Consider the following 62,936-nt stretch of genomic DNA (forward strand, 5'->3'; position numbering starts at 1 on the left):
TACTCAAATGATTAAACATAGAGTTTCCGTATGACCCAGCAATTCTACTCCTAGGTATTGTTAACACACACACACACACACACACACACACACACAATTTATCTGAGTAAATTTTTTTAACGTTTACTTTATTTTGAGACAGAGAGTAAGCAGGGGAGGGGCAGAGAGAGGGAGACAGAATCCCAAGCAGACTCCACGCTGTCGGCACAAAGCCCGATGTGGAGCTCGAACTCATGAACTGTAAGATCGTGACCCAAGCCAAAATCAAGAATCGGACAACTAACCGACTGAGCCACCCAGGTGCCCGTCTGAGTACACTTTAAAGATCTCATTGGCTTGGGGCGCCTGGGTGGCTCAGTCGGTTAAGCATCGACTTCGGCTCAGGTCATGATCCCGCGGTCCGTGAGTTCGAGCCCCGCGTCCGGCTCTGTGCTGACAGTTCGGAGCCTGGAGCCTGCTTCAGAGTCTGTGCCTCCCTCTCTCTCTGCCCTTTCCCCCTCTGAAAAATAAACGAACATTAAAAAATAAAAAAGGCCACAAATCGCATGATTCTCTTCATACAAAATACCCAAAGAGAGACATGTATAGACAGAAAATACATCAGCGGTTGCTTAGGGCTGGGGTGGGAGATTAGGGAGACAGGGCAGTGGTAAAACGAAGGGTATGGACTTTTATTCCGTTTGGAGGTGATGAAAATATTCTAAAATTGTGGCAACGGTTGTGCAGCTCGGTGGGTACTAAAGGCCATTGCCTTTTACACTTTCTCTTTCAGTAAAGTGATGCCAAAAAAAAAAAATGCACACTAAACTCTTTAAATAAAAATACAAGTTTTGGGAATGGCCACATGTAGCTACCACATGGGACAGCACACGCTGAAAGGAAAACCAGCACAGAAATCACAGCTCGTAGGGAACATGGAATTTCAAGAATTAATTCTGAGAAATGACGGAGGTGGGGTGGGGGGAGACCTGCATAAAAGTGACCGAAGAATCAAATCTTCTTGACAAAAGGGAGGTCTGTGAAACCTGGCCGGAGAGTCTTGCCACGGACGGCAGCTTCTAAAAAGACAGAAGCCGGGGCACCGTGGGGGCTCAGCTGGTTGAGCATCGGACTTCGGCTCAGGTCATCATCTCACAGTTCGTGGGTTCAAGCCCTGCGTCGGGCTCTGTGCTGACAGCCTGGAGCTTGCTGCCGATTCTGTGTCTCCCTGTGTCTCTGCTCCCCTGTTTATGCTCTGTCTCTCTCTCTCTCTCTCTCTCGAAAATAAACATTTAAAAAAAAAACTTTTTAAAATAAACATTAAAAAAAAAAAAAAAAGACAGACTAAAACGCCACCAACAAAACGGTTCAGTAAGTCCTGTATACACCAGGCAGGTCTAAGGAACTAATTTCAGCTTCGCATACAGCTGGTGCTCGACCAAGTGCGATTTTTGCCCTCCAGGGCGACACTGGCGATGCCTGGAGGCAATGTGGGTGTCAAAAGTAGGTCTTTTACTGGCATCTGGTGGGTGGGGGCCGGGGAGGTCCCGAGTTTGAGAAACCTTGATGTATAATCCACACTAAATCTGAAAACTCGCGTTGAAGTTCTAGACGCAAGGCTGACCATGAATGAGTGCAGGATTCCATTATGGCAGCTTTTAAAATCACACACACAATATTACCGTGTATTGTCTAAGGGCACAGACACACACGTGAAAAACAAAACAAAACCCCACATAAACATGGACTACAAGGTTACATGTCAACTTAGAAACGGCTCCCTCTGGGGAGAGAGGATAGCTGTACTGTTTTTCTTTTTTGTGTACTGTTTTTCTGTACAAATATTTGCAGCAAATACGGGTGCCTGTTAAAATTGCATGTTACTTTTGTGCTTTTGTTTAAATTATTTCGTGAAAAGGCAAACATACGATGGATAAACCATCTCTCCGTGAAAATTCATCAGTCACAAAATAACGTTAACGTTAATAACGATACATGCCTGGTAAATGTCTACTCTATGCCAGGCACTCTTCTCCCATAAGCAGAGCATTTCAAGGCGGCACTATTAAACACGTGGGGCGAGCAGCATCACTGCCCTCCACCCACCCAATGCCAGTAACAACCCCCTGTGACCCGGTTGTGACGACCACAGTATCTCCCTACATTGTCAAGTGTCTCCTGGGGATAAACTAGTTCTTAAGGGTGGAAATCACTAGTCTCATTTGACCCTTTATTCGATCCTGGAGTGTTTTTGCCAAAGTCCACGGTCATAACCACTTGCCATTCTGCCACCTGCACGTCAGTGGTCTAAGCCTTTAATATTGAGAATGAGGACCAAGACGATGAGCGCACGTTAACAATCCACACTTTACATAGCAGTCATTACTTCCCCAAAATGCAGGTCCGGTCATGCACTCTCATTTTACAGATGTGGAAACTGAGGCTCTGAAAGGCTCCGCAAATTGTGTAATATCCCCAGAGAATTGATTAAGGCTATGGGGCCAGGATTGCAGCCCAAGGCCAGCGCCCTGCTGGGCAGAAAGTCTCGGTGCACTGGACGTGAGAGATACTAAAAAAAAATTTTTTTTTAACGTTTTATTTACTTTTGAGACAGAGAGAGACAGAGCATGAACGGGAGAGGGGCAGAGAGAGAGGGAGACACAGAATCGAAAGCAGGCTCCAGGGTCTGAGCCATCAGCCCAGAGCCCGACGCGGGGCTCGAACTCACGGACCGCGAGATCGTGACCTGAGCTGAAGTCGGACGCTTAACCGACTGAGCCACCCAGGCGCCCCATGGATGTGAGAGATACTAAAAATCAGCTGAGGAGGTAAGTACTTGCCCTGACATTCATCAGGCCGGGAGGACAGGGGCAGTAAAGCCAGCAGCAAAACTTAACAGGAAGCATTTCCTCCCTGCAGCGTCAAGTGTCAAAACAAACCCCTTTTGAGCCACTCCCATTTTCTAACTCGCTGCAAGCTCTGTCCATTCAGTGAAGAAGAAAACATTCCTGTCTTGCCTGGAACATCTGACACTCGAGAATCAGGCTCCATTTCCAGCACCGGCGCGGAGGCTCGGATAAGGGGCTTCCGGACACAACCACCTCCCGCTTCTCCCATCTTTGCGGTTCCCAAGGAAACAGGACCGGGGTCCACCTCGCGTTCCAGACGCGGCGCTGACCCCTTGCACGCGGCCCTGCTTTGTTCTGACTCCGTGGCAACCAGGCTGCATTTATGTTGCAACCACTCCCACCCACCTTGCGTGGGTTCGGCCCGGACCCCAAGGTCCAAAGGGTCGGAAGACCCCCCAGTCCAGACCTCGGAAGCCCAGCCCCGTCCCCGCGGCCTCCGCCCGTGCTGGGCCCCGCCCCCTGCCCCAGCCCCGGCCCCGCCCCCCGCCCCTGCCCCGGCCGGGAGCACACGCAGTGTCCTGCAGTGGACACACAAACAACCACGCCCAGGAAAGACGAGCATCCCGGGACAGGTACCGCCGCCGCCGCCCACGGCCGAATCATCGCTTCCGCTTCCGGGGCTGCCTGGAGCGGAAAAGGAGGCAAGCCTGGGGCTCGGGATTGGTGGAGTCTCGACGGTGGGAGGGGCTAGCCGCGTCCTCCAATCGGTGAGCAGAGAGGCACTAGTCTCCCCGCCCTTTGGAACGCGATTGGGCCCAGTCTCCGGATCCGCCCTGGGGCGGACCTGAAGTCACATGGTAGTGTGGGCGTAGTAGAGACTGGATCCGCCCTGGGGCGTGGCCAGGGGCAGGAAGAGGCCCGGGGTGCGGCTGGGGGCGTGGCTGCCGAGCTCTCTCCGTGCGCCCCGTTACGTTAGTAACAAATGCTTATTTCCACAACACTTTCCACCTGCCAAACACTCCTGTGAAAAGATAGTCCCATATTGGAATGATTCTCCCTGGAATGTCTCTTATTTCTTCCAGAAATGGGGTCCTATTTTGGGCATTTCTCTACATGTGTTTGGTTTTTTTTTTCCTTCCTGATGGGTGTAGTATCCTGTCTTGGCCACTCGATGGCGACCTAGTTCACATTTTCACGTTTGTGACTCTTCTGTTTGTTGCACTGGGTGGGCTCAGGAAAAGTGCGTGTGGATTCCTTCCGTACATACTCACTGGGCAACTTTTATATCCCGGACTCTGTTCTCTGCACTGGGGTATACGGCAGTAAATGGACACAAAAATTCTTGCCCTCATCCTTCTTAGATTGCAGCTGGGAGGGGCAAAAAAATTAAGCATGTTAATAAATGATATATATATAATAAATATAATATAGCCCAATGTAGATGGGGAGTGATGGCGAGCACCCGTCCTTTCTGCTGGGTCCTCCAGGCCCTGCACAGCTGTTTGAGACCCATCACTCCCAGGGAAGCCCCTACCCTGCCCCCCACGCTCCCCAAATTCCCCACTCCCCCTTCTGGAAACCAGCCCCAGACTTTCCACGTTCTAGGCAGGGCGCTTCTGGGGGGTGGGGAGCTGGCCCAGGGTGCCTGAGAAAGGGCTGGGGCAGGCCTGGGGACTCTGTGAGCAGCTGCTGGCTGTGAGCTGCTATCTCAGGGACCCGGAGAAGCCCAGATGTGCGGGGACAGCTGGCTACAATTTCGTTAAATGAACAGGCTCAATTTAAGGCAAACTGAAAATTCTTACAGGTTTTCCTTTTCTTTTTTAATGTTTTATTTATTTTTGAACGAGCACAAGCGGGGGAGAGGCAGAGAGAGGGGAGACAGGGGATCTAAATTAGGCTCTGTGCTGACAGTAGTGAGCCTGATGTGGAGCTGGAAGTCACCGACTGCGAGGTCATGACTTGAGACCAAGTCGGCTGCTCAACCGATTGAGCCACCCAGGCGCCCCTGAAAGCCACTTTAAAGCAAACTAGGAGGCAAGTGACAAGAGAAAATATTTGCAAAACATACTGACAAAGTGGTTATTTCTAGAATATATGTGGAATTCTTCCAGTGGAGTGGAGTGTGACCACAAGAGTGCCTCTTATACCCTCAAAACCTCCTCATTCCCTGAAGTATTTTGGGAGCAAAGGGGCACAGACCGCAATTGACTCTCAGAGTTAAGAGGAGAAATATACATAATTTGTATATGCATACACACATACATACATGTACACACACGTACACAATACACACATACATGTGCACACGCATGCACACGCGTACACACACATATACACGAAATCTTGGTACTATTCTTGCAACTTTTCCGTAAGTTTGAAATGATATCAAAGTGGAAATTTACCCAAAAGTAGTTTCCTATCCTGGACTATCCTGTATGTAGAAAGCCAGCTAATGATCAGGGAGTAAAGAGTGAGCGATTTTAATTGTTTGCAACCATTTCCTTTCGTTCTTTTGCCTACAGCTCTGGTTTCATTGCTGCATTTGCCGAGAATATAACTGGTCATGTTACTGTTTCCAGAATTGTAGAATGGCTTATGTGCAGTTGAAAACAGTGGGTCCTAAACAAAGCCATTTCCCTGCGTCATCCAGAAGGTGTCCTTTTTGTTTTTCATTCCGAATTTTATCCTCACATCTTTTCCGTAAAACTGATTGGACATTGGACGACAGCACAGGAGTTCCTTCATTGAGCGATACGAGATCCTTCCATTTTCTTTCCATGGCCTCTCATGTTACCGGCATTCCCATTGTGATGCTATTTTCTTATGTTCCTATCAGTAGGTCTCTTTTTTTTTTTTTTTTTTAATTTTTTTTTTTCAACGTTTTTTATTTATTTTTGGGACAGAGAGAGACAGAGCATGAACGGGGGAGGGGCAGAGAGAGAGGGAGACACAGAATCGGAAACAGGCTCCAGGCTCCGAGCCATCAGCCCAGAGCCTGATGCGGGGCTCGAACTCACGGACCGCGAGATCGTGACCTGGCTGAAGTCGGACGCTTAACCGACTGCGCCACCCAGGCGCCCCAGTAGGTCTCTTTTTTAATAGAAATTTTTATTGAAAGAATGGCGGAGGAGCGCCTGGGTGGCTCAGTCGGTTGAGCGTCCGACTTCAGCTCGGCTCACGATCTGTGAGTTCGAGCCCCGCGTCGGGCTCTGGGCTGATGGCTCAGAGCCTGGAGCCTGCTTCCGATTCTGTGTCTCCCTCTCTCTCTGCCCCTCCCCCGTTCATGCTCTGTCTCTCTCTGTCTCAAAAATAAATAAATGTTAAAATTTTTTTTTTAATTAAAAAAAAAAAAAGAATGGTGGATTCACTGGCAGTTGTGAGAAATAGTACAGAGAGACCCCAGTTTACATTTCCTTCGCCTTTGTCTAGTGGCAACATTTTGCAAAACTGGAGTTCAATGGATATTGACGTTGATACAGTCCATTCATCTCAGGCAGACATTCCCTTTCACGTGTGTGTGTGCGCGCGCGTGTGCACGCGTGTGTGTATCACGTGGGTAGGTTCATGTAGCCACAGCCAAGATACAGAACATTTGTGACGGCACAAGGATATCCTGTGTCCTTTTTATACTCATACCCACCTCACTCTCAGGCCACCCTATTCCAGCAGGAAGCTTTTTTTTTTTTATGTTTATTTATTTTTGAGACAGAGAGAGACAGAGCAAGAACGAGGGGTGGGGGTCAGAGAGAGAGGGGGACACAGAATCTGAAGCAGGCTCCAGGCTCTGAGCTGTCAGCACAGAGCCCAAGGCGGGGCTCGAACTCACCGACCGTGAGATCATGACCAGGACTGAAGTCGGACGCTCAACCAACTGAGCCACCCAGGCGCCCCTAGCAGGAAGCTTTTTAAAAAGAGGCCCAGTCTCCTAGGAACCCCTAATTTCCACTCCCTCTCCTACTGTGCTTGGGCTCAGAAATCTGCATGTTTGCAAGGATGATCCCGGTGCTGGGGCAGGAGAGGGGCAGGAGCCTGGGCCATCTAGTTATACCTGAAAGCCAGGAGGCACTCAAAACAAAGATGGGGCATGTCACCAAAGTACGGAAGCCAGCTTGAAGTCTGGCCAAATCTCAGACCATGGGACCATCGAGATAATTACAGAGAATAATGAAAATAGATAAGCCATTTTAAAAATGGGGCTCTGAAATAAACAGATTCACAGGGGAAAAGGAAGGCTCTGGCTTATGGTAGAATACTAAGGGCCCACTGGCAAATGCGGGGAGTGTTCGGGGTACAAGGTGATGGATCCTGGCAGAGCCTGCTCCAGGCAAGAAGCATCCATCGTAAGGGCTTCTGGAATGGTTTCCAATGAGCCTCGCCTCCTAGTTTCCAAACTAATATACGGCTGTCCGACGGTGAAAAGCGGTGTGAAACAAAAGCAAACAAGGTAAGAGGACTGGGAAGCGCCTTGGGCAGAGGTAGGGTGCGGTTTCATGTAGGTGGGGGTCAGGGAAGGCCTCTCTGAAGAGGTGACCCGGAGCTAAGACCCGGAAGTACTAGAGGGAATGAGTCACAACACAGTCACGGAGAAGACTGTTCCAGGTGGGCAGAGAGCCGGTGCAAAAGTCCTGTGGTCGTCTGTGAGGAATGGCAGGAAGGTCTGTGGGGCTGAGTAAAGGGACTGTGGTCCGGGATTAATCAGAAGGGGTTGTAATCCGGTAAAGACCCTGCAGCACTTTCGGAAGCCACCTGAAGACTTTGGCTTTGCATCTGCGGGAGGGCGGGGGGGAAAGAGTTTGAGCAGGGGACGGACAGGAGTCCACTCAATGTTTGAACCATTTTCCGGCTGCTTGTTAAGAATATATTGTAAGCAAAAAAAAAAAAAAAAAAAAAGAATATATTGTAAGCAGAGGAAAAACAGGATGAAAAAGGCAACTAAATACTAATGTGAACAACTTAAGTGTACGTGAAATAGAGGCCCACACGCGGAAACACAATGCGTCCATCGCGCACGCGCACACCCACAGACGACCGTGTCCAGCGCGCACGCGCACGCCCCTCAGGTGCACCCACCGCGCATGCGCACGTCCACAGATGAACGTGTCCACCGCGCACGCGCACGTCCCTCGGCCAGAGCAGAAGCGAGGCGCCCACGCTCGCCGCCCCCGCGGACAAACCCCAAACGCACGACGCGCAGGGAGGGAACCAGACGCGAGAGGCCACGCGGGATATGAGGCCACGCGAGTGGAACGTCCACAACAGCCCCATCCACGGACGGGAAGGGGGCTCGTGGGGGCCGGGGGCCGGGGGGGGGGGGGGGTTCGGGGAGGAGGTGGGGGTGACCGCTGATGGAGACTGGGTTCCTTTTTGGGGGTGACAGAATGTTCTGCAATTAGTTGTGCTAATGATTGCACAACCCTGCTAACGTACTTCAAACAAACAAACAAACACGGAATTCTACACTTGAAATAGGTCAGTTGCGTGGCGTGGGCGTTACAGCTCAAAAAAGTCGTTACCAAATAAACGATGAGCCAGAAAACGAAGAAAGAGCAGGTTGATAACAGGGTCATCTGGAGGGCAGTGACGGCCAAGGAAAATAAGGGGTGAGCTGCCTATGCAGTTGAAATTTTTCTAGCCACGTTTTTTAAAAAGGAAGAAAACAGAAGTAAAATGACCTCTAACAGTATATTTACCCCAATTTGTCTGAAGTCGTAGCCTTTCAAATGTAATCGGTATGGAAAACACTCAAGAGCATCCCACCTTTTTTCGGGTACAAACGCTTCAAATTCCCGAGTGCTTGACACCCTCAGTTCGACCCCGTGGTTGTCACTGCAAATCCTTGACCCCCCCCCCCCCACTGAGATGTCATAAAATTTGCCGTGAGAAAATTAGATTTGCACCCCCAGATCGTCCCCAGCTGTCCCAAACAGAAACACTTTCTCTTATCGTCCTGGTGGGACCAGCACCGTCCACTTTCGGTCCCTAACATCCTGCCAGACACACCGGGAGGCTTAGTCACCCCTAATCAAGCATCGTTTTTAAAATCTAAACTTTAATTAATTTAATTTAAAGAAAATTAGGCATCCATTTCCTCGGTTCCATGAGTACATGTTTTCTTTCTTTTTTTTTTTTTAACGTTTATGTATTTATTTATTTTGAGAGAGAGAGAGAGAGAGAGAGAGAGACAGTGAGCAGGGGAGGGGCAGAGACACAGAAGGGAGAGAATCCCAAGCAGGCTCTGAGCTGTCAGCGCAGAGCCCCACGCAGGGCTTGAACTCACGAACCACCGTGAGGTCATGACCTGAACGGAAATCAGTCAGTCGGGTTCCTTCACCAGCTGAACCCCCAGTTGCCCCCATCCACTAGCCCGTTTCTGTCGCCACGTGTACCAAAGAGGTCAGAAGACAGCACCACTTACCATCACAGTAACGGCGAGGCCACTAGTCGATCTAACTGGACTTGACGGTGGGGAAGGGAAGCGGATGGGGAGACAGGGCTGGGTGCGACGGGCTAAGCCCTGCGTCGTCACATGGAGCCACCACGTCCAGCACTGCAAAAGCCATGGAGAGTTTCGGAAAAGTAACATGTGGCCGATGCCTAGGAATCCCGCTGAGGACCCAGCAGGTGATGATAATTCTTCATTTGAAACCTTTGAGGTTTGTTCTGTGTTTAGAAGCAATGCACCAGTGTGGTTCTTTGGGGGGACACTTTTATTTTATTTTATTTTATTTTATTTTATTTTATTTTATTTTATTTTATTTTATTTTATTTTATTTTATTTTACTTTTAGAGGTTATTTTATTTATTTTGAGAGAGAGAGAGAGAGAGAGTGCGCACTCATGGGAGGGGCAGAGAGAGAGGGAGAGAGAAGATCTCAAGCAGGCTCCACGCTGTCAGGACAGAGCTCGAACCCAAGAACCGTGAGATCATGACCTGAGCCAAAACCAAGAGTCAGACGCTTCAACCAAGCGAGCCACTCGGGCGCCCCCAGTGGGACATTTTTTAAAAGCATCCGTAGGCAGTAAATAATAGAAAGATGGATAAACAGAGACAAACTGAAGGCACAGGTCCTCACCCACAAGGACCCACAGTGCGTGGACATCCCAGACCCGCCTGACTCCGAGTCTGGCGTCCAATCTCAGAGGATGGGGGCAGAAATGGAGCTCACGATCAGGCCCGCAGCCAGATGAGGGCAAGCTGGGCCTGGCCGCCGGGAGACCCTTCTGAGAAGGAAGAAGTCCCTGGTCCGGGAATCCCCTAATTGAAAAGTTTCCCCACTGTGAGAATGGGGAGCCTCTGGGGCCTCACACACAGCTGGTGGGAATGCAGAATGGTGCAGCCACTTTGGGAAGAAAGCCTCTGGAAGCTTCCAGAAAAGTTAAAGAGACACCTTATCATATACCTACCGATTCAACTCAGAGGATCCACCCGAGAGAGATGAAATCAAATCCCAACACAGACATACACGGATGTTCGTAGTAGCCGGATTCGTCATCACCCAAATTAGAAACCACCATCAAGGGCGCGTGCGTAAACACAATGGGGTCCGTCCACGCGGCGGAACGCTCGTGGGCAACGACAAGGCACACGAAGTGCTGATCCACGCAGAAACGTAGATGCACCTCAAGAACTTACCTCCAGTGAAGGGAGCCAGATACAAAAGACACATTTATAAGCCCATTTATATGACATTTCTAGGAAAGGAGATACCCCTGGAGGACAGAAAGCTAGGGAATGGGGGGGGGCCGGTCCAAATGGACCAGAGGGACCCTTCTGAGGTGACGGAAATGTGCTAAGGTTCGGTTGTGGTGATGGTTGTGCGCCGGGACAAATTTACTAAATTTACTAAATTTACGTGCGCGGCTGCAAGCTGGCGGCCTCACGGTGCAGAAACGCTGCGGCAACAGCGCTGTAATAAAACATCTCGCCAGCAGAGGGAGCCAGAGACCACAAGTTCAACTATGAATGGGCGTCGGGATAGGGCCTAGTAGGATTCACCTTCCCCTCTTCCCACCTCCTAAAGGCAATGAACTGGCCCCTCCGGAAGGCGAATGCAGCCTCTCCCTGCCTTTGGGGGGGGGGGGGGGTGTCTCTCCGGGACAAGGCTGCTGCCTTCACTGGGAGGACGTCACTGGTATTCACAGCTGGCCACGTGCGGATCTGCTGGGAAGCCCTCAGCAGCCCAGGGCTCAATTAACCAGCCTGGGTTACATTTCGTCTTAAATCTCCCGAGAGCTGGCTGGATGCGCGAGTCTCTGCACTACGTCACAGGAAGCGGTGATATGGGGGCCTCATTCGGGTCACATCTCCTCCCCAAGTCCTCTGACAGCCTTAGCACCAGCCCCAGTGGGGGAGTATGTCCAGGGCGGGGGAGGCGAAGTCACCTTGGACCCCACAACTGAGACACTGACATCCGAGGGAGAAGAACACAAAAAAGGCATGTGGACGGATGCAGGTGTTATCCACTCAGTCACCCTTAGGGCCGCCCATGAACAGGACAAAGAAGAATTAACTTAACAACAAAGCACTGGGTAGGGAGTAGCATTAGGGACACAGGAAAGTGATGGGGCCTCAGTGAGATTTTTAAATCGACTTCTGGGTGGCAGACCATGTCCGCTGGGGAGGGGGGCAGGGAAGCTGGAACAGCTATTTTTTTTTTTTTAATGTTTTTATTTATTTTTGAGACAGAGACAGAGGGTGAGCGGGGGAGGGGCAGAGAGAGAGGGAGACACAGAATCCGAAGCGGGCTCCAGGCTCCGAGCCGTCAGCACAGAGCCCGACGCGGGGCTCGAACTCACGGACCGCGAGATCGTGACCTGAGCTGAAGCTGGACGCCTAACCGACTGAGCCACCCAGGCGCCCTGGAACAGCTATTTATCAGCCACCCAATGACGACCCAGCAAAGCCACCTCCAGATTCCTGGCTACCAGAGCCTGTGTGAGATGATACATGTTTATTGTTTAAGCCACTAACTTTGGGGACAGTTTGTTATGCAGCAGAAGCTAATACATCTGGATTTCATTGGAGGCGAGAGCCAGGTCCAGGTGATCCGAAATCCACTCCTAGAATGGACACACCTTCCTGCATGTTCGGGTCCAGTTCAATGACAGGAACCTACTTTAGACCTGAGCATAATGGTGTCAGGGTTACAAGGACACTTCTCACAGCAAGGTGACCCGGGTTCAAATCCTGGATTAGCCATTTAATAACTGTGTGACCCTGGGGAGGTCAGTTAACCTCTCTGGATTCATGGAGGATTGAATGGGTTGATTTATCCACTTAATTTCTCTCTGAGCTCATAGAGAATATAACTGTGCCCTTCAAACAGTTTCTTTCACATTTTCATCTCTCGTCTCTGGGAATGTGACCTTTTCTGGAAACAGAATGACTTCAGGTGTAACTATTTAAGACGAGGTCCTACTGGAGTAGAGTGGCCCTAAATCCAATGACCGGTGTCCTTATAAGAGGGGGGTTTGGACACAGACACACACGGGGAGAACATGTGGAACGGGAGGCCGGACAAGTGAGGACAGACACAAAGATTGGAGAGATGTGTCTACACGCCAAGGGACACCAAGGCACAGTGGCCACGCTAGAAACAGGAAGGGCAGGAAGCATCCTCCCCGAGAGCCGCTGCAGGGAGCACAGCGCTGCTGACACGTTGATTTTGGACTTCTGGCCTCCAGAACATGATAGAATAGATTTCTGTTGTGTCAGGCCCCTGGGCATGTGGGGCCTGTTAGAGCAGCCCCGGAAATGAATACAAGGCTCTCTCCACCAGATGGCAGGAGGCAAACTTCAATCAATTCTGGGTAATTCAATCAATTCGCTTTTCCTGGGGCCAGGTCTAAGTTCAAGGGTGTTCCTTGTGGCATTGGAGAGGGGCAGCTGAGGGGCCTCCTACCCTCGAGTATCACTGGGCCCCGCCACTGTCTTGGGAGGGTCCCTGTCCTTCTGCCTGTCAGTCATTCATCTGCTGGCTGGACACCGAGGTCCTTCTACCCGCTGGCTTTCTACACCTGCTCCTTCACCTGTGTCACTTGGCTTTTGTCTCTTGCCCACGAAGGCCATTGAGATGTCCTGGGGATAGGGGAGAAAATGGAGGCCCAAGGCTGAAACCTGTCACCACCTCCCTGCTGTCACCTCCCTGTAGTCACTCCACAGCCCCCTCTGCACCCTGGGCTTTTTCTTGAGCCTCCTGCGTGGCCTGTCCCCAAGGCAAGTAACCCTGGACAGAAGGCAGAACCTGGGGGCTTGAGGTCATCTCCAAAGCTTTGGAAATGGAAACCCCTTTTCTGTCAAACTTTCATCCAGACCCTGGGGCTTCCCGGGCGGACACAACTCAAAAGCCAAGAAGGAAGTCTTTGCTTCCTCCCTGCCCCCGCCTCCTCTGTGCCCTGAGCCCTTCCAAAGGGCTCAAGGAAGCCTGCGTCCCTGCTAGCCAGACCAGGGCAAGCGGGGGACAGCGAAAGGAAGGACAGGGTGAGCACAGGCCAGCCCAAGTCCCAGCTATTAGCCCACCGGCATGCGGGGCGTCCACGGGCGAGAGGAGAATGGATGATGCCGTGGACGGCTCCTGACCTCTGTGTGGACCTAGGCATTTTTCTGCTTTAAGGACCTCAGATCTGCACTGTCCAGTGTGGACGGTCGTCCCCAGCCGCGGGTGACTGTGCAGAAATTGACACGCGGCCAGTGAGCCTGAGGAACGGAGTTTTAAATTCTGTTTAATTTTAATTTGTTTGAATTTAAACAGCCACAGGTACCCAGCGGATCCCGTATGAGACCGACTGCCTTGGATAAACTGGTGTGCCCAGCAACCATGGAGAGGAGAGCCAAGCGCACAGGGGGAGGCAATTAGCAGACTGGCCCATAAATAAAATACGCTTCAATTAAGGGCCAGTTGAGGGATCGTGGGTGAAAACCTTTTCTGCGGCTCCTACGCGGCAGCCCTCGCTTTCTCCTCCACAGACCAGCCACAAAAGCCAAGTTGTGTGTTTACATTAGGACCTCTGGGGACGGTGCATCCCAGGATCTGAACTCCCAGAGTGCCCACCTCCCCCAGCCCCAGACAAAGCGCAGATGATGGGCAAGCGGACTGTTCACTCACTCACTCGCTCATTCCTTTGGATCCCAAGCCAGCACACCTACCCAGGTGCCCTGTGGCCTGTGCAAGAATGTCTGAGAATCCTATCAGCCTTGTGTGTTATGTGAATTTTGAACACAGCATGACCTACAGGCACTGAGATTGCAAGATTAGTGCCAATTCAAACCGCATTTGGGGAAAAATTAAATAAGAAAGGGAGAATGGGGGTGGTGGTGGTGGTGGTGGAAGTTCATTTTTTAAAGGGAATGTGAGGGGAGGCCTCCCGGAGGTCTGGTGACCTCTGAGTGGCTGTCAGGGGGAGACTATTCCTGGCAGAGGAGAGAATGGTTAGTGCAAAGGTCCTGGGGTAGGCAAGACCACGGCACACCTCCAGTAGGCATTTGCAAACCAGGCCAAAACAGAAACCTAGAATCCCTGGCCTCCTACAACCCAAACTCCTGAATTTTCCCAACCCCCCCCCCCCCCCCCCCGCGCTTATCTTTTTACCATCCCAAGCCTGGAATACCCACGACCCATTCCTACCCTGGCCTTGAAAACTTGTACCAGAGTCAAGGCCTCTGCAGTTCCCGCTTTTGGTGCTCAGACGCCGGACTGGGGGGGGGGGGGGGGGGGGGGGCGCGGGGGAGGGCAGTTGGGAAAATTCAGACAAAAATACAGAGCCCAGGGCTTGGTGCTGGGTGAAAGAGACCCGTTATGTTTTCCCCATTAAGGGGGCTTGAAGCGTCCTTCGTCTGCACTGCACGTTATTAATATTGAGGGAAAACGTTATCAGCCCCCGTGCGAGGACCGGAATGAGTGCGAAAGATTCGGCCCCCAGCCCCAGCCCCACCCCTAGCCACCAGCCACTCCCGGGCAAGGCTAAAGACGGTCCTCTCTAAACAATGCAACTGCACGCCGCCCAGCTCCTTCCCAGGTGGCACCCTCTGACCCCAAGCCCCAGACCCTTCTAAATATCCTCGCCCCTGCCCGGACCCCGAACTGCCCGCGGCTCTGCCCGCTGCCCTCCCCCCCACAGCGGTACCGCGAGGGTTAAGCGGCGGCGCCGGGCGCGCTGATTGACAGCCCGGCCGGCGGCTGGGGCGAGCCGGCCAATCAGCGATAGCGGCCGTGGGCCACGTGGGCAAGCGGCCTCGCGATTGGCCAGAGCCCGCAGCGGCCGCCCGCGGAGTCCGAGCCCACGTGCAGCTGCTGCCCGTTCATTGATCGTCCTCGTGGTGCAGGTGGCGCCCGGCGGGGCGGGGCCGGGGCGGGCCGGGGCGGGGCCAGAGGGGTCAAAGGGCTCCGGGATGAGGGGAGAACTGGAGGGGCGCTCATTCTCAGCCTGAACTTGGTCGCCCCCCTCCCCCCCCCCCCCCCCCACGTCGCTTCCTTCTTGCTGTTCTGGGCCTCCGTCCTAAGGGAGGTGAGTGGGCAGGCGAGTCTCCTGGAGGACCCCAGAGGCCGCGGGGTTGGGGAGGAGGCTGGAAGGCTGGTGAGGGGCAGAAGCCGAGTAAAAAGGGGGCTTGGTGCCACAGGAGTGACTGGGGTGGAGAGCGGTCCCTTTCCTCGCGTCTGAGACGTCCTAATTCCCCTGGCCAACTCTTACTCATCCTTCAAAACCCCTTCCCAGTGATGTTCACCCGTGCTCAAATTTGTCTCACACTGTCTCAAAACTGAGGTTGAAGTTTAGCGTCCTTCTCGGGGGGGGGGGGGGGGGTCCCCCGGGGGGGGGTCCCCCAGCCCTGGCAGCAGCTGGTAGGGGGGGTGTAAGTGTTTGACACCATCTCCCTCCCAGCCCATGGGATGAGGCCCCTGGATGCGGCCCAGCATCCGTGGGGGCAGCTCCTGGAGGCCCCAGCATTTGATAACCGAACACAGGATATAGGTCATGCAGTGCGCAGGTCAGGGAGGTGATGGGGATCCAGGCCTGGGTCCTGGAGGGGAGACTGGATGGGGGGTGGGCGGGTGCTGGTTCTGTCCCTGGCTGCTTGGCCTTCTGCCCTCAGGACCCGCCATCACTTTGTCGCTTTTAGAGCCTCCTGGCTAACGTCCTTGTGGCTACTGCCTGAAGATGACCTCTTGGGACCATCTCCGCCCCCAGGAGCACCCTCAAGGGCTGAGGAGGCCCCCAGGAACTTTGGTGAGGAGGGCCTGGTGAGGCATTTACCCCTGTGGGTGCTTATTCCTGGAAGCTGGGCTCAAACCTGGCTGTCCTGCTCCTGCTGGAGGGTCACGGGCAAGTGGCCAGGCCTTCAGGCTGGGGGCGCTAACCGGTCACACCTCCCGACAGGTGCCAAGGCCCTTTGTAAATTACACTTGCTTCTTATCCCCCGGGTGACGAACACACGACTGCAGCATCTCTGGTTAATGTTTTACAAGTAGAAGCCCCTTGCTCCAGAAACGACCCCTTTCCAACAGTGTGGGCAAACTTTCTCTCCAGGACTGTGCAGAGAGTCCGTGTTTGAGACTTTAGGCCAAGCTGCAGAATGGGAGATACTCCCGGGGTGAGGGGGCTGGGTGGGGACTCAGGTGACCGGAGAAAGCGAGCTCCCCTGGAGGTTTCAGGAGGCCCCAGCCCACCCCCTGGGGGGCGGGGAGGGAGGCGCCGATGGGAGCTGTGGCCTGAGGGCGGCGGGAGGCCGCGGTGCATCTACCTCCTCTCCCCTTCCCCAGGCTTCTCCAGAACTGGACTCCCCGGACGTCCTGGATCAGCTCCGGCGGCAGTTTCCCAGGTGACGGCCGCGCTCAGGGGCTGGAGGTCCCGCTGTGGCCCCCCGGAGGGAGAGAGCGTCCCGTCCGCGCTCTCGGTGGCCCCGGAGCCCCTCGCCCCAAAGACAGAACTAGTAATGGCAGGCGGGGAGCCTCCCTGGAGCCCGAAGCAAACGGAAAACCAGCAACAGCAATCCTGGCCCCCGCGTACCTTTTCCGAGTTGTGTTGTTTAGCACGAATGTACTTGCCTCGATTGTGTGTTTCAAGACCTATAAGCGCGTGTCCCGACGCTGCCTCCAGGGCCTCCCCGGGCGGGGGCGGGGCTGGTTGGGGGGCGGGGCTTGAAGGCGCTTCTCACCGGAGGTTTTCTTCCGCTCAGGCTCCCCCCTCACCTGACGGCGCAGGTGGAGAGCACGTACCACGCGGTGAGCCCCACCGGGCGGCCCCCGGGCGGCCTGGCGAGCCGGGTTTGGGGACCCCCTCTCCTGCGCCTATTCCTGCTTCCTTTGGGCCAGTTTCTTCAAGGGGGTGTTCTTCGTGAATACTGGCCTCGCTGCAAAAGTTAGAAATTCGGCGCGTTTTTTTGGCTGACAGTTCATCCTTGAAGGATAGGTAACAGGAGCCCCTGCTCCTGGGGAGGGTATGCGCTAAGTATGGTGCCGTCTTCTAGAACTTTCTGCAATGAGAATGTTCTATATCAACGGCGCCCAATATGGCACCCCGCCGGCCACACGCGGCCCATGGAGAACTTGTGAGGAACTGAATCTTCAACTTGACTAAGTGTACACTCTTGACTCGTGGCGAGCTCCTTGGACACAGGGCACCTCTAGGCGGGGGGAGAGAGAGAAGCGAGCGGAGAAACCAGATTCATAAGCCGTAACCACTATAAAGAAGCCGGAAGATGATGGGGGTGGACGGGAGTAAAGATTTTGAGCTGAGATAGTCAGGAAGGGCTTCCTGGAGGAAGTGATGTTTCCTGTGACGTATGGAGGATAAGCAGCTTTTCAATCCTGAGAGAGCAGGGAAGCCCATTCCAGGCTGAGGGTGTAGCCTGTGCAAAGGCCCTGGGGCCAGGGATGGGCCTGGAGGAGGAAAAGCCAGGAGGCCCCTGTGGCTGGAGCAGGGAGAGTGAGGGAGGAGGGCAGGGAGGGGACAGGGACAGGGGCAGGTGTGTAGGGCCTTGTGGTTCTGGGGAGTCTTTGAACTTCACCATAAGAATGAAATCCAAGGGTGTCCCTAATTAGCTCCCACTCTGTGTGGTGGGTCGTGTCCCATCTGATAGATGTAGTGACCAGAGAGGTAGAGCACCTTATCCAGGATCACATAGTTGGGGAGAAGCACGCACAGCCTTCAATTCCTGCTCTTGTCCGCTTCCATTGGCCACCCCACCCCTCCCCCACCTCGGTGCAATCCCTGCTGTTCCCTTGCAGCTCCAGAAGATCCGGCAGGGTCTCCAGGAACATCACAAGCAGGTGAGTGATTGATGACCAGGAGCTGGGCTGCGGCTGCCCCTCCTTGAAAGACGGGAAAAATGGGGGGAGAGACAGAGGCTATGACAGGGGCAGGTTGTGGGGGCCCTTGTGGGGCCCGTGGGGAGGACGTGGGCTTTCACCCCGAAGGAGGTGGGAGCCCTGGAGTGCTGTGGGCAGAGGAGGGCAGCCTGACCCGGAGCCCCCACGCACCCGCACATCGGAGCCCGTCCCCCATCCTCTTGAGGCTCCTCCCCGGCCTGCTCCCAGGTCCCTGCGTGGCTCAGAGGAGGCCAGGGACCTTTTCAGTCAGCACTTTGCAGGTCTGGGTCTGTCACTTCTGCCCCAAAGGGCCTGTCATGTGCCAGGCACGCCCGGATTGCGGCCTTCCGTGCGCCTGAGGGTTCTCAGGGCCCGGATCGCACATGAGCTTGGGGGGGAGGGGGGGGCAGGTCTGCACGGGGGCCCGGGCTCCCAGCACAGGGCTCCGTGCCCGAGCCGAAGCCTGTCTTCCACTCCTGCCTGTCCTTCCGCCACCTGGCCCCTCTCTCCTGGGTGCTGGCAGGACTTTCTGCCTGTGCCAGATGTGACTGGCGGAAGGCCAGGTCCATGTCTGCAACTTAGCAGGGCCTGGGGTGGGCAGTGCACAGAACAGGGAGAGACTGATGGGGGGGGGGGGGGTGGCGGGGGGGCAGGAAGCAACCAGAACACGGTTATTCATTCAACAGCTCCTTATCCATCACCTTCTTGCCAAGTGTGGTTGCAGGCGCCAGGGAAATAGCAGAGAAGGACACAGACGAACCTGTGCCCTTGGGGTGATGAGAGCTTGGTAAACAAGAGTGTCGGGTGGTGAAAGCCGGGCAAGGCGCGGGGATGGGACCGAGCCGCCCAGGGGGACATGAGGGCAGGGGTGGGAGTGAGAAGGCCTGCTGGGAAGGTGACCAGGGAGGGAGTGCAGATGTCCAGGATGGGAGGAGCAGAATGGGCAGAGGACACAGCCGGTACAAAGGTCCTGGGGCGAGACCATGCCCGGGTAAGTGGCTGGAGCCTAGTGATGAAGGGACGAGAGGAAGGGAGGGGAGGTGGTGCAGGGCTGTGGGGGCCTCGGGGAGGACTTGGCTTTTCCCACAGGGTGCTGCCAGCCTTGGAGGGCTGCAGGCAGGGAAGGGCAGACCTGACTTGGGCGCTCATGGGCGCCCTTTGGAGGATGGACTGTGGGGGGCAGGGCAGGAGAGCAGGACCATCAGGGTGGGGTGGTCACTTAATGCTTTGCTGGTGAGAACTAATCAGATTGTGGATTCGGGGGGATCCCCACGGCACTTGCTGACTATAAGGATGTAGGGGACAAGGCCCCCGAGAGTTGCTGTTCAAGCCAGGAGCCCCCCTCACACCCACTCAGGGGAAGATCCCTAGAACCCCTGCTGGCCGCGAAGTCCCTCAGAGACTCCTCTGTCCTCTCCCCTCGGTCTCCCGCTCCCTGTTTTCCCAGCCTCCTCGCTGCACATTTAAAATCCCGAGGAGCGCAGGCTGGCCCAGCCAGCTCCTCTCCCCAGGGAGGGCCGGCTAGCAGGCAGGAGGGAGCAGCTCTTTCCATGCTGAGTGCACTCAAGTGCCAGTAAATTGCGGATTAACGAGCCAGGGCGAGTTGGGGAAGGCTCCCCTGGGCGCGTGCTGCTGGGAGGCCCAGCTGGGGAACCCATCACCCGCTGCCCCAGGAGGCAGCCCCAGCCCACGGCCACGGGAGGGGGTCCCGCTGCCCGCCCCCTCCCTCACCATTCTGCCTGCCTGACCAGGCTCCAGATGGAAGCAGGTAAGCCCCGTCCTGACTTCGAGAAGTTGCCTCTGCCTCTCTGGGCCTCTGTTTTCTCATCTGCAAAACGGGAATGCCCGTAGCTCCTGTTAAATAGGACAGACCACGGTTGGCACCCACACCGTATTGCTTTATCGGCTCTCTCTCTCTCCATGGATCAGGGCGTTTTCCCAGGATTTTGGAGGTTGCCCTGGGCCAGACAACTCTGGGCGGCTTCTCCGTGCCCACCACGGAGGGGTGCGCGTTGTTGACAAGGCAGGGACGCTGCTGGCACAGCCACAGACCCAAGACCAGCTCCACGCCGTCTTCTCCGGGAGGCCACGGGAGCTGGGTTGACGTTAAACACGTGGCCCCAGCCACATTTCAAGTGCCCGGTAGCCACTCGAAGCAGCCACTGCCTTAGACGGGCAGGTCTAGAACATTCCCGCTGTATTTAGTCTGGCACTGGACTAAATGTGGCTGCACTTTGTTCCCATCGAGGTCCTTATCTCACCACAGGGGGGGGGGTGCTCCCCGTCACGGATTCTTGGGAATAGTGGCCAAGAGGTTTGGTCTGCCCACAGCCCTGACGCAGGCACGTTCTCGGGACCCCTGCTTCTGGGGTCTGTGCTGTCCTGCTTGGCTGTTGAGACCTGCCTGAGACTGGAGGAATTGCGTTTTTAAGTTTGTTTATTTTGAGACAGGGAGAGGGAGGGGCACAGGAAGAGGGAGAGAGAGAGTCCCAAGCAGGCTCTTCCCTGTTAGCAGAGCCCTGACGTGGGGCTCAGACCCATGAACCGTGAGATCATGACCTGCCTGGAAATCAAGAGTCAGACGCTCAACCAACTGAGCCACCCAGGCGTCCCCCTCATCGATTTCTTAATACGCTTCCAACACTTAAGCAAATGCACATGTCCCCATGCAGAGGGGCATATGTCCTGGGGTGAGAACAGATCGGATCCTACCTTCTACCATTTTATGAAAATGACTGTCCTTTAGGGTTAGGCTTTACCACCTGCTGCTGAGTTCTGGGTACAAAGAACTTTCTTCACACTCAGCCCGGCTCTGTGTTACCACCAATCAGTCCGCCCAGAACCATTCAAGGCAGGCAGTGTGTCCCCGCCTCGCACACTGAGGGACCCTTGCAGGAGGAGGTCTGCGCCCCGGGGCTGTCCAGCTGCAGAGGCTTAGCTGGGACACGTCTGCCCCTCCAGGCAGAAAACTTCCTGCGGACCATGGAGACCTGGAGTCGACCCCGGGGCTTCCAGCCAGAGGAGGTGGGTGCCCGGCCCTCAAGGTGGGGAAGGGGACGGGCTCGGGGCCAAGGGCGCCCCCTCCCACCCCTCACAACCGTGTGCTTGCAGGAGCCCTCGAGCCAGGTCTCGGGTGGGCTGGCTGACCGGCACTCCTGGGGGCCCCCCAGCCCCGAGGCTTCCCCGCACCCGGCGCTCCCGACCCCGCCGCGCTCCAGTCTCCGGGGGCCACACTTCGAGGATGTCGTGGCCGCGAGGTCCTCAGACTGGCTCACGCAGCGCTCGGGGGTGGACGACGCCCCAGCCCACCAGCTGGACACGCCGGCATCCTGGGACTCGGAGCCCCAGCTCTGGCAGGACGTCCTGACCGAGCAGCTCTGGCAGATCTTCGCCGGGACCCACAATAAGGGGGAGCGGCTGCAGCACACATGTGAGCCTCCCGCGGGCGAGGGGCTGGGGGGTGGGGTGGGAGGGGGCTGTCCAGGGGCGGCACAGTTGAACCTTGTCCTCTTGTTCACCCCCCACCCCCACCCCCACCCCCACCCCCACCCCATCGTCCTAGTGACAGAACAGGCGCCAGGCCTGGTGAGTGACTCTGCTACCTGGAGGGCTGGGCTTCTGGCTGGCGGTGATCTGGGCTGGGCCCTCGGGCTGGGTGCTGGGGTCCTGGGATCCGTTGGGTCCTTAGCCGCGCATGCCCTCGGGGGACTCGGGACTTGGGGCTGTTGGCGAGTGCTGTCTATACCGCCTGGGCCTCCCTGAGGTTTCCAGGGTCTAAGACTGACCCTGGGCTGGTCTTTTGGTCTGAACTGATCGCCCCAATTCCCACGGGCAGGAGAGTCAGGACCTGGGACCGCGCTACTCAGGACCGGAACCACGTATGGAAGACACTTTGGGTAATCCCAGTGCGGGGAGGGGGGGCAGCCTGCCCCGAGGACCCACACCCGCCACTCATCTGCTCTTGTCTTTGCCCAGTTCTCAGCCCACCTGTGCCCTCCCTCAGCTCCCCTGAGGGCTCCCACGAAGGGAGCACAGAGCCAGGCACCGAGGCGGACGGGATGCTCTCCCGAGTGGCCCAGGTGAGGCCCCAGCCGGAGCGGTGGCCTCCGTGAAGGCTGGGAGGGCTGGGGCAGAAGGAGCTGAGCATGACCCTGGTCCCGCCCACAGGAGCCTGCTGGGAGAGCCCGCCCTTTCCTGAAGCCCATGTAAGTATCTGTCACTCTCCTACCTGCACCTCTGTCCCTGGCAGGTAGAGGGGACCAGGGATGTGGGTGTGTCCTCCCCTTCCCCACCACCGTATTACTGTCCTCAGTAACCAGAGCTGAGGGATCTGGGTGGAAAGGGGCAGCTCGGAGACCGTCAGGCCAGCATCACTGTCCCTCCCCACGTGACTAGCTCTGGCTTTGCAGAAAGGACTCCCATGGAAAGAGGGTGTTAGAGCTGGGTGCAGACAGTCCTGACCTTGTGGTCTGAGGCTGGGGGAGCCCAGCTGGGGACGAGAAGGCTACCTGGAGGGAAGGGGCATAACGGTTAGGGTCTTGATGGATGAGTAGGAGTTTGCTAGGATGGGGCAAAGCATTCCAGGTGGAAGGGGGTGATGTTCGGCTCTAGGAGAGGGAGAATACTTGAGGAGGGGGCACGGGTAGCGCCGTGGGGGAAGCGAGGCCTGAGAACCCCAACGTCTGCAAAAGGATGAAGCTCCTCGGGTTTGAGGGGTGGTCCCCTCCAGGCGGAGAGCCTCACCAGTAGGCTGGTGCCCCGGGGCTTCCCCTCCCAAGATGCTGGGACCCTGAGGACCTTGACGACACGTGGAAGAGACCAGACGCCTTGCCCTGGCAATCCAAGAAGCGGGCCATCCCACACAGAATGCAGAAGGTGCGCACGCTGGAACACGGGGAGCCCGTGCTGGCCACGGCCGTCAGCAGCTTCGTGCGGCACGCCTTCACCTGTGGCAGGGGTGGCGTCAAAGTGTGGAGCCTGGCCAGCCAGGTGGTAGAGGACAGGTATCCCGAGAGCCACCTGTGCGTACAGGTGAGGTTGGGGCTGGCTCTGGGGGCGGGGCCTGCGGGAGCCGGAAGAGCCCCCGGAAGAGGACGAGGACGGTCCCCTGCGTCTCTGCCCACCACAGACCCGCCGGGCCTACCTGCGCACCTGCCTGCTGTCCTCGGACAGCACCACCCTGCTCGCGGGTGGCCACAACCTGGCCGGCGTGGGCGTGTGGGACCTGACCGCGCCCTCCCTGCACGTGAGCGGTGAGCTGCCCTGTGCGGGCCTCACCTGCCAGGCCCTGGCCTCCAAGCCTGAGGACAGCCTGGCCTTGGCTGGTTTCACGGAGGGCACAGTCAGGATCTGGGACCTACGGGACCAGAGTGTCATCAGGTGAGGCCTGGGCGGGGGAGGGGCGCGGAGTCATCCTGAAAGCCTGAGTAGGGATCCAGCAGCCCCAAAGCAGAGAAACCCCTGGACCACTTACGTTTGCATCCGAGAGCATTGAAGGCCTGAGTTCAGACCGTGGCTGGGTTTCTTCAAAACCCAGTCCTGGCACTTTTGCCTGCCTCGCTTTCCCCATCTGTCACCCGGGTGTGGTTCGGTGGGGCAGGGGAATTCCTGGGGCTTAAGGCTCAGAGTCTCAGCCCTGACCCTCTCCCTCTCCCAATACCCCTTCTGGCCAGGGACCTGCCGGGCCACCCGAATGGGGCCAAGAGCATTGCTGTCAAAGACCAGAACGTCTGGACAGGGGGTCTGGACACCTGTCTGCGGTGCTGGGACCTGAGGGCTGCCAGAGAGCCTCAGGAGTACCAGTTTGAGTCTCAGGTGTGCAGGCTGGGAAGGGTCTGGTCGGCCAGGTAGTAGTAGCTGGGTCTCAGAACAGAGAAGGAGGTGGAAGGGGGCTGGATGGGACCCCACATCTCAGTGGTGCTGGCGGGAATAGGGTCGTTAGAGATGTTCTTCCCCCTCCAGCCCCAAGAGCATCAGACACTTTCATATTGTTTCAGGTGCTCATAGCCCCCTTTAGTCTCCGCAGTCAGCCCTTAAGGTAGAGGGAACCAACCTGCTTTACAGATGAGCAGACTGAGGCCCACAGTGTGAAGTTGCTCATTAGGCCCTCGAAGCCGGGAGGCTGGCAGGAGGTCAGCCCCCAAGGTGGCTCCCTGTGCCCCTGTCCGCCTCTTGGGCCAGGCTGGGACCTGACTAGCTTCTTCCCTGCCGCCTGCCCCCCAGATAATGAGCCTGTCCCCTAGTCCCCAGGAGGACTGGGTGCTGGTGGGCACAGCCAATGGCCAGCAGTGGCTGCAGCCCACCCGAGGGGGCCAGAAGCACATGGTGGGGTGTAAGGACGGCACCATCCTGGGTCTGAAGTTCTCCCCCCTCGGTGAGTGGCCAGGAAGGGGCAGGCAAGTCCCCTGTGGTCCCCAGACTCCCACAGGATCCTAGCCCGCCTTCCTGACCCCTCCTGACCCCCCAACACCCTTCATCAGCAGGAACCACTCAGTGATGCTTTCCACAGAGGCAAGAGGGAGGTGGGGGGCCACCCCTGCGTCCCAGACCCCCAGCGGCCCTCCCCTCAGATGCCGATTTCCCCCCCAAACTGGTCCCTTCCGCCTCCTCCCAGGCCAGTGGTGGGTGAGCGTCGGGACGGACGACCTGGTTGGCGTCTACAGCATGCCAGCGGGGGCCGTGGAGCTCCAGGTACCCGGGGGGGGGCAGCGTTCAGGTCTGGGAGCTGAACGCAGGGGTCCTGATGCAGAGGCCCCCAGAGGGACCAGGCTTGAACTGCCAGCAGAGGTGAGGGGCGGGGTGGGTGAGCCCCCTCAGCTCATGCTGGCCTTCTGCCTTCCAAGGTACCCGAGACCACCTCCATCCTGTGCTGTGATGTGTCCCCCAACAACCGCCTGATTGTCACGGGGTCCAGGGACCACGCCTCTGTGTACCAGGTCACCTACTGAGGGGCTTGGTACCAGTTGTCCTGACTTGGGATCCTTTTTTTCTTTTTCTTTTTTGTCCTTTTCCCCCAGCAAGGTGGAGGCGTAATGGTGGAGGGGTGTGGTGGGCGAGCCGGGTCTCTTCCGCATTGCGCCATGGGGCCGGCGATCTTTGTCACATGTAATAAAGCAATTGGAAATAGCAGAGGGTTCTGTGCGTACCCCCCCCCCCGCCCCCGCCCCCGCCCCCGCCCGTCTTGCAGAGGTTTGGAAGGACTCTGTCCAGCTGGGTCTCCCAGCCTTAAGTCCACGTTCACTGAGAATCTCCTCAAAGCCACTGACCGCCCTGTTGGGAGTGGGGGTGGTCGTGGACCGCTTCTTCCTGTCCCCTCATCTCCCGGAGACGGGTCTCCCAGCCATTTGTGCCATCGAGGGGTGGGGCTCTCCGCCCTTCCCAAGATGCCCTATCGCTTTAGATGGGTGCATCTCACCTGGGCAAATCTGGACATTTCTGGTCATCGTGACTGGGGGTGGGGGGCTATGCCTGGCACCAAGTGGGTGGGGGCCGGGGATGCTGCTCAGCCCCACGGTGCCCAGGATGCCCTCCCGAGAGTGATCGGGTCCCTCGCCCACCTACCCCCCACCCCCAGAACACAGTAGTTCGCAGCAAAACAGCAATTAGTCTCTGGCAGGCTTGTCCTCCCCCCATGGGGCTCTGACCCCACCTGCTCGCCCTGTCCCCTCCGGCATAAGCACCCCCAATCGTGCCAAGAGGTCTGCTTTCCTTAGAGAATTGTCCTCTCCCCCAAAAAGCACCTCCAAAACTCCACCCGGGGACCCTGCCATCTCCCTCCAGAAGGTTCCCAGGGGCGTCGGGGCCTCCCACCCAGCCACCCACTCACCATCCTCCACAGCAGCCCCTAGGAGCTTCAGGAACACAGACGTGTTATGTCCCCGTCCCCGCTGGCCCACATTTCTAGGGGCTCTCTCTGCTTAAGCCTGGGCTGGAGACCTCGCTCCCCCTGCGGCCGAGGAGGAGCAGATTTCCCTCGATTTCCACCTGGCCGAGCGCCTTACCTCTGAGCCTTTGCACATGCTGTTCCCTGTGTACCCACAGTGTTGCACGACCCTCCCAGCTGGTGGTTTCACCTGTTAGCTCCCGGCTTACCATCACCTCCCCTGGGGTTCTGGTGTTTGCTTGGCAGCTTATGCCAGGCCAGGTGTCCTCGTGCACCAGGCTCTCAGGAATTATCGGTGGGTGGGTCTCAAAGGAAAACTGCACCCCAGAGAGCTCCGTTCTCCTCTATACTCCCCACCCTTTGTACATGGGCAGTGGCTTGGGATGATTCCGTCCGAAGGGCTGGCATGAAAGAGATACAGGAAACTTTGGGGCCAGGGCACTGAAAAGCCACGTGTGGGGCACCTGGGCGGCTCAGTCGGTTAAGCGTCTGCTCAGGTCATGATCTCGCGGTTCAGGAGTTTGAGCCCCGCATCGGGCTCTGTGCTGACAGCTCGGAGCCTGGAGCTGCTTCCGATTCTGTGTCTCCCTCTCTCTCTGCCCCTCCTTCGCTCACACTCTGTCTCTCAAAAGGGCACGTTAAAACAAAAATGCAAAGGCATAACTAAATAAAAGCCACGTGTGACTTCCTCTCCCCTGCCACGTTGGATCCTGCAGCTACACGTGACGGCAGAAACGGGCCCCGAGTGACTCCTCGCCGTCGAGCCCTGCAAACCACGTGGACACGAGCGGCAGAGAAACGTCCGCCGCCTTCAACCACTGAGGTCTGGTGGCTCCTTGCCACCGGGCACCACGTAAGCCCTGCTGCTCGACAGCACTCCGACTCTCCCGGCCGCCCCTGCAGAATGCAGTCCTCCGGGGTCCAGAGGAGGAAAGGGAGGCTGAGGGACGGGATGCCACTCACCCTCGGCCGCACAGCCTTCCGCGGTAACAGCGCCCAAGAAAAGCAACAGCCCTGGTTCCCCAGCCCAGGACAGAAAGGTAGTTGCGATAAGCACATTTATTTCCCCGAAGTCCACCTGCCCGTCCAGCGCCGTGTCCAGCAGGGGAAGATGGCAGGGAGCCAGCCGGAGGGCCGACGAGGCTTGGCGCTCACGGGTATGAACGGAGACGGGGTGCCGGGCTCTCTGTCCTGGATGCCCCTCCCCCAGGAGCCAGGCCAGGGGCGCAGGAAGATGGGGGGGTGCTCAGTAAACCACCTCGTAGACCGTGGCCTTCTTGTCCCCCGAGCCTGTCACAATGTACTTGTTATTTCCGGAGATGTCACAGCTCAGCACGGAGGAGGACTCCTTGGACTATGGGCAGGGGTGGGGGAGGGAGAGAAGGGGAGGTGAGGCGTGGCCGATACTAGCACCGTCTGGTGTCCGGTCCGTGCCCCTGACCGCCCTGCACGACGTTCAGAGGGAAGGGGCAGGGCCAGCGGGATTGGGCGGACAGGTGACAGATCCTGGGAAGGGCGGGTCCCCTGTTCTCGTGACACCAAGAGAGCCCCAACCGAAGCCCCGCCCTTTCCTGGGAGGCTCAGAGAGGGTGTGGACCGGGCACGAGGCCACACGGCACAGCAGAGGGCCAGCCGAGGCTTACAGCGCAATGACCCTACACCAGCAAACGTTTCCTGTGGAGGACCCGGCAGTAAGTTTTCAGGCTTTGCCAAAGGTCCAAATGAGTCTCTAGCCAACAAGTCCGGGGGCCAAATAAATCTACGTCACATTATCGTCCTTTCGTTTTACACCCCTTTAACGACGTAAAACTCACTGCACGCCCACTAGAATGGCTGTAACAAAAAAGGACACAGTAACAAGTTGTTGAGGACGCGGAGAGTTTTGAACCCACGTACACTGCTGATGGGATGGAAAAGTTGGAGGGCAGTCCAGAGGTTAAACAGCTCCCGGCAATCCCACCCCAAGACCTCTCTGCCCAAGAGCAATGAAAACACGTCCACGGCAGCGCGACTCACAGCGGCCCGAACGCGGAAACAAAGCAGGTGTCCGTCAAGCGGTGGATGGATAAGCAAGACGCGATCCATCCAGACTACAGGCTGTGGCCCAACCTCAGGAAGGAAGGGCAGCCTGCCTCCTGCCACCACGTGGGCAGACCCGGAGGACACTGAGCAGTGACAGAAGCCAGACACAGGAGGACACGTCCTGCGTGACCCCATCACAGGGGGTCCCCAGAGGAGTCCCGTCCAGAGAGACAGAGGGTGGACGGTGGGAGCCAGGGGATGGGGCAGGGGGCGGGGAGTCCGTGCTTCATGGGGACAGGGTCTCGGTCTGGGGAGACGGAAAGCTCTGGAGACGGATGGCAGGGGTGGTTACACAACAGTGTGAGTGTGTGTGCGCTTAGAAACGGTCACGATGGCAAGTCTTAATGTATTAAAAAGAGGAAGCACGCACAAAAAGGACCCAGGCTGCACGCGGATGCGGCCCGCAGGCTGCAGTTTGCAGACCCTGCTTTAGTAGCTTGCTGGCTGGTGGGGAAGGGGGGGACCTCGCAGGACCCGGGGGAAGTTCCGCGGCTTAACCACCAGCTCAGCCACCCCGGGGCCCCTGCGTGCAGCACGTCCTGGCCTGCAGGGCGGTGGCTGCACGCGGCTGGGTACCTGGAAAATGCTGGCTCCGTACGGCGTCCTCCAGGCATTCAGTAAATTGTCTTTCCCGGTGCTCACAAACCAGCGCCCTGGGGGAGGGAGAGCAGGGGGTTCCAGCAGGAGAGACCAGAGAGCCCCCCACCCCCACCCCCCGGCTGTGGGCCGCAGGCAGACAGGGTCCAGCAGGCCTGGTCTCTCCCTTTCTTTCTGGCACCTCCGCTCTCACAAAGGGACCAGTGGGCCCCTCCTTCCCCCCCATTTTCCAGATGGTGAAGTCAAGGCCCCCCCGGGGGCGGGGGCCCATCTGGCCTTCAAGAAGGGGGAGCCCCCAGGAGAGCGTGGCCAGATAAAACATAAGATGCCCAGGTACCTGTGAATCTCAGATAAATCACAAACCATTTTAATACAGATGTGCCCCCAGGATTTCATTATTTATTTTCTTTTAATGCATGTGTGTCCCATGCGGTACTCGGGGCATACTTATGCTGAAAATCATTTGGCTGCTTTTTTTTTTTTTTTTTTTTTTTAGTGTCAGTGTATCTCAGGCAATATTGGGGATGTATTTGTATTACCAAATCAGTTGCTTTTAAGCGTAAGCATGTCCTGGGTCGCACTTGGGAAAAACCTCCGCTAACCAACGGCTCGTTAAGATTCAAAATTCCACCGAGGGGATGCCTGGGTGGCTCCAGCCGATTAAGCGCCCGACTGGGGCTCAGCTCACGATCTCCAGGCTCGGGGGTTCGAGCCCCGCGTCAGGCTCTGTGCCCACAGCTCGGAGCGTGGAGCCCGCTTCGGGTTCTGTGTCTCCCTCTCTCCCTGCCCCTCCCCTACTTGCGCTCTGTCTCTCGCTCTCAAAAATAAACATTAAGCAGAAAGATTCCAATTCCGCTGGGCGTCCTGTGTTTTGTTGTGGGGGCTGTCCGGTGGGTGTGGGGTTTGGGTCGCCCCGCCCCGCGCCCTCCAGGCACACACACCGCAGGAGGCGAACTTGAGGGCCAGCACGCAGCTCTCGTGAAGGTGCAGCTGGTACTTCTCGGGCTTGCGCACGTGCAGGACCTCCACGTTACTGCTCTCCATGCCCACGGCCAGCCAGTCCTGGTTGGGGCAATGGCCCAGGGAGAAGATCTGGGGGTGCAGAGGAAAGAGGGGACATCGAACCCCCCCCTGCAGAGGTTGGAGGAGGCCCAGAGCGGCAGGGGAGGGGCCCACCGCTCTCCCGCGGCAGCCCTGCGTGGAGAGGCAGCTGGCCCAGGGCCTGGAACGCAGCAGGAACCGCATGTCGGATCATTAATATTAATCAGAATTACACGGAACCCTGGGGCCTCACATCCATTATCTGCTCAGAACGCACAACAGCTCTGGGAGGGAGGGAAGGAGGGAGAGGGAGAAGCCGGGCGAGGACAGTCGCCCCCCTTGAGCAGATGGCAGAAGGGAAGCTCGAGGCCAGGGCTCGCTCAAGGTCAGAGATCCGTGAAAGACGAGGCCTTCGGACTCCCAGCTCGGAACTTTTCCCCGCTTGCCAACACCTCCTTTTGCTTGGATGTGAAAGGACTCAGTGGCCTCATCGTTCCGTGTGCCCCACCCCAAGCGAGGCAGAGAGAGGCTTAACGCCTTGTTCTATCCTAACCCTGTCGAAGTCCTACGGACAGGACGCGTGTGGAAAGAACCACAAATGGACAGCGGAGAGAAGACTGGAAGTTTTCACGTGTGCTCTCCTGCCCGTACAGAGTTCCTGCACAAAGACGGGGGCCCAGTGGGATGAGAGATACTCACCATGGGGTCCCCAGAGAACAACCCATCTAAGTCTCAGGGCCAGGGGATGGACAGCCATATCCACCTGCACCCTTGAGTTCCTTATCAAAGAAACTTTTAAGCTAAAGAGAAGAGAAGGTAGAACAGAAAGAGTTTGGGCGTTAGCTACTATCTCCAGGCTTCACGGGAGGGGGCAAAAATGGAGATGGGTTTTGAAGGATGAGTAGGAGTTCACCGATTGGAGAAAAGGGAAGGAAAAGCATGTCAGCTAGAGGGAACAGTAAGTGGAGAGGTCCAGATGCATCTGAGGGCATGGTGTGTGTGAGAGAGACTAGAGCACAGAGGCCTTAAATGTCAGGCCAAGAAGCTCCCGTCCTGCCCCCAAGGCAGTGGGAGAGAGGATCTGGGTGACTCTGTTCAGCCGTGAGGAGTCTCCAGATCCTGTCCAGCTCCTTCACTTCATCCTTTAGCCTGGATTCTCACAGAGCCCTCAACGGAGACCTCTCTGCCCAACTCCTATGTCAACCTCTCCCTGTCGACCTAGATCAGTGGCTCCCCAGTGGGTCCTGGGGGGTGGTCAGGAGCTCTCAGTCGGGTCAAGAGATTGAAGGCTGGGAAGAGAATCGGGCTACCGGAGAAGAGGAAGGAATGAATGGGGGCGTGACTTAGCAAAAGCATCTGGGAAAGTGATCCGAGGGTCTTAGTAGACCCACAGCTTACTCTGAATCAGTGCCTTTGTGTTTCCATGGGGTTGGGGGCGGGGTAAGGCCTATGGATTTGTGAGAAGGACAAAAAAGATGGACACGGGTCACAGGTATCTGGTCCCCACTCAGTTTCTGGAAGTGAGTGCCTTGTGGGGAGGGGAGGGGGCTCCGGATTCCTGAAGCTTCTATCGCCCTCCCGGCAGACCCACTGCGGCACCTGAGAGCAGAAATCGTGCTGCTGCAGCTGGCGGCCCTCCCGCAGGTCCCAGCAGCGCACCGTGTTGTCCAGACCCCCGGTCCAGAGCCGAGTGCCGTAGTCGGAGATGTCGATGCAGCTGGCACCATCGGTGTGGCCCTGGAACTGCCTGGAGGGAGAAGGGCCCAGGCGTCAGGCGTCCGTCGTGGGGCTGGTTCTGCTCCAGCGCCGAAGCGAGGGGCGCGGGGGCCACCCACCTGACCATGGTCTGGTTCTGCAGGTCCCAGACCACGATGTTGCCGTCGCTGCAGCAGGAAAAGCAGACCTTGGCGTCGGGGCTGACGGCCAGGGCGTAGCAGGCCGGGGCCGAGGAGGTCAGCTCGGCCTTGATGCGCGGGGTGGGCGCCGCCAGGTCCCAGATGGACAAGGTGCTGGCCTCCCCTCCCACGATCAGACTGCGGCCGTCCGGCAGCAGCTTGCAGGAACGGATGTAGTTGTCCCGGTTCTGGGGCGGGAGAGAAGCGACGGTGTGGGGCTGGCCCTCCCCGACGGGGCCTCCCCACCCCCCGAGAGCGCCCCCAAGCGCGCGGCGCCCCCCAGCCCGCCCCCGCTCTCCCCGAGCCTCGAGCCCCGCCCCCGGCGGCCCGGAAATCCCGCCCCTGCGGACAAGCCCCGCCCCCGCCGGCGGGCCCCGCCCTCACCAGGCAGTCGAGCTGCGCCACCGGCGTCTTGGCGCCCGGCTGCCCCACGTCCCACACTTTGACGCAGCCCTTGCCGCCGGTGTACACGTGCTGCGTGGAGCCGCTGATGGTGACGGCGCAGACCACCTCGCCGTGCGCCAGCGTGTGCAGCTGCCGCGCGTGCCGCGGGATGCCCGCGCCCACCAGCGCGTCCGAGGGGAAGGGCACCGGCTGCATCTGCCCGTCGGCAGACACGTGGAAGGAGTAGGCCCTGCACGGGAGGAGGGCGGTGACGCGCGGGGAGGGGACCGCCCTGGGGGTGGCGGCCCGGCCGGGTGCCCGTCCCGCTCCGGGGGCTCGGGGCCGGGGGGTGGGGAACCCTGGATCCCAGGTGACGGATGGGACAGTCAGCGTGGCCTAGCCAGTGGCCCGCAGCCTGGCAAGCAGGCACTTAGTAAATGCGTGTTGAGTAGCGAGGATCCAGGGAGACGCCTTGAGAGCTCCAGAGACTGGGACCCACTGGGAGCCCCCAGCCCCGGGTGGCCAGTTAGACTGAAATCAATTTACAACTTCAGTGTCTCAGTGGCGAAAGCCACAGGTGGCCAATGGCAGTCAGGTTGGACAGCTGTAGGTATAGAACATTCCCATCATGGCGGAGAGTTCCTGGGTACTTGGGGCTGCGGCGCCCTGGGGTTGGCGGGGGGCATTCTGCGCACTGTAGGATGTACAGCTGTATCCCAGGCCCCATAGAGGCCGGAAGTGGGCCTGACCACCAAAAATGTCAAAGACATGCCGAATGTCTCCGGGGTGGGGGTGGGGAAGGCAAAAGTACCCCCCACCCCCGTTTCTGCATTTTTCTTGTTACATACCTCTCCAGAGAGCTCCTCCAGAGACTTTCTGGAAAGACAGCAGGGAACCCCAGCCCCCACCCTACAATGTAAGCAGCGGACAGGAGGCAGGGATCCCTGAGCCAATACTCACGGCTTCCCCCCAGGGATAGTGGGCAGGGAAGAGGAGATAGATGACCCTCGGAGATGTGGATGAGACTCAAATGCCATCTGCCAAAATGCCAAAGAGGAAGGGTCCTAGGGCAGGTGACTCAAACCCACCTCTGCCTTCCCCCATGCTCACCTGCCGTATTTCTCTGTTTATGAGAGGATCCCCAATCTGATCCCCAGTCAGCCCCTCCCTAAGAAGGCAGAGATGCCCTCTCCTCCCGCTGCACTACAGACAGGAGAGCAGAGGCTTGCACTTGAAGGAACCCCAGAGCCTCTGCCCAGGGAATCCTAGAATCCCAGGCTTGGAAGGACCCCGAAGAGTCTGACCGGCTCTAGAGCAAGAGTTGGCAAACTCTGGCCCCCTGTTCGTTTTTGTAAATAAAGTTTTATCGGTACAAAGCCACACCCGTTCATTTCTATGTTGTCTATGGTGGCTCTGAGCTATGAAGGCAGAGGTGAGTAGTTTTGACCCAGACCAACTGGTCGGCAAAGCCAAAACCATTTAATGTCTGGCCTCTTGCAGAAAACACTTGCTGACCTCTTTTGCACAACATCCCTTGGGTCTGGGATGTCCCCCGTGACAGCATTTTCTTCCCTCTGGAGGCACCCTTGTCTACTCCAGGGTGGCTCACTCTGTCAGCCGTCTGTCCTTGTGCTGCCCTCTGGGGCCCACCCAGTCCCTGTCTGCTCCCTCCCTGGCCCCAGCTCAGGGTCTCAGGCCCTATTCCTTCAACTCCTTCTCATGAGACCTCGCTTCCAGTCCTCTCCCCAGGTGAGTCCCTCATCAGTAATCTACCAGAGTCATCGCAGCCCCTTAAAAATCAGGGCCAACAACTGTATGCCCTCTGCCGGGAGGTCGAATGGGCCCCTTGTGCCCCGTGGCTGGGGCTCCCTGCTCCTCATAATGCGGCATAAGCACAGCTGCTCTTTCCAGTTATATGTTACTTGTATTAAGCTTGTGGAGCTCCTGAGACCTTCAGATCCTCTCCCCGCATGCGCTTGCCAAGCCAGGGTTCCCGTCCCTTTCCCTGTCCCCTTGTCTCTTGTGTAACTGGTTTCTCCTCCCGGCCCCCAGCCCCTGTGCCCTCCGATACCTCCCGGTGCCCCCACACTGAGGACTCACCATGGGGGACCGTCCATACACCACAGAGCCGCTGACCTGGGGGGACAGGTGGAGGCTAACGTAGGAGCTGGGCACAGAGAGGTCCCCGTTAAGGGCGCTGTGGGAGCTCAGGCTGAAGGACGTGGTGAAGGGACTGGACAGGGTCAGGGGGCTCCTCAGGGCTGAGTGAGAAGAGACAAAGATAGGTCTTCAGACACCTTGGACCCAGATCCGGCCTTCCACTGCCTTGGCTGGTCTTTCGGGGCTGCTGCGTTCCCGTCCAGCATCCACCACACCCTGTCACGTGTCCAGATGTTTGAGGATACCGTTCCCTCTGGCTCATATGCTGTTCCCCTGCCTTCCTCGGTTGCTGAACTCCTACTCACCCTTCGACACCGAGACCCAAAGTCCAGCAACATCTCAGGAACATCACTGAGCCTGCTCGCCCCACCCCTAGCCCGTTCTGGCTCTCTGCCTCTATCCCCGCCACGATCACAGGGGCTGGAAGCTTAGGGGTCTGCGTCTCCGTCCCCACCATCTGGGAACTCCTCAAGGGCGCGTTCCAGGGCTGATTTCTTTCTGGGAACCCAGAACCAGTGCAGGGCCTGGCCATATGACAGCAGAGCCCACGTTAACGAGGGGGGACCTGAGGCTCAGAAAGTTTGAGTCGCTCGCCCAAGGTCATGCGGCTGACGAGTAGTATCCAAGGCCGGCCTCAAACCCCAGGCTGTCTGACTCCAAACCTTGTGTTGTCCGTGCAGAAGGCTAAACCTCCTGAGTAGATCGCTTCCCCTCTGGGCCTCTGTTTCCCCAACCGACAAGCCAAGACAGGAAACCGAGGCCCGGGGTGAGGCGGCATTGGGCTCAGAGTCCTGGAAGGGGTCAAGGCCATCCCAGAGCTGAATCCAACCCCCGAGAAGAGACCTGTTCAGGCCCCAGTGGACACTCACCGACACTGTCCGTGCCAGGCGTTGGCTTGGTAGCAAGCTGGCGGAGGTGACTGGCTGAGCTGGGCCCTGGGGTGGGCGCGTCCTGGGGCGGGGAGGAGTCGCAGGACTTGGGGGCGGGAGTGCTGGCAGGAAGATCATTCTGGGGAGAAAGGTCGGGACTGAACGCCCCACCCCCACCCTGGCACCAGCACCTGGCCCCCTGCTGCCCACTATCTGGTGAGAAATTGGCACCGGAGGAGGGAGCTAGGCGGGGGCTCACAGGAGGTGTCTGCACGCCAAGCACGTGCGGTTCAAGGGCATGGGCCCCACCGCTGATGCCCTGAGCACAGGGACACGCGGGGTCCACAGGCTGGGAGTGCCAGGCGGGCAGCAGAGTGGGAATGGGCACGCAATGCCCGCAGGGCTGCACACGGCGTGGGGGGGAGGGGGGGGGACCGGCACCCGCTGCCAGAGCCCAGCGCGCACATGATCAGGTATGAGGAGTGCGGGTGTAGACAGGCCTCAAGCAAGGGCACACGGGGCAGGGAGCAGGCATTGCAGAGGAAGGCGACAGTCAGAGGACTCAGGAGGAGGGGAGCACAGGCCTGCACCCAGGCGAGGGACCCGCAGCCAGCACTGGGGTGCCCCTGGCTGCTCTCAGGGGGCGGGGTGCCCCTGCAGCTGTCTCTCCCTGCGGGGACACCTGAGGAGAGGGGGAGGGGATCTCCAAGGAGGAGCACACGGGCTGTCATCTCTCTGCTGTCACCTCCTTTGCCTTTCAAGAAACTTCACGTCCCCGTCCCGTCTTTCCACTACACAATCACGTGTTTCCTGCCAACCCCACTCCACCAGGGGGAGTGGGTGGGGACACGTGGGACAAGGGAGGCCTTCTGGGGGCTTCTCCCGGAGAGCAGAGCTGCCCCTCCCCCTCTGGCCTCCCGGAGTGGAGGAGGTCACAGGAGATGCAACCGGCAGCCCCAGCCTCGGCGGTTGCCATAGCAACCTGCTGGGAGGGGAGGCCTAGAAACCGACGCACTCTCTGGGTAAGCGCAGGGCAGGGGTCTGGGGAAGATTTGGTGAGGGCAGGGGTGGGACCAAACGGAGCCCGGCTGTGAATGCCTAAGGGGCGTGCTCTGAGGGGTTCCTACACCTGGCACTGGGAAAGTTGTTCCCATAGTAATGCTCTTGCCTTTCGGGAAGGGGGAGGGGGGGGAACGGGACAACCTCTCAGGTGGGGCTGCTGCATCTCCCGCTTCTCCAAGGCTTTAACACTTGCCAGGCTGGAGTCAGTCCCAGAGCAGCCATTCTGCAGCTGAGTGTTTATTTCCAAGGGATTTCCTATTTGTTGCAAGAGATGCTTCCCTTTCTCCCTAAGAGGGTGAGTAGTCTTTTGATATGTATTTAGGTTCAACAGAGCACGCCGACTTGGGGAAAATACCTGGATAAAGTCGAGGCAGATTTTAGGAAGGTGGCAAATAATCATGAAGGAAATGCTGGTCAACCCGCTGGAAAGACCCCAGCAGGGCTGCTTTCTCCTTGCTCGACATCTAATCGAGTGGCATCTGTTTCCAGGTCCCCAGGGTGCGTAAAGTGAGTTTCAAGGCCTCCCCTACTCCTTACCAGGACAAGCTCCTTGGCTCTGGGGAGCGGGGAGCCGAGGCTGGAGGCCAAAGAGGCCGGACTGTCCACGAGGTCCCGACGGGCGGGGACGCATATGGGCGCCTTTCCACATGGGGTGATAGCTGGGCTGGGGGGCTCCGAGGGTTGGTCCTGGGTTTGAGGAGGTGACATTGAGTGGAGGTGAACTGGGCAAAGAAGGAGAGCCCCTCTCTATATACCCCTCCCCAACCCCACCCCGCACTCCAGCCTGGGTCCCTACGATCCACCTTGGGAGGATTATGAACCACCCCCCCCCACCCCCGTGCCTTACTTTACACATCTGTAAAATGGGATTGATAGTACCTACTCCATAAACCCACACAGAAACGACTGTGTAAGGGCTTGGCTCTGTTGTCCCCCATTAAACAGATGGGGAAAAGTGAGGCCAGGGACGGGGGCGTACTGTCCCAGTCACACAGTGAGCCAGGGCCGGATGCTACTTCTGCTGCCCATTGCCAGGGTTCTCTGGGCCTCAGTTTCCCCACCTGTGCTATGGAGAGGGGGTCAGCCTGGGGTGTCCCTCTATCCCCTACTCCCCCTACCCCCACATCACCCTCAACACAGCCATCCACAGGGGGGGCCAGGACCTCCCCTCTTCCCTCTGGGTCCCCCAACACTCGGGAAAGCCTGCCATCCTCTGTGCCCAGGCCCCGACTCACCTCGTCCACCACCAGGTTGTAATCGCTCTTGTCTTCGTCACTCTCCTGGGGGGACACGGGGGAAAGAGCTTGCCCTGGCCATGCCGCTACCTCCGTGCCCCCTTACTGATCCCAGGAGACCGCCAGCCGCGGTCTGACCGGGATTCTGGGGCTTCAGAGGCCTATGTGCTTAGTTCAGACAGAAGGCTGCCATTTGCTCAGGTGCAAGGGGTTGGGGGCGGGTCTCTCATGGAGAAAAAGGAGGGGATGGAACTTAGGGCCCAAGACTTGCTGTGGGGCCCCGAGCGCCTCCCGGCCCTCCCTGGGTCCCAGTCTCCTCCTCGGTGACGGGATGGGACGTCCCGTTCGGGGACCAGGACTCATCCATAAACTCCCAACTGGCTCTCTCTCCACGGAGCCAGTCAACCTCCCGGGATCGTCTGCCCACCACCATCCCCATGGCCTAGCACAGACCTCATCCCCTCCTTAGGCTCCTGGCCTTCAGCCTCGCCCCCTCCAGGTAGCCTTCCAAGCTTGCCCCAGAGGACTTTCTTTACACCTGTCCCCACATCTGTACTACGTCCTTCTATGGCTCCCCACTGCCCTTGGGAGAAACCCTGGCGTGTGGGGCTGCCCTCCGGTCTGGCTGGAAAAACAAGGGAAGACCAAGGCTGCAGCCTGAAGGCCACATCTCCCAGCAGGGGCGGGGGGGGGGGGTTGACTGCCCCCTGCCCTCCACCCCCCGCCCCGTCCCCAGTTTTCTTCTTTAAAATACCCGTTGCTGCTGACGGGTATAGAACAAGCTGCTATGTTTTTTAAAGATCAAAGGCATCTCTGAGAAACAGCAGGACTGGCCAACGCTGGGCCTGCCAGCAGGCAGCTGGGAGGAGAAGGCTGTCCCTGTAGATGGGACAGGTGCTTTCCAGCCAGCCAGTCCCAGCCCCAGCTTGCAGCCTGGCCCCTGGGGCGCCAGAGTAGGAACTGCAGGTGCAGTGAGGGGTGGGGGTGGTCCTGACCCAGGAGGAGGGCCCCGGAGAGAGTATTCTGCGCCTCGTGGAGGGGCAGAGGGAGGGGAATGCCAGAGCGCTGAAGAGCCGGACCCAAAGCCAGGAGGTGGGCAAACAGATATGTGCCCCAGAGGCTACGGAGACAGAGCAACTGGAGTTGGGCCTGGCCCCACAGCTCCTCTCATTGTTCAGTGCTCCGTGCCCAGTGGGGAGCTATGGAAGGCCCCAGAGTGAGAGAGTCGCGGCCAGAGCTGGGCTCTGGGAGGCCCTGAGGGGCGGGGCTGGGGGGCCCACCCATCTTCCGCTTGCCCCCCACTTACATAAGGTCCCGACAGATCCTTGTCCTCAGCTCGCGGCTTCCCACTGCCCCCTGGGCCACCGGGTCGCACCTCTTCCACCACGCTCTCAGGGGGGGAGGGGGACGCGCTCTGCAGAGACACAAGGGCCGGAGAGAGGGTCAGGGCCCTGGGGCCCCAGACTCCGCCCCGGCCCAGCCCAGACCGAGGGTCCCCAAACACAGTTATTAGGATCTGTGCCTCAAGCTTCCCATCTGGGAAATGGGACCTTCCAAGGGCAGGCTCGATGCTAAGGTCTTGACCCCACAGCAAGTTCTTTGGGGAAGTGACGATTAATCCCATTGCACAGACAGGGAAACTGAGCCTGAGGAAGACAGGGCTGCACAGCGAATTAGGGGCCGAGGCAGGATGCCCAGCCAGCCCACCAGATGTCGACAACCAACCTTCGGAGGTCAAGGGCTGGGTGTGCCAGCACAGAGACACAACATCAACCTGCCTGTGTGCCCTCGGACAGTTTTCTCCTTCCCTGGGACTCAGTCTCCCCAGCTGTACACAGGGGATGCCCCACACAGTGATTTCTCAAGCACTGCAGTTCTGGAACCATTTCTTCAACTGAGATCTTATCTTGAAGCCTGATTTCATGGGCAGATAAGACGTTGGGCCCTGAGAGCTGGGTGGCTCTGTGCAAACCGCACACAGGATTCAAAGCCATGTTCAGCAAGATGGGCCACTAGGAAATAAAGCAGGCCACAGATGCAAAAGCGTGCAGCCGCTTAAAAAAGAAAGCAGAGCGGCGCCTGGGTGGCTCAGTCGGTTGAGCGTCCGACTTCGGCTCAGGTCAGGATCTCACGGCTCGTGGGTTCAAGCCCCACGTCAGGCTCTGGGCTGATGGCTCAGAGCCTGGAGCCTGCTTCCGATTCTGTGTCTCCCTCTCTCTCTGCCCCTCCCCCACTTGCTTTCTGTCTCTCTCTCAAAAATAAACAAAGATTGGGGCGCCTGGGTGGCTCAGTCAGTTAAGTGTCCAACTTCGGCTCAGGTCATGATCTCACAGTTCGTGAGTTCGAGCCCCGCGTGAGGCTCTGTGCTGTCAGCTCAGAGCCTGGAGCCTGCTTTGGATTCTGTGTCTCCCTCTCTCTCTCTGCCCCTCCCCTACTTGTGCTCTGTCTCTCTCTGTGTCTTAAAAATAAATAAATGTAAAAAAAAAAAATTAAAAAAAAAAATAAATAAACAAAGATTTAAAAAATTTTAATAAAAAAATAGTAAAATAAAATCTCTTGTTAAAGATAGTTTTGAAAAGTGTTTTTATTTTTATTTTTTTGAGAGAGAGAGAGTGAGGGGGAGGGGCAGACAGAGAGGGAGACGGCGGATCCCCAGCAGGCTCTGCCCCGACGGCAGAGAGCCCGATGTGGGGCTCGAACACGCGAACCGCGAGATCATGACCTGCGCTGAAGCTGGACGCTTAACCAACTGGGCCACCCAGGCGCCCCAAAAATAACATCTTAAAAAAGAAAAAAACAAGTAGAGACGTTAGAGATGTGACAGCACGGAAAGATGGCCTCAATGCATCACCGAGGCAGAGAGGCGACTGGCTGGGCGCAAATCCCAGCTCGGCTTCTCATTGGCTCTGAGACCTCGGGCAGGTTACGCAACCTGTCGCACGCTCAACCCGTGTCCCGTGGATGATCCCGGGGATCATCGCAACAGTGCCCGCCTCCTAGGGTTGCGGGGAAGATACAGCGGGCTGCGGACGCTTAGCCGGACGCGGGGCCCGGCGCGCGGTGAGCCCACGTTCGTGCAGGGAAATTCAGAAACGCACAGGATGTCCCTTGAGTTTCCCCCCACTCGGCACTGTGGGGGCTGAGCAGCGACCCTGGCCCCGCCCACTCGATGCCAGGCGTACCCCTAGTCGTGAGAGCCACAGAGGTCCCCAGACACGGGCTGGTGTCCCCTGGGGGCGGGATCTCTTGTGCGAAAACTGCTACTCGTACCCCTTCCCTCTCTGGCAGTTATGTTCCCACCACGGAGCCTCTGCTGCCTCGAACTCGTGTCTCTGTGTGTGTGACACGTGTTACACAGGGGAGAAGTCTGGAAGGAGGCGCTGCAAAACGACTGGGGTCGCTCAGGAGACTTGGATGGGAGGGGGCTCGGGGCAAGGGTCAGGGGGTCACGGTCCCTTTACGGGGTTGAACAGGGTCCACCAAAGTTACGTGCCCACCCAGAACCTCACTAGGAGACCTTATCCCAAAGTAGGGTTTTCGCAGAAGTGATTAATTGCGATGAGGGCATAGTGGGTCCGGGTAGGCCCTAATGCAACGGGGCTACGGTCCTGTTTTTTCAGGTTTTTAAATGTTTGTTTATTTTTGAGAGAGATAGAGGGCAAGCGGGGGAGGGGCAGAGAGAGAGGGAGACACAGAATCCGAAGCAGGCTCCAGGCTCCGAGCCGTCAGCCCAGAGCCCGACGCGGGGCTCGAACCCACGAACCGTGAGATCGTGACCTGAGCCGAAGTCAGACCCTTAACTGACTGAGCCACCCAGGCGCCCCGGACTGGTGTCCTTAAAGGGCAAGAGACACACAGGGGAGAAGCCACGTTGAGGACAGAAGGAGAGACGGAATGATTCAGCCACAGGCCAAGGAGCCCCAAGCCCAGAGGCCACCAGATGCTAGAAGGGCTCACAGCTCGGTTTCAGATTTGTAGCCTCCAGAACAAGGAAGGGAACAAATCCGTGTTGTTTTAAGCCATGCAGTGTGTGCTAATGTGTTCTAACAACCATGGGAAACAAGTGCAGCCCCCTTTCCACACGGTCCCCTTCTCTGTAGGAATTGTCTTCGGGGCACCTGGGGGCTCAGTCGGTTGAGCTTCCGACTGGTGATTTCGGCTCAGGTCATGATCTCACAGTTGATGGGTTCAAGCCCCGCGTCAGGCTCTGCACTGACAGCTCGGAGCCTGCTTGGGATTCTCTCTCTCTGCCCCTCCCCGGCTTGCGCTCTGTCTCTGTCTCTCAAAAATAAATTAAAACATTAAAAAAAATTTGTTTAAGCAGTTGTCTTATATTTTTAAAATATTTTATATATGAGATATATATATTTATATAATTATATAATGTATTATATATTTTTATTTTTGAGAGAGAGAGACAGAGTGTGAGCAGGGGAGGGGAACATATGTGTCACACATAACAGAGACACGGGGATCGAGATGCCCATCTCTAGGCCCAGCGAAGACTGAGGGTCCCCACCGCTGTTCTCAAGATCTGTGCCTCAAGCTTCGCATCTGGGAAATGGGACCTTCTAAGGGCAGAGGCCGTGTGGTCGTGACAACCACAGATGTCCCCAGACACTGCCCAGTGTCCCCGGCGGCAGGGGGGGGGAGTGGGGGCCCGGTGCAAGCCGAGATGAGCTCTAAGAGCGAAACGCATTTGGATCGTGGAGATTTAGCACAATAAAAAGGACATAAAACATACCATTAGTAGTTTTTATGTCGATTATACGTTGAAATATTCTGCATACATGATGTTAAGTAAAATATACTATCGGAATTCATCTCATCTGTTTAACTTTTTAAACGTGGCTACGAGAGGGGCGCCTGGGTGGCTCAGTCGGTTGGGCATCCGACTTCAGCCTAGGTCATGATCTCGCCATTCCCAAGTTCGAGCCCCACGTCGGGCTCTATGCTGACAGCTCAGAGCCCGGAGCCTGCCTCGGATTCTGTGTCTCCCTCTCTCTCTGCCCCTCCCCTGCTGACGTGCGCGTGTGCTCTCTCTCTCAAAAATAAACGCTAAAAAATTTTTTTTAATTTAAAAATATAAATAAACGTGGCTACTAGAAAATGTGCAGTCACATAGTAGATTGTGATGCTGCGAACAAAGGCAAAAAAAACCACACGGACCCCCCCCCCCCCCCCCCCGCAACACACACACACCAAGCTCACAGCACAATGACGGATGCTGGGGAGACTGTGGGCTGCACCTGTGTGCGGTCTCCTGCATCCTGTACTGTGTTTTATCCGAGACATTACGGTTGGGGGAGGCTGGGTAAAGGGCACACGGGGCTTCCCTGCACTTTTCTTTGCAATGCCCGATGCGTTGGTAACTGTTTCCAAATTAAGCAGTTTTTTAAAAAATTACACACAGGGCTCACCTCTATTTCCATTGGGCACCGCTCTGACAGACGGTGATATCGAGTGGATGATGGACAAGTTCATGAGCGGAAGGTGCCACGTGCGTGCATTTATTCAATTGCAAAAAACAAAACAAACCCCCAAAAACCAGCTCACGATTGAAAACCTTCCATAAAGAAAACTCTAGCGGTAGGGGCACCTCCTATACCGAAACGCTCCAGACGACCCAGCTGGAACACGGGGCGGGCGTCCTGCTGGGAGGACCTTAGCAGCTCAGAGCCACTGGCTTCAGCCACATTCGAATGCAAGGCCAATATCATACAAGTTCCCGGATGCCTCTCGACTTACCCTGCTCTGAGCTCTCTCCGCTGGCAGGTTGGAGGCGAGGCAGAGAGAGAGAGAGAAGGAGAAGAGGTGAGGGTTTCACGGCCCATGGTGCCAGAGGGCACACCCCTCCAGCGTTGACAGAGCCCTCTTCCGGGCTCAGGATCTCCCTTCTCCAACACCCTTGCAAAGGAGTGGATCGTTCCTTTCCTGAGCCATTCAGGTAGATGCCCAGAGAGGGCCAGTAACTCGCCCCAGGACACACAGCCAGTGGGGAGTGAAGTTGACCCCGATGGCCCTGCAGGCCCTCTCCTTCACTCCCTCGCACTTAAGTCCCCGTGCCACCCTCGCCCCTCCCCCAGCCCCTTCCCCCCCCCCCCAGCCCCTTCCCCCCCCCCCCCCGCCAGGGCCGCCCCGTGCTGCCCCGCTCACCTCTGGGTCCCTCGGCCTCCACGCCTGCCCGGTCTTCCTTGGCAACGGCGGCCAGCTGAGCCTGGGCGGCCAGGGCTCCGGACAGGGCCAGCAGCCCCGTGGCACTGCCACCCACCAGGCCAGTGGGGCGAGGGGTGAGGGGCACGGGGGGAGCATGGTGAGACAGTGGCTGGAGTTGCTGCTGCTGGAGAGAGGAGAGGTGGGCCGGGGCCGGGCCACACAGGCGCCCAGCAGGGCCCCTGGGCCGGGGGGGGGGGGGCTGTGGGGGTCCCCCAGAGTCTCCAGGGAGGCCGGAGCCCAGGCCAGCTGCCTGCCCAGCACCCTCCAGCCTTAGCACCTCCTGGGTGCCGGGGACCCAGGGGTGGGGTCTCCCCAGGGCAGGGCAGGGGCTGGGCGGACTCACCCCGATGAGGCTGTTCAGCTCCCCCACGGTCACCTGCTTGGCCCGCTCCACGGCTTGAAGCACCTGTTGCTGATGCTGGGAGGCGGGGGGCCGGGAAGGGGGTGCTCAGGCTCCCCGTCTGCTGGGAGCCCCCACTCAGCCAGGCAGGGCCCTCTGAGGCCCCCCGCCTCCCTCCACCCCATCCTTGTTCCCAGAGCTTTGTTATTTCTCTTCTCTCTCCCTTTCCATTTTCTTTTCTTTTAATTTGTTTAATGTTTATGTTTATTTTTGAGAGAGAGAGAGAGAGAGAATGAGCGGGGGAGGGGCAGAGAGAGAGGGAGACACAGAACATTTGAAAAAGACACACACACACACACACACACACACACACACACACACACACGGTGCGCGACTGGGGGAGGGGCAGAGAGAGAGGGAGACACAGAATCCGAGGCAGGCTCCAGGCTCTGAGCTGTCAGCATAGAGCCTGACGGGGGGCTCGAACCCACCAACCGTGAGATCAGCCTGAGCTGAAGCCGGACGCTTAACCAAGCCACCCAGGCGCCCCTCTCCCTTTCCATTTTAAACCGTGAAACAAACACAAAGCCAAAGAAACAGGCACACAAGCGCAGTGAAAACCAGTAATTATAAATCGGGGTTTCCTGGGGCACCTGGGTAGCTCAGTGGGTTGTGTCCGACTTCAGCTCGGGTCACGATCTCACGATTTGTAGGTTCGAGCCCCGCGTCGGGCTCTGTGCTGACAGCTCGGAGCCTGGAGCCCGCTTCGGATTCTGTGTCTCCCTCTCTCTCTGCCCCTCCCCCACTCACGCTCTGTTTCTCTCTCAAAATTAAACACTAAAAAATGTTTTAAAAATAAATAAATAAATAATCGGGGTTTCCAGATCAGCGTCTCCCTCAGCACCATGGACATTGGGGCCAGGTCGTTCTCTGTGGGGGCATCCTGGGTGCTGTAGGGGGAGGCGGGGCTGAGCAGCATCCCCGGGCCCCCCCTACCTCCGTGCCAGGAGCACCCCTCCCTCAAGGTGACAACCACAAATGTCCCAGACGGTGCCCAGAATGCCCTGGGGCAGCACGGCCCCCCAGCAAAGAACCACCATCCAAATCAGCACCCAGGTAAACCACCCAGGTCAAAAAGTAGAAACTGGCAGGGGCACCTGGGGGGCTCAGTCCGCTAAGTGGAGACTCGATTTCAGCTTAGGTCACAGGTCCATGGGTTCGAGCTCTGCATCAGGCTGCACGTTGCTGGTGTAGAGCCTGCTTGGGATTCTCTCTGTCTCCCTCTCTGCCCCTCCCCTGCTCATCCTCTCTCTCTCTCTCAGAAACAAATGGATTTAGAAAAAAAAAAAAGAAATACAATTTAATGTGTAAATGGCCACATGTGGCTGGTGGCTCCTGTATAAGGCTGTTTATCCACACTCCTGAGGTCGGGGGTTTGAGCTGCTCCCCCTGAGGACGTGTGTGGCACACCTGTGTGTCAGGGTGTCTAAGCCAAGCGTTGGTAAACTTTTTCGGCAAAGGGTCACAGAGAATATTTTCCGCTTTGCAGGTCAGAAGGTTCTTGTCTTAACTTCTCTGCCATTTTATCAGGAAAGCTGTCACAGAGATCATGCACGTGAGTGGGCATGACCCTGTGCCAATAAAACTTTATTAATGAAACAGGCAGAGGGCGTGCCTGAGTTGAGCATAGGACTTCGGCTCAGGTCAGGATATCATGGTTCGTGGGTTCGAGCCCCGCATCAGTCCCTGTGCTGACAACTCAGAGCCTGGAACCTGCTTGGGGTTCTGTGTCTCCCTCTCTCTCCGCCCCTCCCCTTCTCACCGTCTTGTCTCTCTCTCTCTCTCAAAAATAAACATTAAAAACATTTTTTAAAAAACCAAAACAGGCAGAGGGGGGGGATTTGGCCCTTGGACTGCAGTTTGCTGAGTCTCGATCTAGAAGAATGGAGTCGCTGGGGCACATATGTGTGTCTTTATTCACTTCTTAGTTTTTTTTATCTTCATTTCTGCCATTTTCTCCCTACTCACTAAGCCACCTTGTCCCCACCCCCGGCTTCAGACACTCTCAGTCCAGCCAGGATATCCCTCCATCCCAAGCTTCCAGAAAATCTCAGATTCAGTGGGGTCCAAAATTTTTGTTCCCCATCACAGTGAGGGTGCCCTACTTATCCACCCTGCAGTGGAACCTGCCCTCATGTCTCTTGTGGACGGAATGCTCCGGATGGAAGCAGGGGCAGCTGATGCAAAGGTCCTGAGGCTGGCACGCACTCAGAGCATTCTTAGAAAGGCCGATTTTTTTTTTTTTTTAAGTTTCAGTGAGCTGTTCACACTGCTTATTATTTCACCTGCCCTGATTCCAGCTTTTTAAAATTATTATTGTGGTTACAAATACATAAGCATTATCCTCGTAACCATTTCTAAGTGCACAGCTCAGCAGCAGCAAGCACATGCACGTTGTTGTGCAAACATCCGTCTCCAGAACTTTCCATCTCCCCAAACGGAGACTCTGTCCCCATGAAACACTGGTTCCCCGCCCCCTGCCCCACCCCTGGCTCCCACCATCTACTCTCTGTCTCTGTGGACAGGACGGGACTCCTCTAGGGACCTCCTGTGAGTGGGATTGGACAGCATTTGTCCTTCGGTGACTGGCTTATTCCACTGGACATATGTAAGGGCTGACTTTTATTGGGTGCTTCCTTAGCACCCAGTATCACCCTTGCACGGATCAGCTTGTCTGATCACCACAACCACACAGACAAGGCAAGCCGCCAAGGGCACAAGGCCAGGATTCGGACCCAGGCAGCCTGGTTGCACCCACTCGTCACCGTCAGCGATCACCTCCCTCCGCCCCTGAAGCCCCTGCCCCAGCCCCGTACCCTCCAGGCCACCCAGCAGAACCAGTGCCTGTGGCCTCGGCATCGGCATCGAGCCAGCCCCCCGCCCCCCATCTTCCAGCTCCCCTCTGTCCCAGCAGCCCACTCACCTCCTGGGTCAGGAAGGGGATAATCTGAGCACAGATACCACTGAGGCGCTTCACAATCTCGGCCTGGCAGGAAACAATGAGGAGGAAGCTTGGAGGGGGTGGGGGCACTGAAGCCAGAGTGGCACACAGGCTCGGGGGCAGACGGAGGGGCTGCTGAGGAAGTGATCTGCTGAGCTGATGCCCAGGGCGGCCTTGAGCCGGAAGGCAAGGACAGATACACCAGCCGCGAGGCGCCATCGACAGATTCCCGGGAAGCAGCCACGTAGACGCCCAACTCAGATGGGGTACTTAGAAGCCGTGGGGTCCTCATAAACAAAGGAGTGGCCCTCACCGGGCCCGCGTCTCTGGGTCTGGGTCTCGTCTGCAAGCTGAGGCCACTGCCAGGCAGAGACCCCCATGCACCACACTCAGGAGGAGGGCTTTGTAGTGTTGGGATAAAAAATCTGTTTACTTTGCTTTGTCCCCAGTTCCTGGCACAGAGGCTCTAAAACTCTTGGAATTTCTCAGTGATGGGTAACGGCAAGGGGGGGGGCATTTTTCTGTCCTCAACAAGCCCCTTTCGATCATACCTGAGTTTACTAGAGGGATGAAGGGTGAGCTAATCACCGATGGCCAGTGATTTAATCAGTGAGGCCTGTCCAGTGAAAGAAACCTCCACAAATGTCTGTAACCGGGTTGGTGGAGAGCTTTGGGGGGGTGACCGCATGGAGGTTCTGGGAGTGTGGTGCGCCCCCGCCCCCTGCCTCCCCTGCACCTCTCTTGCCCCTGGCTGTGCCTGAGTTAGATCCTACATAACAAACGGGTGATCCAGGAAAGGGAACCGCTTCCCTGAGTTCTGTGGACTGTTCTGGCAAATTATTGAACCTGAGAAGGGGATTATGGGAACCCTTGACGTGTATATATAGCCGGTTGGTCGAGTTTGGGCCAGAGACCCAGACTTTTGATCGGCATGTCCAATGGAGGCAGTCCGGTGGGGCTGAGCCCTGAACTTGGTGGTGGTGGGGGGAGGGGGTCCGCACCAACTCCAGGCAGAGAGTGTCAGAACTGAGCCAAATCGTAGGACATCTGCTGGTGCCAGGGTGCGAACTGGTTGGGGTGCAGAAAACCCACATATCTGGTGTCAAAGTATAGGGGGTGCAGTAGAGGGAAATCCAGGGAGTGGAGTAGAGACAGTCTGGTCTTACTTGCAGGTTTCATCGGGGGCAGGGCCTGGGCCAGGGGTGCCCCACGGGGGCTGAGCACAGCGGGGGCTGTGTGGGTGGGGATGGGGGGGGGGCAGCTAGGGCATATCCAGGTGTGTGCCCGGCCAGTCCATGCTTTTCTTTTTGGCTTCTGCCTGGGTTAGAGGGGTGCTGGGTGCTGGGTGCTGGGTGCTGGGTCTGGGCAGAGTTTGAATTCCCAGCAGGAGGACAGAGACTGGGTCCTAGCACATGCCCCTCACCCTGCAAGAGAGTCTATTTCACGCACCCAAGGGACCACACCATGCTCCGGGCGGACGAGCCCCCTCCGGCGCGCACCAGATCCCGCAGAGCCCGCACATCCCAGAACAGCACACCAGGGCAGGCACCCCCAGGCACCCCACCCTCTCAGCCCACCCCCCTCCTCTTCCCACCCAGCAGGCTCCGCCCACTGCCCTGATAGTCGCAGGGACCAAATCTAAGATTCCATCAACCTCAGAATCTTTCAGGGCCCCTCTTGTCTATCAGAGAGCCTTGAGTTCAGCCTCAGGTTGGAGGGGTCAATCTTGAACAACCGGAGTCAATTTCGGAACCTTTTGGTCTAACTTAGAACCTTGAATCAGACTTAGAAGCTCAGGAGAGTCTCAGAACATCACGGTCAACCTCCGAACCTTCAAAGCAGCAACAGAAGCTTGAGGTCCATCGCAGACCATCAGGTTCCACCTCCAAACCTCAGACCCTGTGGGCTGAAGGGGACCTCCTCCAAGACCGTGTGGCCGGCCCCCACCCTGGGACAGATGTCTCCCCTACCTCCTCCCCGACCTGGCTGCCAGCCTCTGCCATAAGCCCTCCTTGACCAGGACACCTGGCCCCTGCCGTCCCTGCCCGCTTCTTGCCTCTGCTGAACCATATCTCTAGAAGTTCAGAAGTGTTCTCCTTTCCTTCGTGAGGCTGAAATCGGGCAAGACCCCTGTTCCCTGGGTCTGCTTTGCCCCAGACTGCCAGATCGCTGGGTCTCTCCTCAAGCTCCAGACCCTCACCCTTCCCACTGAGCACCCCCCTCCCCGACCCCCCACCACAGTTACCTGCTTATGCATTTCAATGTTGAGCCCGTAGGACATCTCATAGTACTAGAAAGGAAAAACTCAGTTGGGATGTACGCCGGGCCAGTGGGTGCCCAGCCCTGCTCAGGGCGATGCTGGGTTTTCCAAGGGCTCCCAGGCTGGGGGATCACAGCCGCGAGCAGAGCCTCCCAGCCCCCTGGGAGCCCAGAGGGCAAGACCAGAGGAAGAAGCAGGGAGGGGGGGCAGGGAGGAAGTGCCCAGAGACCGTGGCCCCTCAGAGATGCCAGTGGGGAGAGGGGACATCCTTGTCCCATTGTTTGTAAGCGTTGGGGGGCTCCCGACTTACAGACAGGGAAATGAGGCCCAGAGTGGCAGGGTGAGTGGGGATTCACACCCCAGGCGCTTTTACTCCCAGGGAGCCCTCCCGCCGCCCCATCCTGGCACGAAAACCCCCTCACCATGACATAGTGTCGTTGCATTTCCGTCTTTTCACTGGCCAGCTTCTCACATTCCAGCTTGAGGCTGGAAAGGAGACGGGGCATGGGGTCCTGCTCCGCCCCGCCTCTACCCCCACCGCGCCCCCACCCCGCGAAAGACCCAGGGACACCCCATCTGGGCCAGTTTCCAAAGCGATGGGTTTGGCTCTTGGCCCCCTCCCCGCTTCCTCATTATCGGCCCACCTCCGGGTCCCGGTCCCCTCCCGCCCCTTCTCAGGCTCCAAGTGTCCCAGCACTGACGGTCCCCAGCCACCTCGGCTGCGCTTCCACCTGGAAGCCCTCCCTCGCCCCTGGGGGAGGGGGGTCTCCCTCGGCCCCGCACCCTGGAGGCCCCGCCCCCGCCTGGCTGCGCACCCCCCTCCCCCCCCCACCCCGGGCCCCCAGCGGCCCGGCCGCTCTCCCCGGGGGCGCCCAGGTGGGCTCCCGGGTGGGCTCCCGGGTGGGCTCCCGGGTCCCCCGGGGCGGGGCGCCCCCGCCCCCCCTCACCTGTGGTACTGAGCCTGAAGGAACTGGAATTCTTCTTTGATGCGGTCGCAGATCTCCAAGATCGAGAACTTGAAGGGCTGGCCGGACTGAAGCGGGGTCTGGGGGGGACGGCGGCGTCTGAGCTCCCGGACGCCCGCGCCCCCCACCCCGCGCAGCCCGGGCCCCCACTCACCGGGTGCCTTCCCTGGGGGTACATCCTGCCGGTCCGCAAGCCCCCCACCCACGCCGCCGCCGGAGCCCGACGATCCGGGGGCGCGAGGCGGCGGCGGGGTGGGGGGGGCGAGGCCGGGGGGGGGGGCTGCCCGAAGAAAGGAGGAGGGGGCGCGGCGGCGCGGGGCAGGCCCCCCCCACCCCGGGCGCGCGCGGGGGACGGGGACGCGGAGGGGCGCGGGCCGGGCGGGGGGCGCGCGGGGCGGCGCGGAAGGTCGCGCGAGCCGCGGCCGGTGTCGGCGGAGGCGCGGGCGGCGGGCCCCGCGCGGAGCCGCCTCCCTCCGGCGGGGCTCGGCCGGGAGCCGCGGGCAGAGCCGCCTTAAGGTGGCGCCGCCGCCCCCGGCCCGCCCACCCGGCCCGCCCGCCGCGCCCCTGCCACCTCCGGGCTGCGGGCACCCCCCCCCCCTCCCCCGGGAACCCGCCCCTTCCCCCACCCCGGGCCGGCGACCCGTGGGGAAACTGAGGCTGGCGCCCAGTCCCCCTCCCCCTCCCGGAACGTCGTCCCCCCCACCCCCCACCTCCCCGAGGACCCAAGCGAGAGACACGCAAGGAAACCAAGAAATACCTGGGGGCCCACAGTGGGGAGCAGCGTGGCGGGGAGGGGACAGTTGGGGTCAGAAATGGCCTTTCTGAGGGAGTGGGCTAAGACGTAGGACACCTGCGTCTCTCTGGGCCCCTCTCTGGGCCTCAGTATTCCCACCTGTAAAGTGGCAGACACAGGGGCTGCTTTTGCGGAGGCGGTTCATGAACAGCCCTCAGCCTGGCCTGGCACAGAGTAAAAACCCCCACAGCTGGGATTTGGTGTTTCCACTGCTACCTCCAGCAGACTGGGCTGTCGCCTCCCTCAGACTCAGCTCCCAGGAGAACGGCAGTTGAATCCCTGCCCTCAGACTCAGGTGTCTGAGGGCAGGGGCTGCACCTCCCAGCACAGACCACAGACACCTGACACTCACCTGGGAGGGGGGACATTCTTATTCCCATCTTGCTTATGGGAAACCTCATGGTCTTTTGTTAAGTCGATCAACAAACGCGTGTCGACCACCTGTTGTGGACGGCACACTGCGCTGGGCACTGGGCACAGCAGAGAGCCAAACAGAGAGAAACCCTTGCGTTGTATCAATCCCTGCATCTGTGTCTGCACGGGAGTGAGCAAATAGTGCCCCAAACCCTGTTAAACTTCAGAGCATTGCCTTCCAGCCAACAGGTGTTTCTGGAACATCTATTACCTGGCAGGCACCCTTCCAGGTACCGGGAATATAAGGGAGAGCGGAGAATACAGATTCCTGCCTTCTCGGAGCTCCGGGAACAAGACAAGACCACGGCTTGGTAATTATGGAATTATTTGTGTGCACAAAGGAAGAGTTTGGGGAGCAGGTATGGAAATGAAGGAGAGGGAACCTGCTTATCCGGGGTGTCTGGGAGAGGCGTCTTTGAAGAAGTTTACATTGGAGATGAGATCTGGAGGATGCGAGGGTGGGGAGAGGAACAGAGATCCTGAGGATAAGGATTTGAGTGTGTGTGTGTTGGAGTATTCAATGGCTCCCTATTGTCCTCACAAGAACACCCAAACTCCTCCCTCTTCCCAGGGACAGAGGGACGTTCAGGCCCTTCGCTGTTTTCCCAGCTGACCAGACTGGGGCCCTCTGCCTGGAATGCTTCCCACCATTTAAGTCTCAGCTCGCATGTCACCTCCTAAGAAGACCCCCTTCCGGCTGCCCATTTAAGTGGTGTTCACACATGGCGTTCACGCCTCCCGTCTTGTGATCCTCCAACACCGTGCCCTGTTCTGGATCCTTCTGGGCCCCAGCACGGTGTGTTTTATTGTTTTGACAGGATCACGATGAGGCTGTGTGGGGACAGAGCCTATCCCTTGCAGAGCCAGGCACACAGTAAGTGCTCAATAAATGAATAGGACAGGCCGGGCAGTGCATCCAGAAACAGAAACAGAGCATCCAGCTAAAGCCAGAGATCCGCTGGCCACACTCCTGCTGGGAACTTGTAACAAACAGGAGGTCCGCCATCAAGCAGTGCCAGGAGCTCCAGGTTCTGGGGGGTCTGTGAAGTCCTGTGTGCAAAACCTTTCCAGGAAGTGTCGTGCCTCCCCTGGATGTCCCCCCGGGGCGCTAGATGTAGCATTCCCCCCCCCCCCCCCCCGCCCGCCGTGCCTCACCCTGCCAGGCCCCACAGTCCATCCTGCTCCCCCAACACAGAGCTTCAACCCAGCCCCTTCTCTCCCCTCCGCCTACCACTCAATCCTATTCCCTCTCCCCACCGCACCCCCCTCCGGCCTCCTCACCCCTCCCATCTGAGCTCAAGCCACCTACCTCCCCCATGCGAGTGGATTTCACTCTTGTCACCTTTTGTGAGGCTGGCCCTCCCTCACTTCAGACCTTCTCATGGCTCCCCATTGCCCTCGGGACAAATCCCCAGGTCCTCAGGCTAGCATCAGATGCCCTGCACACATCCGCCCCCCATGCAGGTTTCACCTCCTGTCCACGGTTCACACACTCTCTCTGCTCCAGCCACACCAGTCCCAGTACCTACTCTGTGTTCTCTCCCACCTCTGGGCTTTTGCGTGTGTTGTTACCTCTTCCTGGAATTCACTCCTGCTCCTTTTCTGCGTCTTCCAGGCCCAGCCCCAAAGTGTCTCCTGCAGGCAACCCCTCCATTACACACACTGAACTCAGGCTGTTCAGGGAGGGATTTGTTCTAGAACCCATCCTCCTAACGGAAGCCGCTGGGGTCCTAGGGAGGGCCCGGGAGGCAGGGGGTGGGGGGCAGAGTCAAGCACTCGCTCCTGGGCCCACCTAGTTAGTGTCATGACAGAGGGAGCATCTGGAGGGACCAGGGCCTCTGCTTGGTGAGTCCAGAGGAGGCTTCCTGGAGGAGGGGACCTTTACCCACCAGGCTTTAGATGTTTCTACCAGGCACACACCACAAGGGAGGGTAAATACAGATTTGTGGATTGCCTGAGAAGCCACAAGACCACACACACACACACACACACACACACACACACACACACACACACTATGGTGTATATGATCTGCCAGGAAGGAAGAGACATTCTGCTCTGAGCAGCAGCTGTGAGAATTTGGGAAGACTTAGCTGAGAGCAACCTGTGAGATGGGAGACCCTCAGGCAGCCCATGACTCCATAACTCGCTGAAATGTCACATCCAGCCAGAGCAGGAGGCAGGGAAAGGACCCGCCAGGGGTGAGTTACAGTCTGGGCAGTCTAGCACAACCTTCCCACTACACCGAGAAGGCGGCGCCCAGCTAACTCTTGGGCCTTCCGGGGCTTCTCGCCCCACCTCCCGAGGTCTCAGTTTCCCCATCTGCAGAATCCAGGGAGAAGCTGCAAAATGGGGGAAGGGACTTAGCTTCCGATCTCTCTCCTTCCACTTAGGAAAGCTCAGCCCCGGTTCCTGGCTGGGTTTTTATGATGTGGATTTTTTTTTTTTTTTTTTTAAAGGAAAAAGCTGAGAAGCAGCGCTGGGACCCGGGATTGCTCAGACCACCTTAAATCAGCCTCGCCGCCTCAGCTACTGTGGAAATTCCTTTCTCCGCGGTGGTTGGCTGGGTGTGCCAGCCAATCCTCCCGCGGCGCTCCCACATGGGTCCATGACATCACAATGGGCACTGGCCAATGGAAATCAAGAAACCCGCGACCAATGGCAGGAGGCTCTAGGATCGGCTGGGCCAATCGGAAGGCTGCCAGCGGGGTATGGAGAGTGCGGTCGCCCCCACCCTTAGAGACGCTGAGAGCCTCGTGGACACCAGAGCTCACCAGGAGTGGGGGTTGGGGGGGGGATCCGGTCCGTTTAGTATCCGAAAATCCGGAGACGCCAGCCACCCCCTGAGCCTGGCGAGTCTCTCCTTAAAAGCAGGAGCCCCTCGTCCAACAAAGTACCTTGGAAAAGCCCGGCCAGCTGGCGGGGCCGACTAGGCGCCTTTCGCCCTATTTCACAGATGGGTAAACCGAGGCAGACTTCAAATCGAGCTGGACACCTCCCACCTCCAATCCCCGGGAAGAGCGGAGACTCTCAGCCGGGACCGGAGGCCCCTGGCACGACTCAGCTTTTGTTTCCAGGCCCCGCGGGGGGAGGATAAGCCTACGTGTAGGCGGAGGGGAGGGACGTGCGCGTTTCCGTGCCTCAGTTTCCCTGAGCGCAAACGGGAGAGGAGGCGGCAGCGGGGTTCTCGGAAAGACTACGATCCCCAGAAGCTCCCGCGCGGCGCCCGCCCGGGCTGTCAATCAAAGTAACGTGGGTCCCTCTCCCGGCCCGCGCTCCCCCGCCCGCCGCCTCTCTCCTGCCAGCTCCCGCTCCCTCCCCGCCGGCTCCGGGCCCGGCGCGGTATAATTACAGCCCATTGATCCGACCCGGGCCGGGAAAGCGGCTCCCTCGGGGAGGCCAAGCCTTTGGCTTCCGACTTCGCCAACCTCTGCCTACCGCCCCCGCCCCCAGCCGAGCTCCTGGGCCACCGGCCAGGCCTGTCCCCTCCTGAGGGCCAGGGCTCTCAGGTGACCTCGGAGCCTCTGTTCCTGCCAAGGTTGGCGGTGAGCCCCCCTCAGAAGAATCACACACGTTAACTTCCACCTGGGAACGTGGGGAGGCCTCCCCCTTGTTCTAGCGCCCCCCACCGTGACCTTAAGACTTGCGCGCCTCTCTCTGAGCCTGGGTTTGCTCACCTGTCTTGTGAGATAGTTGGGCAGGACTTGTTCGTGAAACCAGTGTGCTGGCTCTCTGCTGTCCCGTGTGTGAGCAGCCAGGCCGGGCCATGATGGGGACTCAAGGAGGGGTTCCCGAGATTGGGAAACGGGGCGTGTGGGAGGCCCACAGAGCAGAGCACTCTCAGCCCCCTGGAGTCAGGGCTGAGATGGAGGTAGAAACGGGACTGTGGGTGGGGGCAGAGCCAGAGCCAGGAGTGAGGTCCCTGCTTGGGAAGTCGGGAAGGCTTCCTGGATGTCAGATGGGGGTGTGTAAGCTGGGGTTCTGCAGAATGCATAGGAGTTGCCTCATTCGAGCAGTGCATTTATGGCACCCTCACCCAAAGTGGACTCAGAGGAAAACGGGGGCAACGAGCAGTCTTCCCCTGGGATTGAGGAGTCACCAGCTCTGACTCCACACCTCCGTGGGTGGACCTCTGACCTTGCCCAGGCTGTGGGGTGGGGGCAGGTGGACACACTCATGGGCTAAAATGGGCCTCTGCCTGCTTTCACCAGGGTCTGAAAAGTCAATAGGTTCTGAGCAATGGGAGCCGGGGACTGGGTGGCCGGTGTCGGGAGGCACTGGGATTGGCTGAAGGCTCCCAACCCCAGCTGCTGCCTCTGAAAGACCTGGGCAGCTCCAGAAAGAAAAGAAGGGGCCCCAGGGAGTCCAGGATGGCCCCTGCTCCGTGGGTTTCCTCACCTGGAAACCGAGGCGGATGACAATCTTCTAATACACTAACACACACGCTCCCTTCCCCCTACATTTTTGAGGATGCATTAAAATGGCTCAGCCGGTAGAGCCTTCAACTCTTGATCCCTGGGTCCTGAGTTCGAGCCCCGTCTCGGGCGTAGAGATTTGCTTTTAAAAAATGTGATCAGATCCCATCCTTCCCTCTGCTTAAAAATCTTCCAGAGCTCCCCATCACCCTCAGAATAAAATCCAAACTCCCACCTGTGTCTACATGGGCTGACCCCTGTCCTCTCCTGCCCTCACCTCCTCCCTCTCTCCCCATCACTCTCACTTCCCTCCAGCTTCTCAGCCCTCTTGGTTGTTACCTCTAACATACCAGGTAAGGTCCCGCCCCAGGACCTTTGCATGCACTGTTTCCTTTGCCTGGATCACGGCTGACTCTTCTCTCCCTTCCAGTCTTGGATGGAACACCACATCCTAGTGAGGCCTGGTCCGGCCAGCCTGGCTACAACAGCCCTCAACCTCCCTACTTGGTCAGCCCCTCTCATTTTATTTCCTTCGGTAAAGTCTCATCTCTCTCTGGACACTGATTATTTTACGGTCGGCCCAGGCCCAACACAGTGCCTGCCCCTTATATTTGCTGGGAGGATGAAGAGGCAAGCCTAGGGAGGGGCAGAACCCCTTCCAGGTCACCCAGTATTCATATTCGGGGCAGGGATCCAGAGTCCCTGACCTCCTGCCCATTTCTAACCTAGCCTGCAGGGGTCAGTGGCCACCCGAGGTCACGCCTCCTTTGGAGGCCTGGGTTCAAATCTGACTTTGCTGCTGTGCCACCGTGATTCTGTAAACTGAGAGGAACAATAGGACCTTCCTCGTGTTGTCATAGGTTCAAACAGCTGGATGGGGAGGCTGGCTTTGCCTGTCCTGTGAGTGTGTGCAGGGGGGAGGCAGGGCGGGACCTGGCCCAAAAAGGCAACCTCTATTTGGGGCTCTCCTGGTCCCAGACCCCACATCACACGCAGGGGCCCTCCATCCCAAGTCTGGGCCTCACCCTCTACACCCCCCACCCCCGCTCCCGGCATCTCCACGCACCCCGCCTCCATCCCTACTCTTGGGGGGCTCCTGCTGGACCCCAGATTCGCCCAGTCCCCAGCAGGCGTCGCACAGACATGTGTGTGGAACACACTATGTGGCCCAACCGGAAGCTTACTCTCCCAGCTTCAGGTTTGCGGGGAGCCCTTTCTCCCCGGGCCTCAGTTTGCTCATCTTGAAAAGGGGGTGAGCTAGCCCTTGATAATGGTATCTCCTGCCCTTCTTGCAGGGCCAGCTGGATTATTCCCTTTACTTTGTGCGGGAACCTGCAACACAATAGCAGTCCTCCTGCCTCTGGGCTTTTGCCCTCTTGGTTCCCTAGGCCTGCAGCCCCTCCCCCTCCATCTCCCTCCCCTCCTCCCCCCCACAGGCTCCTGCCATCCAAGTCTCAGCTGAGATGTCACCTCCACAGAGAGAGGCCTCTGTCATTCTCCGTCTCCAGCCCCTGTTGGAGCTTTCTTTGTAGCATTTGGTCTGTGAAATCATCTTATTTTCTTATTTGCTGGCTTATTATCTGTCTTCCTAGACGCTGTGGGCTCCACCACGGTCAAGAGCAGCTCTGTCCTGGGTCCCTGGGCACCCACCCCAGAGTCTACTACACAGCAGGCGTCCAATAAATGCCGGTGACCAGTGGGTCTGGCTGCAGGGCAGGGTGGAGTGGAAGCGGCCAGGCCCAGAGACGCCTAGGGACCTGTGCGTGGTCACACAGCGCCAAGCTCACTCAGGGTGGGCGCTCAGCGGCTGCCGTTCAAGGTCCCGGGGGCCATCTCCGCCCCGCGTCCCAGGTCGGCCAGACCGTGTGCCATGTAGCCCGCCGCCCAGGCCGGGAAACCCACCATTAACCGCGGGCCGGGCCTGCACGTTACCCAACAGGCCCAGTCAGGCCCAGCAGGGCACCGGGAGCGCGGGCCCCGCCCCTCTTCGGGGCCGGGATCGGGAAGCGGGGAGGGGAGGAACAGGGAGGAGGGGAGTGGGGCGCGGGGAGGAGGAAACGCTGGGGACCCGGGGAGGAGGCGGAGGGTGGGCAGGAGGGGAAGGGTGAAGGGGACGGAGGAGGGAGGGGCGGGGGGGGGGGCAGGGGAGAGGGGGTGGGAGGGGGCGGGAGGGTCAGGGGCGGGGGAGGGGCGGGCTTCCAGGCCTGGCTGGCGCCCAGCGTCCGGGCCCTGGGGCCGGAGTGGGTGGGAGAGGCTTGTGCCGAGAGGCGGTGGGTGGGGGGTGGGCATCCAGGGCGGGGGGGGGGGGGGGGGCACAGAGCGGGGACACGTGGGGAGAGTAGGAAGGAGAGACAGACAGGGAGGAGAGGGAGAGCTAGAAAGACCTTGAAGGACGGTGGGGGGCGGGGCGGGAGAGGGAGAGAGACCCGGAGAGACCGAGGATCTGGGACACCCAGAGGCGAGGGCAGAGACACACGGAAGGGCAAGACTGCGACAGCCCGAGAGACCGTCGGGGGGAGTCCTCGGCGGGCAGGGCCCTATGGTGCCTGGGCTCCCTCCCGCGTCTAAGGTCAGAACGCGTCTAAACGCGACGCGAGCCTCTGTCTCCCCTCCAGCCCGGCCCCTCCTCCGCTCTAACACCTGCCGTGGCTCCCAGGCTGGCAGGCGGGGTCCGGAGGGGCTGGCTCGTGCGCCGCCATCTCGCCCGCTCGCTCGATCTTCCCCGAACACCTACCGCGAGCCAGACACAATGCTAAGCCTGGAGATGCAGTAGTGACCACATCAGACCGAATGCTTTTGTCACAGACTCGGAGTGGGGGTCGGGGGTGGGGGAAGGGAGAACAAGGGAGTATCTGTTGCCTTAAGTTGTGCATTGTGATTGATAAAGCCAGCAAAAGGGGGGGTGTTGATGGCAGTCCCCGGCTCTGGGGACAGTGTGTTCCAGGCCAGGGAAAGGCCCTCAGGTGGTGTCAGAAAGAGGCCAGGGTGAAGGCCTGCACAAGCAGGGGAGCACTGCCCCCAGGAGCACCCCTCCCTCCCACTCCCTCCTCACCCTTGCCTCCTGCCCTGCCCTGCCCTGCCTGGCACTCCCACCCTTGAAGCCCTGCTCTCCAGCACTGGTTCCAGAAGCTTCCTCTTTCCCTTAAATGGCTAAGACCCTGGACCCTGTAGCTTGGACCTTCCTGCATCAGAACCCAGGTTCCTCCTGGCTGTGTGCTCTTGGGCAAGTCACTGCCTCCGTTTCTTTACCTGTCTAGTGGTCTTTCCTTCACAGGTATTTTCAAGAATTAACTGGGAGACGGGCACCTGGCTGGCTCTGTGGGAAAAGCATGTGACTCCTGCTGTCTGGGTCATGGGTTCGAGCCCCACATTGGCATAGAGATTACAAAAATGAATAAATAACTAATAAACTTAAAAAAAAAAAAAAAAAGGAGGGGCGCCTGGGTGGCTCAGTCGGTTGAGCGTCCGACTTCGCCTCAGGTCATGATCTCACGGTCCGTGAGTTCGAGCCCCGTGTCAGGCTCTGTGCTGACAGCTCAGAGCCTGGAGCCTGTTTCGGATTCTGTGTCTCCCTCTCTCTCTGACCATCCCCCATTCACGCTCTGTCTCTGTCTCAAAAATAAATAAACGTTGGGGCGCCTGGGTGGCGCAGTCGGTTAAGCGTCCGACTTCAGCCAGGTCACGATCTCGCGGTCTGTGAGTTCGAGCCCCGCGTCAGGCTCTGGGCTGATGGCTCGGAGCCTGGAGCCTGTTTCCGATTCTGTGTCTCCCTCTCTCTCTGCCCCTCCCCTGTTCATGCTCTGTCTCTCTCTGTCCCAAAAATAAATAAAAAAACGTTGAAAAAAAAAAATTTAAAAAAAAAATAAATAAATAAATAAACGTTAAAAAAAAAATTAAAAAAAAGGAATTAACAGACATGTAGTCAAAACCCTCAGCCAAGGCTGGGGCCTTAATAGATGTTCAAATCATAGCTGTTTATGATTTCTGTTATCCTGATGACTGGTTTTGGCTTCCTGATTATTTCTGGTTGCTCCTAGTGGGGCCAAGAGCTCCTTTACCTGAGGTCGGGTGACCTTCTGAGCCACTGCCTGGTTTTGTGGCCTTGACAATCTGTTGTCAGTCTTTGGGCCACAGTTCTGTTGTCTGCGAAATGGGCAGCGTGGCATTTCCGGGTCCCAGACTCCACCAGCACCGTTTCTCCCCCAAGACTGTACCCAAGTCCAAGTTGCTGATGCCCAGAGGACTCAGGAAGGAGGAAGGCTGCAGGTGCGCCTGGCCGGCCGGACTGTGGCCATTTTCGTGGATCACGTGGGGAGTTCCGGCTCAAACCAGGAGCCGGAGGAAGAGGGCTGGCTTTCTGAGCCACTGGGGTGCTCTCAGGCCTAGGAGTCGGTGGAGGTACAGAAGGGGTGTGTGGGGACAGGGGCTGGGTTCGTCTCAGGCCACAGGGGCCTGGGGGAATTCTCCAACACTGAGGACATTAGCACATTCGAGGACAGAGTAGGGGGGGCGGCTCACACCCCTGATGTCCACATCCCCCTGCTAAAAAGCCCCTTCCAAAGGGGAATGATCATAGAAGGGGAGGGGCTTTTAAGAAGGAACCCCCCCCCCCCACAAGGGATGGGGTCTGAGAGGGGGTTGGGTGGTCAGAAATGGCTGGGTTCATCCTGTCTGCACGGCTCCCCTCTCCTCCAGTCCTGTGCCCAAGGGCTGGGGGCATTGCCCCCCCTCCTCCTCTCCCTGGGCCCCTCCCTCTCAGCCTTCCCCCTTCCTGCCGTGTTCCTCCCCATCCTCCTCCAACTCCCCCTCCTCTTTCCCTAACCCCTCCCCTCCATTCGCTCCCCCTCCTCCTGTCCTCCCCTCCCTTCTCCACCCCTCCCTTCTCTCCCCCCACCCCCCCTCCCTCCACCCCTCCCTTGTCTTCCTTCCCCCTCCCTTCCCCCTCCCTAGACCCCTCCTCTCCCCCTCCCCTGCACTCTCCCCACCGCCCCCCTCCTCCTCGGCTCCTCACTGCTTTCCCTGTCCCCCCTCCCCTGCACTCTCCCCACCGCCCCCTCCGCCCCCTCCGCCCCCTCCTCCCGCCTCATTAGGCGCGGCCGCGGCGCGGGGCCCATTAGCGGATCAATTAGCCGAGGTCGCCGGCGGCGCGGTCGTTAAGCGCGGGAGGCCGCGGTGGGGAGGGGGCACCGGAGGCGGCCCCTCCGCCCGTCCGGGCTCCGCGGCCGCGCTCGCGCACCCCCCCCCCCCCCACCCGGACCTTCTTGTCAGCCTGTTCCACAGGGGGCTCCCAGATCCAAGCCCCGCAGGTGGGATTGGGCGGGGGTGCTCCGAGGCCCAAAGGGAGGCCCCCGAGGTCCCAGATCCTCCGTGGCTGGGCAGGGCGCCCCCTTCTCCGGAGGAGACCCCTGTTTTGGGGGTGTCGGATTTGTGACACCCCCCCCCCCCCCACGAAGCCCTTCATCTGCCAGCAACATCAGTAATAATAACACCAGCTGACAGCTTGTGAGCCCTTGCAGGCTTCCTGCTAATTCTCGGGAACAGTTTCCCAGAAACAGATCAGACAAGTGACTTCACTTGCCTCAAATCACTAGTTAGGGTCTGAGACGGCTACAAACCCAGGTCTGCCCTCAGCAAACTGCTAACATTTATTGAGCTGCTTCTATGTGCAAATTAGAAAAAAAAAAAAAAAATTGCAGCCAACACTCCCCATCCCTTCTCTGCCTGGCTCTCCGTCAACACACGTGCTGACACATTTTGTGTTTTCCTGGTTATCTGTCTGTTCCAGCCAGAGGACAGGAATTTATGTCTTCTGTGTCCCTGGGGCTCACAGTAGGTCTCAATGAAGGAATGAAGGAACGTGCCAGGCTGTGCTGTAAGCATTTCCACGGATTAAATAGTATGACCTTCGTAACAAGGAGTAGTATTGAGATTATACCCAGTTTACAGACAGGGAAACCAAGGTCCAGAGGGGAGAAGCCACTTGTCTAGATGGCCCAGCTATGAGAGGAAGAGCCAGGATTTATTTATTTTTTTAATGTTTGTTTATTTTTGACAGAGAAGGAGAGAGACAGAGCGAGTGGGGGAGGAGCAGAGAGAGAGGGAGACACAGAATCCGAAGTGGGCTCCAGGCCCTGAGCCGTCAGCACAGAGCCCGACGCGGGGCTCGAACCCACGGACCTCTAGATCATGATCCGAGCCGAAGTCGGGCGCTCAACCTACTGAGCCACCCAGGCACCCCTGAAGAGCCAGGATTTAAACTGAGGCAAGAGACCATATGCCTGGAACCACTATGTGACATATTAATGGCACCTGTTGTTCCCTGCAGGACCTGGCTGGAGGGGCCTGAGAGGACTTAAGAAACATGTCATCCAGGGACCCGGGGACACCTGGGTGGCTCAGTCGGTTAAGCCTCTGACTTCGGTTCAAGTCATGATCTCACGGTTTGTGGGTTCGAGCCCCACGTCAGGTTCTGTGCTGACAGCTCAGAGCCTGGAACCTGCTTCAGATTCTGTCTCCCTCTCTCTCTGCCCCTCCCCCGCTCGACTTACACTTTGTCTCTCTCTCCGTCTCTCAAAAATGAATAAACGTTAAAAAAAAAAAAAAAAAGAACACTGTTCCAGACAGAGGGAACAACATGTGCAAAGGCCTCTAGGCAAGGAATGGCGAGATGTTTGAAGCTGGGTGCCGCCTGCGGAAGAGGGATGATTGGAGGGGTGGGGAGCAGATCCAGCTGCCACGGAGACCGCAAATCTATTTTTTATGATTTTTTTTAAATTGTGAAATGTAACACACAAAAGGGCGCACAGGTTGCGAAGTGAACAAATCGATGAATTATTACAAAGTGAACACCCTCGTGTAATCAGCAGGCAAGTTGAGAAGTGAAACACGACCGGCCCCATTAGAAGCCCCCTGTGCCCCTCGCCCTCTGCCAAGGGTGACCCCATGACACCTGACAGACTGTACAGGTCACTTGGGCTGGATTTTGTTCTTCATATAAATGGAATCACTCAGTACTCATGCCTTTTTTTTTTTTTTAATGCTTATTTATTTATTTTGAGAGAGAGAGCGCACGCACAAGGAGGGGAGGGTCAGAGAGAGAGGGAGAGAATTCCAAGCAGGTTCCGCGATGTCACTGTGGAGTCCCAGGCAGGGCTCGATCTTAGGAACGGTGAGATCGTGACGTGAGCTGAACCAGG

At 58.0% G+C, this 62,936-nt stretch overlaps 2 protein-coding genes across 3 annotated transcripts; one reads left to right on the forward strand and one right to left on the reverse strand.

Annotated features, from left to right (window-relative positions):
* The first annotated feature begins 15,256 nt into the window (after positions 1–15,256).
* Positions 15,257–25,254, forward strand: TLE6 (TLE family member 6, subcortical maternal complex member). Its single transcript, XM_053897517.1, has 17 exons — positions 15,257–15,331; positions 15,942–16,048; positions 16,582–16,640; positions 16,998–17,043; positions 18,049–18,090; positions 21,025–21,153; positions 21,241–21,559; positions 21,692–21,714; positions 21,965–22,025; positions 22,105–22,208; positions 22,297–22,334; positions 22,908–23,160; positions 23,258–23,508; positions 23,802–23,943; positions 24,352–24,502; positions 24,743–24,819; positions 24,972–25,254. The coding sequence occupies exons 2-17, from the start codon at positions 15,980–15,982 to the stop codon at positions 25,074–25,076; spliced, it is 1,869 nt and encodes a 622-aa protein (XP_053753492.1). The 5' UTR covers positions 15,257–15,331; positions 15,942–15,979; the 3' UTR covers positions 25,077–25,254.
* A 1,798-nt stretch (positions 25,255–27,052) lies between these two features.
* On the reverse strand, positions 27,053–50,579 carry TLE2 (TLE family member 2, transcriptional corepressor). Of its 2 annotated transcripts, none has more exons than XM_053897504.1 (20): positions 50,273–50,579; positions 50,101–50,198; positions 49,576–49,639; positions 49,139–49,183; positions 46,876–46,938; positions 43,896–43,970; positions 43,493–43,676; positions 43,085–43,104; positions 38,643–38,750; positions 37,337–37,381; positions 36,639–36,788; positions 35,040–35,178; positions 34,111–34,271; positions 32,971–33,047; positions 32,011–32,260; positions 31,567–31,814; positions 31,331–31,478; positions 29,632–29,782; positions 28,670–28,746; positions 27,053–27,365 (listed from the first exon to the last, which is right to left on the reverse strand). In XM_053897504.1, exons 1-20 carry the CDS (start codon positions 50,294–50,296, stop codon positions 27,258–27,260), a joined length of 2,235 nt encoding a protein of 744 aa, XP_053753479.1. In that variant the 5' UTR covers positions 50,297–50,579; the 3' UTR covers positions 27,053–27,257. The 2 variants fall into 2 exon arrangements, with proteins under 2 accessions (XP_053753479.1, XP_053753481.1); XM_053897506.1 differs by having other exon boundaries at positions 43,493–43,673; positions 50,273–50,578.
* Positions 50,580–62,936: the final 12,357 nt, after the last annotated feature.

This window comes from Panthera pardus, unplaced genomic scaffold, assembly GCF_024362965.1.
Source record: "Panthera pardus isolate Hobbes unplaced genomic scaffold, ASM2436296v1 HiC_scaffold_8, whole genome shotgun sequence".
Classification (NCBI taxonomy): Eukaryota; Metazoa; Chordata; class Mammalia; order Carnivora; family Felidae; genus Panthera; species Panthera pardus.

Excerpts from the sequence above, each read along its gene's own strand:
- TLE6 (XM_053897517.1), top strand. The coding sequence starts at position 15,980 with ATGACCTCTTGGGACCATCTCCGCCCCCAGGAGCACCCTCAAGGGCTG. Across the intron at positions 18,091-21,024 it reads TCCAGGAACATCACAAGCAG|GAGGAGGTCTGCGCCCCGGG; the intron begins GTGAGTGATTGA and ends GGACCCTTGCAG. Across the intron at positions 21,560-21,691 it reads GGAGCGGCTGCAGCACACAT|TGACAGAACAGGCGCCAGGC; the intron begins GTGAGCCTCCCG and ends CCATCGTCCTAG.
- TLE2 (XM_053897504.1), bottom strand. The coding sequence starts at position 50,296 with ATGTACCCCCAGGGAAGGCACCCG. Across the intron at positions 46,939-49,138 it reads ACATTGAAATGCATAAGCAG|GCCGAGATTGTGAAGCGCCT; the intron begins GTAACTGTGGTG and ends GTTTCCTGCCAG. Across the intron at positions 43,105-43,492 it reads GGAGGCCGAGGGACCCAGAG|CGGAGAGAGCTCAGAGCAGG; the intron begins GTGAGCGGGGCA and ends CCAACCTGCCAG.